The 72,089-nt window shown below is 41.5% G+C and overlaps 1 protein-coding gene across 1 annotated transcript; it reads right to left on the bottom strand.

Annotated features, from left to right (window-relative positions):
- Positions 1–28,519: 28,519 nt before the first annotated feature.
- On the bottom strand, positions 28,520–69,992 carry htr1d (5-hydroxytryptamine (serotonin) receptor 1D, G protein-coupled). Its single transcript, XM_071366589.1, has 2 exons — positions 69,367–69,992; positions 28,520–31,247 (listed from the first exon to the last, which is right to left on the bottom strand). The coding sequence occupies exon 2, from the start codon at positions 30,269–30,271 to the stop codon at positions 29,111–29,113; it is 1,161 nt and encodes a 386-aa protein (XP_071222690.1). The 5' UTR covers positions 30,272–31,247; positions 69,367–69,992; the 3' UTR covers positions 28,520–29,110.
- Between the last annotated feature and the right edge of the window lie 2,097 nt (positions 69,993–72,089).

The following is a 72,089-nucleotide window of genomic DNA, read 5'->3' as shown; positions in this document are numbered from 1 at the left end:
AATTTTCTGTTTTTATTTTTTTTATAAATTTGCAAAAATTTATAAAAACCTGTTTTTGCTTTGTCATTATGGGCTTTGTGTGTAGAACGATTTGACTTAATCCATTTTAGAATAAGGCTGTAACATAACAAAACGTAGAAAAATTCAAGGGGTCTGAAAACTTTCCGAATGCACTGTAATTGTGATAAATCATAATACATACACTGAGTATACCAAACTTTACGAACACCTTTGCCCTCAGAACAGCCTCAATGTGGACTCTACAACGTGTCGAAAGATGTTCCACAGGGATGTTGACTCTAATGTTGACTCTAATGCTTTCTACAGTTGTGTCAAGTTGGCTGGATGTCCTTTGGGTGGTGGACCATTCTTGATACACACTGGAAACTGTTTAGTGTGCAGTTCTTCACACAAACCGATGCGCCTGGCACCTACTACCATACCCCGTTCAAAGGCACTTAAATCTTGCCCATTCACCTTCAGCCTATGTCATGGAAAGAGCATATTTGTATATTTCAGTGCAAAACTTTTGAAAAGGTCGAATTAGCTCTGTGTTTTTATTCTGTGTTTAAGTTGGAGCTGGCCGGAGGGTTTTCATGTACTCTCAAAAGATCCTAAAATATATATTTGAAAAAGATGAATGTGCTTTAGCTCAGTTCATTTCAATGTCAGAGGTCGCTGAAGGTTTATGACGACTGACTAGACGGGGGCACAGTCTAGTAAAGGGATTACATGGTCAATCTTTCTAGCCTGCTATGCTATTTAAAACCCACTCCATACCAATTAGGGAAACTATTCAGTTCTGAAATGGAGACTAATGACCCCACTGATGTACAGCACCTATATGTTTAATAGATGTACAGCACCTATATGTTTAATAGTTGTACAGCACCTATATGTTTAACAGTTGTACAGCACCTATATGTTTAATAAACTCCGTCCCCACCTTTTACTCTTGCCCTGTCCATTTTATTCAATGTAATATTCTCTCAGGGACCATTCAACCCAATCATTATGTCTTTTTCTTATAAAGGGGAATTAATCAAAAATCTTTGGAGAGAATCTCAATAATTAGGCATCTTTATTCTCTGATGAAGTTGGTAATGAACTATGGCTGAAAGAAACAAACGTCATGATTTCGTTCAATAAGACAAAAAAGAAAGTGGAAAACAATTGACCAAGGCTTTATTATTAGTTAATCTCAACCAGAAGAGGTATCTTCTCTTAAGCTTTGGACCCACTGTGATGACGAACAGCTAAGCGGGTGACCGTCCTATCGTTTGCTGTTGCTGCAGTGTGTTATGGCAACCACTTGCTGGGTGTCAGCGGGCAGTGGCTATTGTCACGTACTCAACCTGTAGAATCATCTAAAAATGAACAGAAAATAACAGACGATGTTCTGTTCATAGACACTCTTTTGCACTTGGCCGTCCATCATTCTGGTGTGTTTCCTCTGTAAGACATTTAATCTTTAAGAAATTGCTTTTGTGTCTCTCTTTCATAGTCTTCACAATAACAGTGCTTCAGTGCAATTGTTTGAGATGCAGATTGTGACTACTGACTCTAAGCATGAGATGATTTAGGATTTATATTCGGATCCCCATTAGCTGTTGAAGAAGCAGCAGCTATTCTTCCCGTTGTCCACACAAAACATACAGAACTCTAAGAGACAAGAACAGCAACACAAATTAAATGTTTGCCTTTGATATTCGTATGTACCGCTGCCTTACTGAATCCTCCGGTGTTGTGCCTCTCAATGCTCTCTCAACCAGATGTTCTGCCATTGAGAGTTCCAGTCAGACCCTATGTGGTGAAAAGCCTGTCCCAGTTCCACTCTCCACTAGCATCTTCCCATTGTGCTGATAACAGTATGTTCATCTCGCTTTTGTGACAACTCAATATTCACCACACAGCTGCCACTGCCTCACAAGCCTCTCCCGTTTTTATTAAAAACTCTCCCTGACGTTCAATGATCTCTGTCTGAGGTTGATCAGGGACCAGAATAGATACTGGAAATAAAGGGAGGAGAGAAGAGGTCTTTAAAAAAAGGCTTTTCCTTTCGGTCAACTTTATACACCACATGACTTTTATTGTTCTGTTATTGATGACATGTCTTCTTGTTGGAGCTAGCTGGATCAACCCGGTTTTCATTGTTGAGCCAGACTCTCCATAATCTCATTGTTTGCTATGTATACATATTTCCCAGGGTTACATTGTAATGTTGTCAGAGAGGTTTCATGCAGGCATTCTGCTCCAACGTGCCTCTTACGTCAAGGTTTAGGTTACTGGAATGCAACGCCTATGGACTTGAGAAGCTGCACTGATTATTGTACTTCTCAGTTTGAATTGAAAACATGGCTAAAATCTATCCAAACCTGTACACACGAGGTATCTGTGGTTCCTCATATGTAAGACGACAGTTGATGATAGTGTTGTTGTTGTTAGAATGATATATTATTGGATGTAATGTATTGGTATGTTGTATTGTTTTAGTGAGTATGTATATTGTTGCTGTTTAATTGTCCTTACCTGTCCTGGGACTACAGGTACAGATGATCTTCTGGCTAACCCCGCCACATTTACATGGATGTTGCATTATTGTAATATTAATGTTGATTAATGTGCATTGTCCCCTATAAATAAATAAATCAAATAAATGTTTGGCTATGTGGATATCCTTGGTGTTTATCAGTTCCATTATTACCCAACACTGCCAGCCTAAAGCTGTTTCAACATCTGGTTTGATTGACAGAGCGATATGTTTTGTAGACAAGGTGCTGGGACTGACACCTCACATATTAGTGCTGGCCACGGCAATTTCTCTGCTGCAGTGATGCCAGCTGTGCAGTGGAGGGTCAAAACACACGTAAAGACTGTTTACGCACCTTTTGCGGGGAAAGAAAAAATGCTTTGAAAGCGTATGGAACCTCAGAATTTACCCACCATTTTTTTTTACCACTACATCACTGAATGATGCATATCTTACATCGTATTACAAAGCACCCTGTTATGTCATCCAACAAGGTTATGGATTAAAGCTACTGTTTCGCTTACCCAATATATCTTGCGAGCCTTACATTCCTTTTTTGTGTTGGCTACTGCAGCATTAGAACATTTTCCATAATAGATTTGACCAGCCACTATTTTCAGTCTTCAGCTAAGGAAATTCTGCTTATTTGGCACTGCTGATAATACAGCTTTTCCCTGAGGGTTATTGTAAGGATCTGTGTGTGTAGACCTGTCACAAACATATACAGAGGAGCTGACCTCACCACACACAATGAAACTACCACTAGTCAGTCAGACAGCCCAGCTAGCCTTGGAATATTTTGGGTTTCATATTGGTTGTAAGAACAAAGCCATACGCTTCATGACTGTTTTTTTTTAAACGTGAACATATAGCCTTTTCTGGGAACGTTTATTTTTTAGGTTGCAGTGAGGTTCTGAGAACGTTTTATTCTGGTTCATTAAATGTTTTCCTGGAAGGTTTTATTAACGCTCTGAGAACGGAAATTATGTTATCCTGAAGTTTTGAATAACTTCCTTTCACTGAATGTTTCAATAAGATGTTTAATAACACTGCTAGCTTATTTTGGGTTACTTTTTTGAACTCCAAGCACAGATAGGACACATATAAATTAATTTCCCTAGGCCTTAATCATGCAAACACATTTACTTTTTATTGTACTACTACATCTCTTTCCATGGAATTAGTCCACTGTGCCACCAGGATGGAGCTAGCATGCCATGTTTTTTTACGCATACAAAACTTTCCAGAGGAGGAAAGAGAGAAGAGAGGGATTAAAAAAGCCTGTTTTGAGAGGGATGAGAGGGAGTCCATCGACTGGAGGAGGTATGACTGACACCTCCAAAGACTACCACTCCACTTGAAGATCTCAAAGACTACCACTCCGCTTGAAGATATCAAAGACTACCACTCCACTTGAAGATCTCAAAGACTACCACTCCGCTTGAAGATCTCAAAGACTACCACTCCACTTGAAGATCTCAAAGACTACCACTCCGCTTGAAGATATCAAAGACTACCACTCCACTTGAAGATCTCAAAGACTACCACTCCACTTGAAGATATCAGACTACCACTCCACTTGAAGATATCAAAGACTACCACTCCACTTGAAGATCTCAAAGACTACCACTCCGCTTGAAGATCTCAAAGACTACCACTCCGCTTGAAGATATCAAAGACTACCACTCCACTTGAAGATATCAGACTACCACTCCACTTGAAGATATCAAAGACTACCACTCCACTTGGCACACAATGGTTGAATCAACGTTGTTTTCATGCCATTTCAATGAAATGACGTGGAACCAACGTGGAATAGACATTAAATTGACGTCTGTGCCTAGTGGGATTTCCATGCCACTCTTTCCTATCTGTGGAGTTCTGACTGTGTTTCATGTCAATGTCTGCCTGCATGAGAGAGAGAGTTTGCTTGTTTGAGGATTCCCCTCTGTTCATTATCATGTTCTTTTTTTGAAAAATGAGAAAAGCAGATTATGCTGGTGGCCTTTAGAGGAAAACCTCAATCTTCCCTTGGAGTGTTCACCGAGGCTTTGATACGCCACATATCATTTGTGATAAAGTCCTGTGAGAGAAGGGCCAATGGATGCCTTTTGAATTCAAGGCTCCTATAGTCCTCTGATCCCTCTAATACACTTCCTCTTCTCTTCCCCTCCTGTCTCGGTTTTCCTGACATACTCATTCAGCCTCTTTTCTTTCCCCTTTCTCTCTCTCTCTCTATTTCTCTCTTTATCTCTGTCTCTCTCTCTTTCTCTTTCTCTCTCTCTCTTTCTCTCTTTCTCTCTTTCGCTCTTAGTTATTCCCCACTCTCATCCCACGTTCCTCTTTACCCGATTGGACCTTTCAGACTTAAACATTAACCTGCGGCTTTGCCTAATCTGGGAAGTACAGCTGGCTGGAGAGAGAAGTTGAAGCAAAGGCCAGATAAATAAAAACTCTGAATGTGTGTTGAACCAGAGATAGTCCAACTTCACCTATAAGCATACCTTGGTTGTCGCTATGTCTGGAGAATGTTCATCCACAGACAGTATGTTCAAAGTGTTTCGATCAATAGAGCCTTTAAAATTTGATAGGTTAGTCTTCAGTGGCTCCGAAAGGATTGCCCAAGTCAGAACGTGGGATTGTCTTGGCCAGGTTGCAGTTGTAAATGAGAACTTGTTCTCAACTAGCTTACCTGATTAAATAAAGGTGAAATTTAAAAAAAAACTAAACTTGAAGACACTGGGAAGAAGTGTCAGGAAATAACATGCTACAATTTGTTAATGGAATATCATAATTTGACTATCATATAACCACATGCTGCTGCAGGGGCATCATGCACCCCAGAATTCTGAGGGGGTGCAAAGTACATTAGGATGGCTGGGGGGGTGTTAGTGTAGGTGCCAGCTAAGATTGTCATACTTGAGTAAAACTAAAGATACCTTAATGGAAAATGACTTATGTAAAAGTGAAAGTCACCCAGTAAAATACTACTTGAGTAAAAGTCTTAAAGTATTTAGTATTAAATATACAGTGGTGGAAAAAGTACTAAATTGTCATACTTGAGTAAAAGTAAAAAGTATAAGTAAATGCTATACATCAAATTAAATATATTAATTAAAACAGACATAATTTACAAACACTTTATTTGTGTTTAGTAGTAATAATAATACTACATTTTATTTTAAGTGCTATTCACAACACCCAAAGTCACTTTACATACACAATAAAATCAGCAGGATAAAAAGTTATACAATCTCATATTAAATAAGTATATAAAAGAACACTAAACATGATGACAAACTGACCATAGAGAACACTAAATATGATGACATACTAACCATGGAGAACACTAAACATGATGACAGACTAACCATGGAGAACACTAAACATGATGACAAACTGACCATAGAGAACACTAAACATGATGACAGACTGACCATGGAGAACACTAAACATGATGACAGACTGACCATGGAGAACACTAAACATGATGACAGACTGACCATGGAGAACACTAAACATGATGACAGACTGACCATGGAGAACACTAAACATGATGACAGACTGACCATGGAGAACACTAAACATGATGACAGACTGACCATGGAGAACACTAAACATGATGACAGACTAACCATAGAGAACACTAAACATGAGGACAGACTAACCATGGAGAACACAAAACATGATGACAGACTAACCATAGAGAACACTAAACATGAGGACAGACTGACCATGGAGAACACTAAACATGATGACAGACTAACCATAGAGAACACTAAACATGAGGACAGACTAACCATGGAGAACACAAAACATGATGACAGACTAACCATAGAGAACACTAAACATGAGGACAGACTAACCATGGAGAACACAAAACATGATGACAGACTGACCATGGAGAACACTAAACATGATGACAGACTGACCATGGAGAACACTAAACATGATGACAGACTAACCATGGAGAACACTAAACATGATGACAGACTAACCATGGAGAACACTAAACATGATGACAGACTAACCACGGAGAACACTAAACATGATGACAGACTAACCATGGAGAACACTAAACATGATGACAGACTAACCATGGAGAACACTAAACATGATGACAGACTAACCATGGAGAACACTAAACATGATGACAGACTAACCACGGAGAAAACTAAACATGATGACAGACTGACCATGGAGAACACTAAACATGATGACAGACTAACCATGGAGAACACTAAACATGATGACAGACTGACCATGGAGAACACTAAACATGATGACAGACTAACCACGGAGAAAACTAAACATGATGACAGACTGACCATGGAGAACACTAAACATGATGACAGACTAACCATGGAGAACACTAAACATGATGACAGACTGACCATGGAGAACACTAAACATGATGACAGACTAACCATGGAGAACACTAAACATGATGACAGACTGACCATGGAGAACACTAAACATGAGGACAGACTGACCATGGAGAACACTAAACATGATGACAGACTGACCATGGAGAACACTAAACATGATGACAGACTGACCATGGAGAACACTAAACATGATGACAGACTGACCATGGAGAACACTAAACATGATGACAAACTGACCATGGAGAACACTAAACATGATGACAGACTGACCATGGAGAACACTAAACATGATGACAGACTGACCATGGAGAACACTAAACATGAGGACAGACTAACCATGGAGAACACTAAACATGATGACAGACTGACCACGGAGAACACTAAACATGATGACAGACTGACCACGGAGAAAACTAAACATGATGACAGACTGACCACGGAGAAAACTAAACATGATGACAGACTGACCATGGAGAACACTAAACATGATGACAGACTGACCACGGAGAAAACTAAACATGATGACAGACTGACCATGGAGAACACTAAACATGATGACAGACTGACCATGGAGAACACTAAACATGATGACAAACTGACCATAGAGAACACTAAACATGATGACAGACTGATCAGGGAAGTGAATTAGACAGAAGATAAAAGCTAAGACAACAGAGAATCTGGGTAAGCCTGTGTCCTATGATTGAATGTAGTCTGGTCCAGGAGTGTGAAGGTGAACTGAAAGGCACTGGAGCAACGAACCGCCCTTGCTGTCTCTGCCTGGCCGGTTCCCCTCTCTCCACTGGGATTCTCTGCCTCTAACCCTATTACAGGGGCTGAGTCACTGGCTGCTCTTCCATGCCGTCTCTAGGAGGGGTGCGTCACTTGAGTGGGTTGAACCACTGACGTGGTCTTCCTGTCTGGGTTGGCGCCCCCCCTTGTGTTGTGCCGTGGCGGAGATCTTCGTGGGCTATACTCGGCCTTGTCTCAGGATGGTAAGTTGGTGGTTGAAGATATCCCTATAGTGGTGTGGGGGCTGTGCTTTGGCAAAGTGGGTGGCCCTGTCCGGGGGTATCATCGGATGGGGCCACAGTGTCTCCTGACCCCTCCTTTCTCAGCCTCCAGTATTTATGCTGCAGTAGTTTATGTGTCGGGGTGCTAGGGTCAGTCTGTTATATCTGGAGTATTTCTCCTGTCTTATCCGGTGTCCTGTGTGAATTTAAGTATGCTCTCTCTAATTCTCTTTCTTTCTTTCTTTCTTTCTTTCTTTCTTTCTTTCTTTCTTTCTTTCTTTCTTTCTTTCTTTCTTTTCTCTCTCTCGGAGGACCTGAGCCCTAGGACCATGCCTCAGGACTACCTGGCATGATGACTCCTTGTTGTCCCCAGTCCACCTGGTCGTGCTCCAGTTTCAACTGTTCTGCCTGCGGCTATGGAACCCTGACCTGTTCACAGTCATTATTATTATTTGACCAAGCTGGTCATTTATGAACATTTGAACATCTTGGCCATGGTCTGTTATAATCTCCACCTGGCACAGCCAGAAGAGGACTGGCCACCCCTCATAGCCTGATTCCTCTCTAGGTTTCTTCCTAGGTTTTGGCCTTTCTAGGGAGTTTTTCCTAGCCACCGTGCTTCTACACCTGCATTGCTTGCTGTTTGGGGTTTTAGGCTGGGTTTCTGTACAGCACTTTGATATATCAGCTGATGTAAGAAGGGCTATATAAATACATTTGATTTGACTTGATTTGATTTGTGAAGCGGTGTGTCTTTAGTGTGGACTAGATTATCTGTATGGATTGTGAGGTTCTGACATGGAGAGGGAGGGAGTTCCAGAGTTGGGGAGCTGCACTGCTAAAAGCCCCGTCTCCCATGGAGTGTAGCCTGGTGAGAGGGAGGGTGAGGAGGCCAGTGTCAGAGGAGCGCAGTGAACAGGTGGGAGTGTAGGAGGTCAGTAAGGTATGTGGGCGCCAGTCCATTGAGTGCTTTGTAGGTGAGCATGACCTATTTACAAGCATTTTCACTACACCCACAATAACATCTGCTAAACACTTGTATGTGACCAATAACATTTGATTTAAAGATGCTCCTGTATTGAAGTGGGAGCCAGTGGAGTTTGATAAGGGTGGGGGTGATGTGGTCCTAAGGTCTGGTGTGTGTGAGGACTTTTGCAGCTGAATTTTTAATATGTTGAAGTCTGTCCAGTGTTTTGGCAGGGAGTCAATAGAGAATAACGTTGAAGTAGTCCAGGCGTGATACAAATTGAGGCGTGAATTAAGCTTTTAGCAGTGGGGTCAGTGAGAGGGGGTGTGAGTCGTTAGATGTTTTTGAGGTGGAAGAAGGCTGTCTTGGTGATGTTCAGGATGTAGGGTTCAAATGACCGAGTGGGGTCAAATGTAACACCAAGCTTCCTGACTGTTGACTTGGAGTGGGATGGTGCAGCTGTCAATTGTCATGTTTAGTTGACCCAGTCACACTAAGTCCACCAGATCAGAGGTAGTAGGGATGACAGTGCGTTATATTGATAGGTGTGTGAATTGGACTGCTGTCCTGTCTGAGCATTTAAAGTACTTTTGGGTGTCAGTGAAAACGTATGCAGTAGTGTTGCGTGGGGAAACTCACTGGGGAATCCAAGCGAGTAAAAAAGCCATATTCCAACCTATGTTGTGATAATTGTGTTGTTTGCTCTATAACCCATTCGTTCATACGCCACCATGACATACAATAAGGCCCGTGACAACAAAAATACCACTATCACACAGTGGCAGAATAAATTAAACTAACATACATTTGTTTCATCACAAAACCAGACAGCAACATCTGTCCTGTGAAGTCCACAAAGCAAATATTGCATGTAACAAACAGTTATATGACCTGCAGCATGGTTAAGCAAGTTAATGTTTTCGACAGTTTACTAAACAACTACTGATATAGAACCACAGAGTTACCTCAAGTCAGCACAAAAACAACAGGAGCACTGCCTCCGCTATTCCAGCACCATTTCCACTTAAACATTTAAACATCATCATATCAACAAGGCTATATATGCTTAGTTTAATACACTGAAAACAAAATTAAAGATACCAAAAGCAATTTAGTCCAATCAATGTTGCTAAATATCATGTGGATGTCCATGGTACTGATTTCTGCGTGTGTTTTGTGTGTGTGTGAGTGTGTGTGTGTGTGTGTGTGTGTGTGAGTGTGAGTGTGAGTGTGAGTGTGAGTGTGAGTGTGAGTGTGAGTGTGAGTGTGAGTGTGAGTGTGAGTGTGAGTGTGAGTGTGTGTGTGTAAGTAAGGGAGAAAAAAATGTTGACTCACCCTTTTATTTATTTATTTTATTTCACCTTTATTTAACCAGGTAGGCTAGTTGGGAACAAGTTCTCATTTACAACTGCGACCTGGCCAAGATAAAGCAAAGCAGTGTGACACAAACAACAACACAGAGTTACACATGGAATAAACAAGCGTACAGTCAATAACACAATAGAAAAAAAGAAAGTCTATATACAGTGTGTGCAAATGGCGTGAGGAGGTAAGGCAATAAATAGGTCATAGTAGCGAAGTAATTACAATTAAAAAATGAACACAGGAGTGATAGATGAGCAGATGATGATGTGCAAGTAGAAATACTGGTGTGCAAAAGAGCAGAAAAGTAAATAAAAACAATATGGGGATGAGGTAGGTAGATTGGGTGGGATATTTACAGATGGACTATGTACAGCTGCAGCGATCGATTAGCTGCTAAGATAGCTGATGTTTTAAGTTAGTGAGGGAAATATAAGTCTCCAGCTTCAGCGATTTTTGCAATTCGTTCCAGTCATTTGCAGCAGAGAACTGGAAGGAAAGGCGGCCAAAGGAGGTGTTGGCTTTGGGGATGACCAGTGAGATATACCTGCTGGAACGCGTGCTACGGGTGGGCGTTGTTATCGTGACCAGTGAGCTGAGATTAAGCGGAGCTTTACCTAACATCGACTTACAGATGACCTGGAGCCAGTGGGTCTGGCGACTAATATGTAGCGAGGGCCAGCCGACTAGAGTATACAGATCGCAGTGGTGGGTGGTATAAGGGGCTTTGGTAACAAAACGGATGGCACTGTGATAGACTGCATTCAGTTTGCTGAGTAGAGTATTGGAAGCTATTTTGTAAATGACATCACCGAAGTCGAGGATCGGTAGCATAGTCAGTTTTACGAGGGTATGTTTGGCGGCGTGAGTGAAGGAGGCTTTGTTGCGAAATAGGAAGCCAATTCTAGATTTAATTTTGGATTGGAGATGTTTAATATGAGTGGAAGGAGAGTTTACAGTCTAGCTAGACACCTATGTATTTGTAGTTATCCACATATTCTAAGTTAGAACCGTCCAGAGTAGTGATGCTAGTCGGGCGGGCGGGTGCGGGCAAGAATCATTTGAAGAGATTGCATTTAATTTTACTAGCATTTAAAAGCAGTTGGAGGCCACTGAAGGAGTGTTGTATGGCATTGAAGCTCGTTTGGAGGTTAGTTAACACAGTGTCCAACGAAGGGCCAGATGTATACAGAATGGTGTTGTCTACGTAGAGGTGGATCAGGGAATCACACACAGCAAGAGCGACATCGTTGATATATACAGAGAAAAGAGTCGGCCTGAGAATTGAACCCTGTGGTACCCTCATAGAGACTGCCAGAGGTCCGGACAACAGGCCCTCCGATTTGACACACTGAACTCTGTCTGAGAAGTAGTTGGTGAACCAGGCGAGGCAGTCATTTGTGAAACCAAGGCGGTTGAGTCTGCCGATAAGAATATGGTGATTGACAGAGTCGAAAGCCTTGGCCAGGTTGATGAAGACGGCTGCACAGTATTGTCTTTTATCGATGACGGTTATGATATCGTTTAGTACCTTGAGCGTGGCTGAGGTGCACGCATGACCAGCTCGGAAACCGGATTGCACAGCGGAGAAGGTACGGTGGGATTCGAAATGGTCAGTGATCTGTTTATTAACTTGGCTTTTGAAGACTTTAGAAAGGCAGGGCAGGATGGATATAGGTCTATAACAGTTTGGGTCTAGAGGGTCACCCCCATTGCAGAAGGGGATGACCGCGGCAGCTTTCCAATCTTTAGGGATCTCGGACGATAAGAAAGAGAGGTTGAACAGACTGGTAATAGGGGCTGCAACAATGGCGGCGGATAATTTTAGAAGAGAGGGTCCAGATTGTTCAGCCCAGCTGATTTGTACGAGTCCAGGTTTTGCAGCTCTTTCAGAACATCTGCTATCTGGATTTGGGTGAAGGAGAACTTGATGACTAGTTGAATGCCAATGCCATCCTCCTCTCTTCATGTTGGCGAAATGGTCTTTGGCTCTGTCATACAGTACACTTTTAGTTTTTGTTGTCATAGGCCACCTAGCTAAAATGGGCAACAATGAATCAGGTAAGTTAGCTAGCTAGTTAACGTGAGCCTACTAGGCTACATCTAGCCTACATATTGAACTTAAATCATCTCAGGCCAGTGGCACAACATATGAATTTATGGTTAGATCAGAATCACTGGCATAATCATTGGCCTGTACAGAGAATTAAGTTAAAACCACAAGTCCAAATCCCCATCTCCCTCCATGCTAGCTACTGCAGGACATCAACACAAGCAGAGCAGAAACAGACACGTTTTTCTGACAATGACGTTTTGCTTAGGATATGATTTAATTGGTGTGAAGCCAAATCCAAACTGTGGGGGGGGGGGGGGGGGGCGTTTTGCTGCACCAGGTCAACCCATAGTTGAGATCAGCTCAATGCTGATATGATAATAATATAATTTTTTAGCAATGAGTCCGAATGTTTGCTGGCATCTTTCAATCAAATGCTACGGCGGAAACATATCCTACTCTTTTGGTCCAGACAGCATCAGATACATGGACTACACATACAGAGACAGAGGGGTTGGTTTCTATGGTGAGATTCAGCCACTTGCGAATTGTTGGAAAATTATGAAAGCACAGAGACGGATGAAACTGTTTTTTATTGGTCAAATATTTGGGGAAGCCACTGAACGTATGGGAGTAAAGATTATTTTTTTTCTTTAGGAATGTCGTGGAGCAAAAGTAAAGTTGTCATACAAATATACTGTATATAAATAGTAAAGTACAGCTAATCCAAAAAAAGGACTTAAGTACTACTTCAAAGTACTTTTACTTAGTTACTTTACGCAACTGGTTACATCGTATTGAAGTCAGGGAATGGAAGGTGGAATGATGGATCAAGGACTTACGTCGATGGCATTGATAGAGGAGGAACTTCAGGCATGGATGGTCACGCAGAATGGAACTGGTCAGAGTCAGTGAGCAGTCAGGGTCAGCAGATGCTCTGCAGCGCACTCTGCTGACCCCAACGTCAGTGCTCCGGTCATTTTAGCCTAATGGTTAGCTAACTAGCTATCAAGCTACTCCTCACCACTAAGTCATTGGGGATGCTACTGCTGTCACAGATGCTGAAAGCTCCCCACAGATAATTAACAGTCAAGACTATCTTCACTAGAACAAGCCAACTCTGTATGCAGTCCTCTACTTCAGGCTTCTCATGAAGCCGCCCACTGGGCACACACTGGTTGAATCAATGTTGTTTCCACATCATTTCAATTAAATTAAGTTGAACCAATGTCAAATAGACGTTGAATTGACGTCTGTCCCCAGTGGGCAGTGCTGTGGCGTTCAAATCCAAACAGTCCAAACAGTCCATAGCTGCTAGTTAGCTAAGCCAAACAAGACAACATCAGTCTTGAATCTCTGTCGAGATGACCCATTACAACAAATTCAAAAGAGCAATCAAAAAACTAAAAGCTGATGGAAAAATGTTAATACACAAAAACACTTAAAAACAACAAAATCGTAATAAATATGCAAAACAATATTGGAGCGATCTGTCATTATCCTCCATGTTATAGTACGGCGCCATTACTTTCTTTGTGTGTTGTTTTTTGGAGGTTGATTTTTACAGATTTGTTAGACTCGCCATACACACGTAATTTGTCCTTATTATATTGACTCACATAATGACATATAGCCATCCGAGTTAAAAACACCCAGTTAATGGGCATTTTCAGGCGTGCTGTAAATCAAAACCTTTATTGCATTTTCTATGTTAATTAGTCCCACAGTTAGTTTAAAGCATCACAGCAATTATGGAAATGACCACTAAGCACTTAATGCCTGCCCATGGCTTTATAACCACGATTAGAAATACTTCTGATTTCAGCATCAACAGCGGGGATTATAGATTATAGAATTGTGGTTAAACATGGGGGATGTTTAGACCCAGGGATATGGATAATTTTAGGTTCTCTTAGGTTTAGTTTTGTTGAGAAAGAGTTCCAATATCCCATTGATCGCTTTGATATTTTCATAAAAAAATCAGCATCTCAGCAAAAGCCATGCACATGGTTTAAACCTTAAAGCCATCTGTGAAAAAAGATCCATAGAGACATCCTAACTAATAGAGAAGAGGGGGCACCTGGAGTTATAAAGCATTCAGTAGCTCTGTTGGCACTGGTCAGGGGTCATGGGTTCAGGCAGGTGGGAATCTATCTACCCAGCAGGCTTAGAGTCACTGGCCATCTCGTCCCTGCTCCCCAACCTACTTCTACTATTCATCATCTTCCTCCTCTGTCATGGTGTAGCCCCAACTCCCTTCTCCACAGACATTGCATAATGCCTTCACGACGTGAGCTGGAATTGGAAGTGAGTTTGGATTCTATCCATTTTCTTCCTGTTCCGGCTTTAACATTCCATGTTTAATGAATGGAATTATGAGACAGTCACAAAGTATAACTCAATAGCTCCAGCAGTGCTGATGCGGAGATGTACAACATAACAAATGCAGATAACTTCTAAGGAGTCCAAAGAGAAGGGCACCGTATTCAATATAAGATCAACTGTGCAAAGTCAGATTAGGCTTTGCAGACACTGTGAATATATACAGTACCAGTCAAACGTTTGGACACACCTACTCATTCAAGGGTTTTTCTTTATTTTTAATACTTTTTTGTTTGTTGATTACTACATGATTCCATATGTGTTATTTCATAGTTTTGATGTCTTCACTATTATTCTACAATGTAGAAAATAGTACAAATAAAGAAAAATCCTTGAATGAGTAGGTGTGTCCAAACTTTTGACTGGTACTGTTTAAATACTGAACAAAAATATCAACGCAAAATGCAACAATTTCAATGATTTTACTGAGTTACAGTTCATAGATGGAAATTAGTCAATTGAAAGAAATGAATTAGGCCCTAATCTATGGATTTCACATGACTGGGCAAGGGCGCACACATGTTTAGGCCTGGGAGGGCACCCACTGGTGAGCCAGGCCCAGCCAATCAGAATTTGTTTTTCCCCGCAAAAGGGCTTTATTACAGACAGAAATACTCGTCAGTTTCATCAGCTGTCCGGGTGGCTGGTCTCAGAAGATCCTGCAGGTGAAGAAGCCGGATATGGAGATCCTGGGATGGTATGGTTACACATGGTCTGCGGTTGTTAACCTCTACGGGACCGGTGTATGTCGTCCCCCCCCTTGGGACGGTTGAGCTAAAATAGGCTAATGTGATTAGCATGAGGTTGTAAGTAACAAAAACATTTCCTTAAATTCTAGTTAATCTAACTGCACTGTCCAATTATTATTATTATTATGTTTTACCTTTATTTAACTAGGCAAGTCAGTTAAGAACAAATTCTTATTTTCAATGATGGCCTTGGAACAGTGGGTTAACTGCCTTGCTCAGGGGCATAATGACAGATTTTTACCTTGTCAGCTCGGGGATTTGATCCTGCAACCTTTCGGTTACTAGTCCAACGCTCTAACCAGTAGGCTACCTGCCGCCCAATTTACAGTAGCTAGTACAGTGAAAGAATACCATGCTATTGTTTGAGGAGAGTGCACAATGATGATCTTGAAAATGTATTAATAAACCAATTCTTGATACAACATTTTGAACAGATATGCAATGGTTCATTGGATCAGTCAAAAAAATTGCACATACACTGCTGCCATCTAGTGGCTAAATTGCGCCTGTGCTGGAATAATACATTATGGCCTTTCTCTTGGATTTCAAAGATGATGGTACAAACAAAAAAAAGAACGTATGTTTTTTTCTTTGTATTATGTTTTACCAGATCTAATGTGTTATATTCTCCTACATTTCCACAAACTTCAAAGGGTTTCCTTTCAAATGGTATCACGAAAATGCATATCCTAGCTTAAAGTCCTGAGTTACAGGCAGTTAGATTTGGGTATGTCATTTGAAGCGAGAAAAAATAAAATAAAAAAAAGGGTCAGATCCTTAAGAGGTTTTAAGGCCGGTTGGACGTACTGCCAAATTCTCTAAAATTATATTGTAGAACTTATATAGAGAAATGAACATTCAATTCTCTGGCAACAGCTCTGGTGGACAATCCTGCTTTCAGCATGCCAAATGCAGACTCCCTCAAAACTTGAGACATCTGTGGCATTGTCTTGTGTGACAAAACTGCATATTTTAGAGTGGCCTTTGATTGTCCCCAGCACAAGGTGCACCTGTGTAATGATCATGCTGTATTACTCAGATCGAGGTAGAATATTTTCCAAGAGAATGACACATTTTCAGTAGAAAGTTGTACATGGCTTAGAATTATTATCTGATTTTCTATTTTCATTTAATTTAAATCAGCTTTTATTAGAGGATAAGAGTGCATATTTCTTTGAAGAATGGTGCTGGAATGTATTGCGGACGTTGCACGGGCTCCTGAACAATTCTGCTATTTTGTGTGTTTTTTTGCGTGGATCTTTACTTTTTTGTACATAATGTTTCCATCATCGTTTCCTATGAGCAAAAAAAGCTTCTGGACATCAGAACCGCGACTACTAACCTCAATTTGGATTAGGATTTCTACTTCAATGAGTCAGCGGCACAGCACATGCTGCTCACCCCAGACCAGGCCCTAATCCCCGACACTGGGATGAGAAAGACAACACCGATATAGAGGCCGACGTGCGGGTACCCTGATGAAACTACGGCAGTGAGTAAATCCTTTGCCTCTACTCTCTGTTCTATTGGCGAATGTACAATCACTGGAGAACAAACTGGATGAGCTCTGTTCGAGACTATCCCACCAACGGGACCTGAAGAACTGTAATAACCTATATTTCTCTGAAACTTTACTGTTTTTTTTTTTATCCATCGGCAGGACAAAACGGCAGAGTAAGTAAGCTATAGCCATGAAATGTTTTGAAAGGCTGGTCATGGCTCACATCAACATCATCATCCCAGACACCCTGGAGCCACTCCAATTCACATACCACCCCAACAGATCCACAGATGACGCAATCTCTATTGCACTCCACACTGCCTTTTTCCACTTGGACAAAAGGAACACCTACGTACGAATGCTGTTCATTGACTACAGCTCAGCGTTCAACACCATAGTGCCCGCACACGACTCCAACACAATCATTAAGTCTGCCGACGACACAACGGTGGTAAACCTGATCCCCGACCACGATGAGACAGTCTATAGGCAGCAGTTCAGAGACCTGGCCAGAACAACAACCTTTCCCTCAACATCAGCAAAACAAAGGAGCTGATTGTAGACTACAGGAAACGGAGGGCCGAGCACACACCCATCGACGGGGCTGTAGTGGAGTGGGTCGGGAGCATCCAGTTCCTCGGTGTCCACATCACTAAGGATCTATCGTTGTCATAACACACCAACACATTCGTGAAGGGGGCGCAACAACACATCTTCCCCCTCAGAGAACTGAAAAGATTTTGCAGAAAGTTCTACAGCTGCACCATTGAGAGCATCTTGACTGACCTCTTGGTATGGCAACTGCTTGGTATCTGACCGCTACAGAGGGTAGTGCTGACGGCCCAGTACAACACTGGGGCCAACCTCAGAGATCGGCCCCAGTAATGTACTAGGCTGTCCGCACCTCCCTTTGTAACGCCAATACGATCGAAGCCGGTGCTATTGCCATACAAAGCAGTGATGCAGCCAGTCAAGATGCTCTCAATAGTCATAGTGAATGCACATGAACAGTGTGGGAGTAGGCTACTTAACTAGCCAGCATCATTCATCTACCAAACTGTTTTTTATGCTAGATCGCTGTGATGCGTTAATGCTTCACCCACCCACTCCTGACAGCCTCACAGCATGGTTTCTACTGGGAATGTCCTATGTCCTTGACTCTAAGGTCGATTTGCAATACAGTGATCAGTATTCTTTGTCACTGTCGAATTGTTATGATAGCGTTCATCGTTGCTTAGCATTAATCCCTTCCCTCTACTCCCTTGCCGTTGGCTCTGGTCTTTGTGTAAGCAGCTAGATAGTTATGAAGGTTAGCGGCTAAGAGTCTCTGCTATGGGGACAGCAGTTGTGCGGCTGCAAAGGAATAAACCAGCTGCTTTTTTAATTGAACTGTAAAGTCCACAATGCTACATCCACCTAAAACATACCATTGTGAGGCTGTGTCCCGGAAGATTTAATGGTTCTGGTCTTCACCTGAATGAGGGCAGAACACCCTGCTATGCTGACAACTCTGCCAAAGCTCACACAGACCGTTGAGACTTTGGGATTTGGGGATTTTATTTTTTATATCTTTATCTCTCCACCTCCACCTCAATATCCCCCTCTCTCTTTCTCCCGTGCTCCCTTTCTCTCTCTCTCTCTCTCTCTCTCTCTCTCTCTCTCTCTCTCTCTCTCTCTCTCTCTCTCTCTCTCTCTCTCTCTCTCTCTCTCTCTCTCTCTCTCTTTTCATAAAATTATACATAATTCATATCTCCTTCATTATAAGGCCCTTCCTTGGCTGTGGTAAGTGTCAGTTGTATCATAGTGATGACAAAGTAAAAGAAAGAGAGATGGAAAACTTTCTCTAAACTTTCTCCGTAACGTCTGATGAATAAAGATGTGCTTTTAGGGAATGATTTTGAAAGAATAATGGCTTGGCTGTGAGCATGGAAAATGGGTGCAAATCAACCAAAAATGTTGAACAAATGGGCAACCAGTTAAAGTCTACCTTGGTTCTTTAGTCTTACCATGTCAAAACAATGCTATTGCTGGGATGAAGCTCTCTCTAAGAAATGTTGCTAGTGCTCGTTCCAAGCAAGAGACAACACTACTGTGTGTTTTTATTTAGATTCAAAGTGCATGTCTCATCAATGAAAATATGACTTTCAGGCGATGTCCCTTTGGGAAATTAATGGTAGACGTAATGTGACGAGGTTATCAGATCCCACTGTCTATTTCAAAATGCTAAATAGAAAGTATATTGCGTACATACATCTATTGCCTTAGAAGAGCAGGTGCTGGATATAAAACATGTCAATAAAAATGGAAAAGGGACTTTTCAAACTGCATTCAATGCTCCCGTGTGAATTTTGAAATGCTTGAAACGTTTTCTAATAAATTCACATGGGAGCATAGAAATCAATGTGTCCCTTTTTCATCTCGTTCAAATTGCTCGCATAACAAACCAATAATTGTTGTCATGGACGCACAAAAGGCATTTGACAGAATCGAATGGCGCTTTCTGTTCCGAAATATTTAAGAGAAACCAATTCAAAAGTCGGTGGACACCCCTTCAAATTAGTGGATTCGGCTATTTCAGCCACATCCGTTGCTGACAGGTGAATAATAATCAAGCACACAGCCATACGATCTCCATAGACAAACATTGGCAGTAGAATGGCTTTACTGAAGAGCTCAGTGTCTTTCACTTTCTGCCCTGCTATTGCTGCCCCGGTCAACTGTAAGTGCAACTATTGTGAAGTGTAAATGTCTAGGAGCAACAATGGCTCAGCTGCGAAGTGGTAGGCCACACAAGCTCACAGAACTGGACCGCCGAGTGCTGAAGCGCGTAGTGCGTAAAAATTGTCTCTCTGTCCTCAGTTGCAACCCTCACCAGCGAGTTTCAAACTGCCTCTGTTTGTTGGGAGCTTCATGAAATGGGTTTCCATGGCTGAGTAGCGGCACACAAGCCTAAGATCACCATGCACAATGCCAAGCGTCGGCTGGAGTGGTGTAAAGCTCGCCGCCATCTGACTCTGGAGCAGTGGAAACGTGTTATCTGGAATGATGAATTACAGAGTGGGGAGACCCTCAGCAGATACAGTACATCTATAATTATAGGGATTGTCTACTGACTGAATGGGAGCAGGATAGGACATTTTCAGCACATGTTTTGTGACTTTTTATAAGAATTTATTTGAGCAGGGACCATTGACCACTTTTGGATGTGTTTTATTCATTTCTGTGTTTACTGCTTTCATTTAAATTATTCTGTTGAACTTCTCCCATGGCCATCGGTGTCTTGGTGGCCATCTCCCATGGCCATCGGTGTCTTGGTGGCCATCTCCCATGGCCATCGGTGTCTTGGTGGCCATCTCCCATGACCATCGGTGTCACATATTCAACAGTGAGGTTATGGGACATTTCTGTTCACAACCGGTGGCTTTTATTTCAGGGATTGTGTACAGATGGGCAGATCTGGATTATAGATGTGGATTATACAGTAGGTCAGATCATTTATAAATAAACAGAGCACAGGTCTGTATGTCTGTCTGCCTTCCTGTGCCTACCTGCCTGTCTGTCTGCCAGTATGCTCTTCCCATTGCCGTAGAAACCCTATCCGAAGTAAGTATGTCCCTTTGTTACAATTCCGTATTATGTTTTTGGGTACTTTTGCTTAGACTAGGTGGTGAATCTGAGCTAAAAATACCCACTCTATGACTTTCGACTTGTCCGTTCAAATCATAGATACTGAAATATAAACTGACACTTTAAAAGAAAATATGCAAACCAACAGTGACAAGTACTGTGTCTTAGGCTCATACATGTTTTAAACAAATGTCTTTATGGAATCTTCTTCCCACGGCTCCAAACACAATATATGATGGTTTGGCCAAGATGAGAAAACCTTTTGGCTATGTATACACACTGATGTGGCACAGAAGAAAAAGGAACAAGGCAATCTAAAGAACAAAAAAAACTGAACGTTACTTATTCATTGACGTTTGGGTCTTACACAATACACCTGAATTTTGGGTATCTCGATCTAATTTGACTGTTGACTGCTAATAGGGGCGGCAGGTAGCCTAGTGGTTAGAGCACTGGGCCAATAATTGAAAGGTTGCTAGATTGAATCCCCGAGCTAACAAGGTAAAAATCTGTCGTTCTGCCCCTGAACAAGGCAGTTAACCCATTGTTCCTAGGCCGTCATTGTAAATAAGAATTTGTTCTTAACTGACTTGCCTAGTTAAGTAAAGGTAATAAAATAATCTCAGGTAAGACCAAGTTACTCTCCAACAAAGAACAAACTGTGTATTTGTATGTGACAGTAATATGCACTCTGCTTTGAGTGATTTGCATAATTCTTATTTCCTCTTACACTTGCAACCTCCTTTTGGACACCAAGGAGCATTAGACAGTCTTATCTCCACAAGTGTGTTCGCCTGAGGAATTTGATAACGGAGCCCCCCATAAGCACTGTTGCTAATTGGGATTTTAGACAGGTTTAACAGCCATTGTGATAAACCATGAGCTCTTCATACCAAACTCATTTCTGAGCACAAGAACCGGGCCAGTTTTGATAATGAGCTTTCTGCCCTCCTACTCTAAGGCAGTTATAGGCTAGTACATGGACTTGAAAAGCAAAGCCGCCATCTTGACTTCCATGAACACTGACAAACCATGACAGGGGATGCACACCATGTTCGAGAACGGCATTGCACTCATAGGCAGCATGGACGCCAGGTAGATTAGCTTTAATGGGATCTCTCTGTTCATATTAAGTTTACAGTGAGGAATTTCATCCTAACGTCATCAGGAAATGTGTGTAGGCAGATGGCAAGGCCACACTTAAGATCACCCAGAAATAAACGTTGATTCATTGAAGACAATTGTAATTTCTCAAATCAAATCAAATTGTATTTGTCACATGCTCTGAATACAACAGGTGTAGACCTTACAGTGAAATGCTTACTACCAAGCCCTTAAATACCTAAAAACATATCTAAAAATAACAATAGCGAGGCTATATACAGGGGGTACCGGTACAGAGTCAATGTGCGGAGGCACGGGTTAGTCGAGGTAATTGAGGTAATATATACAAGTAGGTAGAGTTATTAAAGTGACTTATGCATAGATAATAACAGAGAGTAGAAGGGGGGGGGGGGGGGGGGGGGTGCAAATAGTCTGGGTAGCCATTTGATTAGATGTTCAGTAGTCTTATGGCTTGGTGGTAGAAGCTGTTTAGAAGCCTCTTGAGCCTAGACTTGGCGCTCTGGTACAGCTTGCCGTAGTTTGTTGGTGATGTGGACACCAAGGAACTTGAAGCTCTCAACCTGCTCCACTACAGCCCTGTTGATGAGAATGGGGGCGTGCTCGGCCCTCCTTTTCCTGTAGTCCACAATCATCTCCTTTGTCTTGATCACGTTGAGGGAGAAGTTGTTGTCCTGGCACTACACGGCCAGGTCTCTGACCTCCTCCCTTTATGCTGTCTTGTCGTTGTCATTGGTAAACTTAATGATGGTGTTGGAGTCGTGCCTGGCCGTGCAGTCATGAGTGACCACGGAGTACAGGAGGGGACTGAGCACGCACCCCTATGGGGCCCCCGTGTTGAGGATCAGCGTGGTGGATGTGTTGTTACCTACCCTTACCACCTGGGGGCGGCACGTCAGGAAGTCCAGGATCCAGTTGCAGAGGAAGGTGTTTAGTCCCACGGTCCTTAGCTTAGTGATGAGCTTTGAGGGCACTATGGTGTTGAACACTGATCTGTAGTCAATGAATAGCATTCTCACATAGGTGTTGCTTTTGTCCGGGTGTGAAAGGGCAGTGTGGAGTGCAATAGAGATTGCATCATCTGTGGATCTGTTGGGGCGGTATGCAAATTGGAGTGGGTCTAGGGTTTCTGGGATAATGGTGTTGATGTGAGCCATGACCAGCCTTTCAAAGCATTTCATGGCTACAGATGTGAGTGCTACGGGTCGGTAGTCATTTAGGCAGGTTACCTTAGTGTTCTTGGGCACAGGGACTATGGTGGTCTGCTTGAAAAATGTTGGTATTACAGACTCAGACAGGGAGAGTTTGAAAATGTCAGTGAAGACACTTGCCAGTGTCACGCCCTGACCTTAGAGAGCCTTTTTATGTCTCTATTTGGTTTGGTCAGGGTGTGATTTGGGGTGGGTATTCTATGTTCTTTAGTTCTATTATTTGTATTTCTATGTTTTGCCCGGGTAGGGTTCTCTATCAGGGACAGCTGTCTATCGTTGTCTCTGATTGAGAACCATACTTTGGTAGCCCCTTTTCCCACCTGTCTTTGTGGGAGGTTAACTTTGTTTGTGGCACTTAGCCCTTTAGCTTCACGGTTGTTTTGGATTGTTTATTGTTTTTGTCGGCGTCAGATAAATAAAGGAATATGTACGCTCACCACGCTGCGCTTTTGTCTACTTCTGTTGACGGCCGTGACAGCCAGTTGGTCAGCGCATGCTAGGAGTCCACGTCCTGGTAATCCATCTGGCCCTGCGGCCTTGTGAATGTTGAGAACTTGTTCTCAACAAATGAGAACTTATTTTCAACTGGCCTACCTGGTTAAATAAAGGTGAAATAATAAAAAAATAAAAAATAAATTGACCTGTTTAAAGGTCTTACTCACATCGGCTGGAGCCTGTGTAGTACGATTCTATCTTAGTCCTATATTGACGCTTTGCCTGTTTGATGGTTCGTCGGCGGGTATAGCGGGATTTCTTATAAGCTTCCGGGTTAGAGTCCCGCTCCTTGAAAGCAGCAGCTCTACCCTTTAGCTCAGTGCGGATGTTGCCTGAAATCCATGGCTTCTGGTTGGGGTCTGTACGTACAGTCACTGTGGAGACGACATCATCGATGCACTTATTGATGAAGCCAGTGACTGATGTGGTGTACTCCTCAATGCCATCGGAAGAATCTCAGAACATATTCCAGTCTGTTGTAGCAAAACAGTCCTGTAGCTTAGCATCTGCTACATCTGACCAATTTTCTATTAACCGAGTCACTGGTGCTTCCTGGTTTAGTTTTTGCTTGTAAGAAGGAATCAGGAGGGTAGAATTATGGCCAGCTTTGCCAAATGGAGTGCGAGGGAGAGCTTTGTACGCGTCTTTGTGTGTGGAGTAAAGGTGGTCTAGAGTTTTTTTCTTCTGGTTACACATTAAACGTGCTGGTAGAAATGAGGTAAAATGGATTTAAGTTTCCCTGCATTAAAGTCCTCGGCCACTAGGAGCGCCGCCTCTGGATGTGCGCTTTCCTGTTTGCTTATGGCGGTATACAGCTCATTGAGTGCGTTCTTATGTAGATGGTGGTATGTAGACAGCTATGATCCTCACAAGGCATATCGATCTCCTTCTGCAATATCTTTTCCATCTCTGTCTCCTGTGAATGACTGGGATGAGGGCCTGTTTGGGTGTCTAGAGTAAATCCCTAATGTCCGACTCATTAAAGAGAAATACTTTGTCCAGTTCAAGGTGAGTAATCACTGTTCTGATTTCCAGAAGCTCTTTTCGGTCATAAGAGACGGTAGCAGCAACATTATGTACAAAATAAGCTACAAACAATGCAAAAAACAAACAAAATATCACGGTTGGTTAAGAGCCCATAAAACGGCAGCCATCTTCTCCGGGACCATCTTCTTCTTGAGAAACTATTGATAAACATTCGGTACAATGCCACCCTAGCTGCGTGAAGTACGGGTGCTGAGGGTGCTGCAGAATCCCCCGAAAAATCATAAGAAAAAAATGAAATATGAATTTAAAAAAATATATTGTTTTTAAGAAGAAAAAAAATGTGTGAACTGGGCCTTTATTATTTTTTTCACAAAAAAATGGTGAACTGGGCCTTTATTAGTCTTGTATTAGCTGACCGATATAGCCATCTGTAGCTTGGGGAAAACATTCTCAGCCCCCCACCCACCCGTCAGAGAAAAAAATCAAAGCACCTCTACCCCCAAACATGTTCCCACGGCTATCAATGCCACTGAAACATTTAATGAACATTGTTCACACAGGCAGTTATTGTAGCACAACTATTACAGGTCTCTTCTAGTAGTTCCACTGTGTCTTTGAGCTCTCCTAACCTTTTCTTCACTCTTGTTTTTGATTTTCTTTGACATATCATCCACATTAGTGATAAACTAATGTGGCCACCTCTGGCCTGCTCGCCTCCCTACCTCTGAGGAAGTACAGTTCCCGCTCAGCCCAGTCAAAACTGTTCGCTGCTCTGGCACCCCAATGGTGGAACAAACTCCCTCACGACGCCAGGTCAGCGGAGTCAATCACCACCTTCCGGAGACACCTGAAACCCCACCTCTTTAAGGAATACCTAGGATAGGATAAAGTAATCCTTCTAACCCCCCCCCCCCCTTAAAAGAGTTAGATGCACTATTGTAAAGTGGTTGTTCCACTGGATATCATAAGGTGAATGCACCAATTTGTAAGTCGCTCTGGATAAGAGCCTCTGCTAAATGACTTAAATGTAAATGTAAATAAACCCATGGAAAGGCATTGGGAATGTGACGTATGTAACATATCACCTAGCATAAGTCTCTCTCCAGTTTCCTTAAAGATGGATATGATATGAACTATGATGTTGATATGATGTTTCCCATGAAGAGTGAATTATGTATGTCATTTAAACTATTCTGACAGTTATAGATTCAAATGAATCTATAACATTAAGAATGGCATATCCAGTAATTCACGTAAAGAAGACAAGAAACAGATTTTCTCATTTTCTCTCTCTTTCATGGCATTTGTGAATTGCATGTTTGAGAAATCTTCTTTATAGGATATTTAAGTTGCTTTAAGACAACGCTATTCATATGAGCTGAGATAGTCCAGACCAAACTTTCTCTTGAGGCTAATTTTGCTTGTTTGTGGGGCTGTCAGGGTTGTTCCGTCTCCCACCTCGCAGTCTGTTAACACGAGCCATGAAGTGACATCCTCCATCCTCCACCCAGGGAGCTTTTGGTTTTATGTCAGAGAAGCACCAATGCTATTCGAAACCATCACCCTCGTCTCAGAATAGAAGGTGGCAACTTATTTGGCCTTCTTTAGTTATCTTTCCATTTCCCCTTTAATTAACTGGGACAGGTTTGGAACCCCTTGTGATTGCCGGAGGGGGAAATCAATTGCTGGACAGCTAATCAGGGCATGTTTAATGCTGTGGGTTTTGTGATTGAGTTTCATTCATTTGTCTTCACTCTGAGACACGTGAACCACCTTGACATCCTGCAGCAACCTTCATTTAGCTCTGGGCTGCAAGGAGGTAATCAAGCGGCTGTTCTAACTGGACTCGAACAACACAATTAGTGTGACCCTCTCAAGGTCAGATAATTACCATGGTAATTCATTATTTTATGCTAATCGATATACAATTGGTTTATTGGCTTTGTAGTTTTGCCGTTGGCAGGTTTAATTCCATAAATTGACAGATTTTGTTTAATAGCAGGTCAACATAAAAAGCCAGACATGTAGCAGTTGGGTCATTCGCCAACATAAACAAAAATAAATTGACCGTAAATAATAAATTGTCAGTAAGTGGTTACCCACATCTGCCCCAGTCTTCCTCATGGTTGGGTCTTGGTCAATCATGATGGTCTGAGTATCCCATTTTGACACTTGTGACACTCGTGGTCAAACCATATAAGAAGCACATTGGTATCATGAAGCAAGGTACATTTATTTGGAAAGAAACTTGGCGGGAAAGCATGAAGAATTGATGGCAGGCACAGATGGAGGTTCATTAGGTCTGACTACAGTAGGCTCTGCTCTGATGCGTGTGCAGGGCTGTAGCAGCTAAAGTGCTTTATCTAAAGGTGCTTCCAAACAACATATCTGCACACCATGTACTTTCCCGGAATGAGCACACAGAGATTCTGACAGCAAAGTTAGAAACACATAATATTGTGTAACCATACCATTTGCAGCACAGTCTTACATTTACATAATTTAGCAGATGCTCTTATCCAGAGCAACTTACAGTAGTGAGTGCATACATTTTTGTACCGGTCCACCATGGGAATTGAACCCACAACCCTGGTGTTGCAAGCGCCATTCTCTAGCAACTGAGCTTCTAGGGTTTTCTTTCTCGCTCACAATCTAAACGCACATTTTTCCACCTGACAAATAAGAGTGAATTCCACTCTCTGTGACACCTCTCAGTATGATTCTAACTTTCTGACACGGTCCGCTTTATCACCTCGTTTCTGACCTTTTCCACCCCACTTTAGCATGTCATGACTCTGACAGTGTTATTTACGGGCATGGCAAGTTTCAGTCATAATAAACACAAACCAGGGTGTCAGGAATAGATGTGAAAGATTTGGCAAGGCTGACAAAGGTCACTTTACCGCAGCTGTCATCAGTTACCCCATGTACTGTACTAGTAGTACCATTTTCTCTTATGGTGAAGGACAGTTAAATATTTGAAGAGCTTAGGCCTATTTTTTTGTAGGAGACAAATTGGAGGAATGGATGATAAACTCTTCCCCTCACTGATGTTTTTAACATCACAGAAACAGTAGTGGTACACATGTCCAAGCCTCAATGGAAACAATCCTATGTCATATTTGTAATCCTCTTCAGTAAGGCATTTGACAAATGTGTTCTAGACAGCCTGCATGTTGAATCAATGATTCATTATGACAACTTCACAGTAGCTCATGCAGATTAATATGTTGACAGGGAAGAGGCCATAATTCATTTTTAGGTTCAATCCGAAGGTAAATGCTGTGTCCTACACAGAGAAGTCAGCCTCTTAGAGCATTAAAAAAATAAAAAATAAAAATCTTGCCCAGGGACTCCCCCATCATATCTTAGCAAAAAATAAATAGTCACGTCTTATCATCAGGTCAGTTGATAATGGCAAGTAGAAGTAATCAACATTTTAAAATTAATAGATTTTGTAGACCGTTTCATAATTTTGACCTTCCCACAGTTGGAGAGAGACAATTTTGCAGTTGTAAAGCAGTTTTTGGCTATTTTTCCATTGAGCTGAGAGAAAATATTGCAGTTTTGAAGATATTTTCCAGGAGTTCTACACAGTTTGGCATGGAGCTGAGAGACCATCTTGGAGTTTAAAGCGAATTTCCTGCAATTCTATGCATTTTGTCATAGGTAATGCTGTGTTCCTCTGCTCAAACATAATAACTACATCAATGGGCATGTGTACTGAATGACTGCTTTTGGGAATGTTTGATTCTCTGTGACTGTCTCGCTTTTGTTAGTTAGATTGTTAGTTCTCAAAGATAGTATTATTAAAAAATGTATACACTGCGTGTACAAAACATTAGGAACACCTTCCTAATATTGAATTGCACCCCCTATTGCCTTCAGAACAGCCTCAATTCGTTGGGGCATGGAATCTACAAGGCATTCCACAGGGATGCTGGCACATGTTGACTCCAATGTTTCCCACAGCTGTGTCAAGTTGGCTGGATGTCCTTTGGGTGGTGGACTATTCTTGTTACACACAGGAAACTGTTGAGCGTGAAAAACCCAGCAGCATTACAGTTCTTGACACACTCAATACGGACCCCCCCCCACCCCCCACACGCACACACCCTCACACCCAGAGCAAGGTGACAACTCCTCCACACAGAAACAAACGCATACACATAAAGTGCGTAAGACTTCATCTTTATATATTTCTCTATTGTACTGTACCACAGACGTGTTATGGACGATGAGCCTCTGTAATGTGACATTTCTGTGACAACATGCTATGGCTTTTCCAGTACGATGGGAGTTTATAATCCGCTTCTCAGTTATAATCCATGGATCAATCCCCTCATGTCTACCATCCAAAGGAGATCCCAGTCTCATACTGCGTAGTCTCATTAATTTGTCTCAATGTATGAAAAGTCTGTTCTTTTGGGGTCTGTAATATCCAAACCCAAACCCTCATTCATAAGGAGTTTTGTAGTCTGAATATGTTTTACTCTCTCTTCTTTTAGAAATGCATGCATACATCTGTATTAAGGAAATATCTGAATGAGCTGTGGCACCTCATAAGCTGGTCAATGAAGTTACAATGTACAGAAAAATGTACAGAGACCAAACACAATGAGCATGTGTGTTTACAACATGAACTAATGCAACAGTGTTTCTATGAATAGGCGAGAGACTAGGTTATGGATTTAAATTTTGAATGTTCAATCCTCGCATTCCCTCAGTAGCATCTCTTGAACTTGATGAGTTTGTGGAAGGCCAGTTTGAACTCGTCATTGAAGGCGGTGTAGATGACGGGATTGATGAGCGAGTTCAGATAGCCAAGCCAGGTGAACACGTCGAAGAGCACTGGGTGGAACCAGCATTCTTTGCAAATGGCCAGTACCAGGGTACCCACAAAGAAAGGCAGCCAGCACACGATGAAGGCTCCCAGGATGATGCCCAGCGTCTTGGTGGCCTTCTTCTCTCGAGCGGCGCACAGACGCTTCCTCTCCAGCACGCTGTCTGCCAGCTTCACCTTCACGCTATTGAAGAGAGGCGACCCACCTCTGCCTCCTCCTCCACCTCCGCTGGTTCCCCCTCCGGGTTGCAGGTGGCTCTCCTGGTTGGAGGCGGAAGAGTTGATGGAGCAGAGGGAGGAGCCGGCTGAAGTCTGGATGAGATGGGCTGTGGTGAAACGCTTGCCGGACGACACCGGAGTCTTGAAGATGCGCGAGCGGGCGGCCACGTAGATCCGGCCATAGAGGATGATCAGCAGCACGGTGGGCACGTAGAAGGCCCCAAAGGTGGAGTAGAGCGTGTAGGAGATCTGGTCCGTGTTTACCAGGCACTCCATCACTTCCTCGTTGGCCTTGGCCTGCCTCCAGAAGAGCGGCGGTATGGAGATAGAGATGGAGATCACCCACACCACCGCTATCATCAGGCCCGCTCGACGCATCGTCCGGCGCTTGGAGTACTCCAGGGCATCAGTGATGGCCCAGTAGCGGTCCAGCGCGATGACACACAGGTGCAGGATGGAGGCGGTGCAAAAGGTGATGTCTGATGACAGCCAGATGTCGCAGACGATCTGCCCCAGGGACCAAGTCTTACTCACTGTGTACACGATGCTGATAGGCATGACCAGGATGGACACCAGCAGGTCTGTCACGGCCAGCGAGCCGATCAGAAAATTGGCTGGCGTATGTAGCTTCCGGGTCAGGAAGATGGAGGCTATAACAAAGGCGTTGGACAGTACGGTGGCCAGGGTGATGATGGCCAGGATGGCCGACAGGAAGATCTGCAGACCTAGGAGAATGGCCTCGTCCCAGGGTGCCTCTGAAGGTTTGGGGCTCTCTGTGGCATTGGTGAAGATTGAATCAACGGAGCTATTATCCTGATCCATCTCGCCGTTCCCCTGTAACCCTTTGTTCCAGGTCTAGATGAGCCACATCACCTCAATCGATCAGAGCCAACGATTCACTTTGTCTTCTCCGCATGGTAAAGAGGGCTGCATCGATGGATGTCACTGTTGGTTGTCACACGTATCCATGGGACGTGATGGATCCTTTATTCCTTATTTCAGTCTTGAAGACACACTGGGTTATTTGTTTATCTCCGTTTTGATCGTCTCAAAAGTGATGACTGCTATTTAGTTTCATATTAGAGATTTTGGTTATACTCGTACCTTTCAATGCACAACTGTTGGCGTTATTATTTCAGTAGACACACTAATATTGGTTTGACGCTGAAGTCCAGCGGAGGGACGGCAGACGCTGCTTTGTATTCTGCTCTGGTCTCATCAAACCTCTGCTTTCTCGCTCGCCCAAGCTCTTATCTCCACTCCAGCCAGGCCGAGCACAACACCCCAGACCACAACTCCCTATCAACTGCTGCTTTCATGGTCTCATTCTCTTCAATAACCCTCAGTGAGTCCACACTCAGAGATGATAGTAATACACAGGGTTGGCTCGCTCTGTCCTAGTTTAAAGCTGAACCAGGGGTTATTTAATTTGGTTTCAGAGTCAAAGCCTGGGCGGTCCAGCCGTGTTGATGTTGAGAGTGAGCTAGAATGTTAACATGATCCACATCAAGTGGGGAGTCCTTTTCAACCGGTCCAGTCATGGACAACAAGTCAATATCACTTCTTCATGCCATATGTTTTTGTCTCCGCCATAGAAATTCTCAACTCAATGCGATAAAGGCCAAGGCATTTGCAGACTCCCAGTGAGACGAAGCACAGCATGTGCTGTATTGATTTCCGGTGTGTGTTAACTTTTTTCCTGTCAAATCTTTGTTGGTCAGTTAAGCATTGAGGTTTGAGGTCCAGAGGGGAATAGTACTGCACAGCTTATTCCAGGCTTCTATTACAGCATGACAACCTAAGAAGAGGAAAGAGAGAGACAGAAATTGTATGCATTAGAAATACATACGAGTCACCATTTCAAACCGCCAACAATCCCACCTACGTAAAGTATCCTACATGCAGTGATACACATAAGAATTAACAATACGTGACCTCGACATCTCTGCAATCTCATGCTATGAGACATATTTCTACCAACTACATCCCTATACCCTCATTTCAGCCATTGCATCCATGCAAGATTGATATTACAATCTTAGGAGCAGGGCTGTAATGTGAAGGGCATCTCGTATATGCCTATATCATAATGAAATGCAAATTGATGGACCTTGTATCACCTTTCTGATTATCGTTTCAAAAGAACCACTGATTGCTCTTACAGGCACAGGATGTGGACAGGTTATGGTATACATGATATGATACGTGGAACGCCTACGGCACAACGATGACCACTCTGCTCAATACTGGGGCATCACAGGCATCGTACCTAATGTAATGGTAATGTGCCGGCCAAGTCCACAACTGCCAGTTGAAAGAAATGTGTTATTGAGGGGGAGGAGCAGCAAATATCATACTACTCTCAGTACACCTGCCCGCAGTACCTTACATTGCAAAACGTAATTATTGGCACACATAAAGTCACAAGGTTAATCCATTATTCTCTGTAATGAAGATCTATATGGCAAGACATTGGCTGAGGAAACCGCAAATGACAGAAAAAAGCTATTAAGACTCCTCACTCCCTCAACAATCTTTGCTTTGAATGAGGGAACCCCAGAAGGAGAAAGCACTCAGCAGGACACAAAACCCCCCTGCTGTGGTAATCCCTGGGGGAAAAATATAGCATTTGTTTACATCTGGATATAATTTTGACATTTAACATCAGATATGCCAAGTCCTTAGATTGTTTTGCATATTCAAGAGGATTTTAATACATGGATTATTTGATTCAAATTATTACATTTAATAGCCACTGCCACTGACACAGGGCGACATGCCACTAAGTGCCTGTCTCATAAAGGCTCCAATAGAGGGAACCACTAGGATGCATGAGGGACTAGAACTGACAGGTTGATGACATGACACCATTTAATCCGGGTCTCTCAGGTGAACACAACCCGTCAGACCCTATGCATGCTGATCATTGAAAATATGGTGAGGTCATACAATAAGTTTTGTAGTGATTACTATGTTGTTGATGTAAACAATATTTGTTGGTCTGTGGTGGGTAATGAGGAGCAACCAGACACTGTACTTGGCACATTTTTTAAATTGCTTATTCCAGTTACTAATAAGCATGCACCCATTAAGAAAATGACTGTAAAAACTGTTAAATCCCCGTGGATTGATGAGGAATTGAAAAATTGTTTAGTTTAGAGGGATGAGGCAAAAGGAACGTCAAATAAGTCTGGCTGCACAACCGATTGGCAAATGTACTGCATATTGAGAAATCATGTGACTAAACTGAATAAAAAGAATAAGAAACTACGCTATGAAACAAAGATAAATGAGATAAAGAATGATAGTAAAAAGCTTTGGAGCTCCTTAAATTCAATTTTGTGCAAAAAGGCAAACTCAGCTCCATCATTCATTGAATCAGATGGCTCATTCATCACAAAACCCACTGATATTGCCAATTACTTTAATGATTTTTTTAATGGCAAGATTAGCAAATTTAGGCATGACATGCCAGCAACAAACGCTGACTCTACACATCCAAGTAAAACTGGTCAAATTAATTCCGTGAAGTGAGTGTGGAAGAAGTGGGGAAATTATTGTTGTCTATCAACAATGACAAGCCCCCGGGATTTGACAACTTGGATGGAAAACTACTGAGGATAATAGCGGACGATATTGTCACTCCTATTTGCCATATCTTCAAACTAAGCCCACTAGAAAGTGTGTGCCCTCAGGCCTGGAGGGAAGCAAAAGTAATTCCGCTACCCAAGAATAGTAAAGCCCCCTTTACTGGCCCAAATCACCGACCAATCAGCCTGTTACCAACCCTTAGTAAACCTTTGGGAAAAAAAATTGTTTTAACAGATACAATGCTATTTTACTGTAAACAAATTAACAACAGACTTTCGGCATGCTTATAGGGGAGGACATTCAACAAGCACAGCACTTACACAAATGACTGATGATTGGCTGAGAGAAATGTATGATTTAAAGACTTCAATGCGGCTTTTGACATTAATGATCATATTCTGCTGTTGGAAAAACATATGTATTATGGCTTTACACCCACTGCTATATTGTGGATTATGTTGGAGAGGCTTCCATTAAAGAACACCCTCCTGTGTTCTGTCTAACAGACCACTACCTCCAGGTAGAATCCGGAATTCCCCAGGGCAGCTGTCTAGGCCCCTTACTTTTATCAATCTTTACTAATGGCATGCCACACAAGCCACACTGGCCTTGAGTAAAGCCAGTGTGGCTATGTATGCGGATGACTCAACACTATACACGTCAGCTACTACCGCAAATTAAATCACTGTAACACTTAACAAAGAGCTGCAGTTAGTTTCAGAATGGCTGGCAAAGAATAACTTAGTCCTAAATATTTCAAAAACTAAAAGCATTGTATTTGGGACAAATCATTCACTAAACCATAAACCTCTACTAAATCTGGTAATTAATAATGTGGAAATTGAGCAAGTTGAGGTGACTAAAATGCTTGGAGTAACATTGTAAACTGTCATGGTCAAAACATTTTTAATACAGCAGTAGCTGTATGGACAGAAGTCTGTCCATAATAAAGCGCTGCTCTGCCTTTTTACAACACTATCAACAAGGCAGGTCCTACAGGCTCTAGTTTTGTCGCACCTGGACTACTGTGGTCAAGTGCCACAAAGAGGAACCTCGGAAAATTACAATTGGCTCAGAACAGGGCAGCATGGCTGGCCCTTAAATGTACACGGAGAGCTAACATTAATAATATGCATGTACATCTCTCATGGCTCAAAGTTGAGGAGAGATAAACTTCATCATTACTTGTTTTTGTAAAACGTGTTGACATGCTTAATGCACCGAGGTGTCTGTTTTACTACTAGCACTAAGTTCAGACACCCATGCATACCCCACAAGACATGCCACCAAAGGTCTCCTCTCAATCCTCAAGTCAAGAAAAGACTATTGGAGGCGCACAGTACTACATAGAGCCATGACTACATCAAACTCTTTTCCACATCAGGTAACTGATGCAAGCAGTAGAATCGCCTTTTAAAAAAGATAAAAAAACACCTTATGGAACAGCAGGGACTGTAAAGAGGCACACATGATAAGACACACACTCTACACACGTAGACATGGAAGTTGTATTGTAAATATGTGATAGTGGAGTAGTGGCCTGAGGGAACACACTAAATGTACTGGGTAAAGTGTTATGAAATTTAATGTCATGTAATATTTTAAACTGTATATATCTGTCTTAATGTTGCTGGACCCCAGGAAGAGTAGCTGCTGCCAATGGGGATCCTTAATAAATACAAAAACAAATATGCCTGAAATAACCCAGCTGCAAAATGGATACCTCTAATTTGGTGGGTTTTGAAAGAAAACAATATGGCTACAAAACAAAAGTCATTCATCACAAGAACGAGAGGGATTTGAAATATCAAATTAATGTAACGGGCTAGGATTAACAAGTCCCGTGTGATAACTCAAAGCTTATAGTTTTTCATGTTGTTTATTTCCAGAAAGAATTTCATGTTTTTGTGACCCCACCAGTTTTGAAACGTGGCTGAAAATAAGGAATGGAACTTCACTGACGAGGTGGTTGAGATTTGGCACCGACAGTTTGTTTAATTAGAGCGCTGAATGAGTGTTAAGGTATGTCTACTCCTGTCGTTTCACAGTTGCACATCCCTGCACAGTCCCAAATGACAGCCCAGGGAGATTGAACTGTGTATGTTTCATCCTGATATGACACAGTAAATCACCTCCATTTGCAGAATAGTGGTGATTGACAAGTAGCCACTAGAGGAGATTACGGTTTTATAATAGTGTGACAAAATAACAAGCATTTTGGATTAATTTGCAGAGATCTTTTGCCTCTTGCTGTTTGCAAGAAGTGTAGGTGTGTGGGAATAAATAGTCTAAGCATACATCTCTAGCAAGTCAGAGAATTATTAATAATGTATGCCTAATTTCTATAGCTAATCTCCATGGAGATGCCAATGAGTCTGAGGAGGAAGCTGGCTCCCGTACTTCAGAGAGGACGTGTAGATGGAGATGCCAATGTGTCTGAGGAGGAAGTTGGCTGCTGTACTTCAGAGAGGACGTGTAGATGGAGATGCCAATGAGTCTGAGGAGGAAGCTGGCTGCTGTACTTCAGAGAGGACGTGTAGATGGAGATGCCAATGTGTCTGAGGAGGAAGTTGGCTGCTGTACTTCAGAGAGGACGTGTAGATGGAGATGCCAATGAGTCTGAGGAGGAAGTTGGCTGCCGTACTTCAGAGAGGACGTGTAGATGGAGATGCCAATGAGTCTGAGGAGGAAACTGGCTCCCGTACTTCAGAGAGGACGTGTAGATGGAGATGCCAATGAGTCTGAGGTGGAAGTTGGCTGCCGTACTTCAGAGAGGACGTGTAGATGGAGATGCCAATGAGTCTGAGGTGGAAGTTGGCTGCCGTACTTCAGAGAGGACGTGTAGATGGAGATGCCAATGAGTCTGAGGAGGAAGTTGGCTGCCGTACTTCAGAGAGGACGTGTAGATGGAGATGCCAATGAGTCTGAGGTGGAAGTTGGCTGCCGTACTCCAGAGAGGACGTGTAGATGGAGATCTGATTCAAATCAATGCACGCTAAAAAAAAACGCTATGTTACACTTTGAACTATGGGAGTCTTTCCCCATATGCAAAGTGATGTGACATTTCACAGACAAAATAGACACTCAAGAGTTTTAAGTAATTACAACGATGCATATCATATGTTTTGCTTTGGAGGGTATTTGCTTTATACTTTTATATATTGTAAATATTGATATATTGTAAATATATATATATATATATTGTTTGATTCTGTACAGAGGGTGAAAAAACAACAACAAAATGTCTTGTATCAAGATACAATCAATTCTCAAGGTGTCTAAACCCAATTTACTACTAATTGAGCTGGACATACTGTATAAGTTCTCAGCGCAGTCACCCCGAGACAAGGCAGAGGAAAAATGGAGACTCCGGCGCTGCTAAAGAGTCCATTGTGCCAGAGTCAGATAGAGACAGTTTTGGTGGTGAAGTGCCTTATGATACATCTAGGAGGGACGTTGCTTTCTGCTCTTTTCAATTACTTCGGCAAACTGAATAAAGCCCCGTCTAACAGAAGCAAAGGCAGGGCACAGTTTATCTGGAGAGATGAGATTCCACTGTAATTCATTTAGCGGAGAGCTTTAGGGGCCAGACAGACCACAAAAACCAATATTAACGGTGACTGAGAGGGATTTAAAGGATTTAGAGGGCAGAGAATTTCCATGTGGAGAATAGGGCTCAGGTCTAAAGGTACAAGGTTTTAATTTGGTTCAGTTGTGTGGGTGAGGCTTAAACCTAGCACTCACAATGCTATCATCCCACTGTTGCCATGATGTACAATGAGTTAGGTAACCTACATTTTGCCTTGATTGTGAGGAATTTAAATAATGGAATAAAGTTATTAGCATGATTCACAGGAGCTTTGCAGAGAAGAAAATTAAGATATTATTAAGCGCCATGATAAGTCACAAAAGCCTTAAATCCCTATCTGGGATTTAAACCTGTCACCTATAAAAACACTGACTTCTGAGCTGGTTACAACTAAAGATGGTAGCTCTGTCCTTTAGTCTTGTCAGGTCTACAGTATTGTCTACAGCAGCATAGTCCACTATAGTCTAGCCTACTACAGTATAGTCTACTACAGTATATTCTACTGCAGTGTAGTCTACTACAGTATAGTCTACTACAGTATAGTCTACTACAGTATAGTCTAAAACAGTATAGTTTACTACAGTATATTCCACTGCAGTATAGTCGAGTACAGTATAGTCTACTACGGTATAGCCTACTACAGTATAATATACTACAGTATAGTCTACTACAGTATAGTCTACTACAGTATAGCCCACTAGAGTATATTCTACTGCAGTATAGTCTACTACAGTATAATCTACTACAGTATAGTCTACCTTAAAATAGCCTACTACAGTATAGTCCACCATAAAACAGCTTGCTACAGTATAGTTTACTACAGTATATTCTACTACAGCATAGCCTACTACAGTATAGCATACTACAGTATAATCTACTACAGCATAGCCAACAATATTCTAGTCTACTACAGTATAGTTTAATACAGAATATTATACTATAGTATAGTACAATCTACTACAGTATAGTCTACTGCAGTATATCATACTACAGTATTGTCTACTATAGTATAGCCTACTACAGTATGGCCCACTACAGATACTCTACTATAGTATAGTAAAATCTAATACAGTATAGTCTACTGGAGTATAGCATACTACAGTATAGTCTACTACAGTATGGTCTACTACTGTACAGTCAACAACAGTATAGTAAAGTCTACTACAGTGTAATATAGTCTACTACAGTACAGCCTACCACAGTATAATTTACAACAGTATGGTATAGTATACCACAGTATATTCTACTACAGTATAGTCTACTGAATTATAGTATAGTCTACTACTATATAGTCTACTACAGTATAGTCTACTACAGTAAAGAATACTACAGCATATTCAACTACAGTATAGTCTACAACAGTAAAGTCTACTACATTATAATGTAATACACTATAGTATACTACAGTATAGTCTACTACAGTATAATCTACTATAATATGGTATAGTCTATTACACTATAGTGCAATAAATTATAGTCTATGATAGTCTACTATCTATCACATTTTGGTACATTCTACTACATTATATACTACTGCAGTATAGTCTACTGTAGTATAGTATAGTGTACTACAGTATAGTCTACTACAGTATAGCCTACTCAAGTATAATTTACTACAGTATGGTATAGTCTACTACAGTATATTCTACATCATTGTAGTGTACTGAATTATAGTATATTCTACTACTGTATAGCCTACTACAGTATCTTCAAATTAGGTATAGGTTACTACAGTAGTCTACTACAGTATAATCAAATACACTATAGTATACTACAGTATAGTCTACAACAGCATAATCTATGCTGTAATAGGCTATACTGTAGTAGACTATACTGTAGTAGACCATACTGTAGTAGACCATACTGTAGTAGACCATACTGTAGTAGACTATACTGGAGGGGACTGAGCACGCACCCCTGGGGGGCTCCAGTATAGTCTAATACACTATAGTATACTACAGTATAGTCTACTACAGTATTATATACTATAGTATAGTCTACTATAGTCTATTATAGCCTACTACAGTATAATCTACTACAATATAGTATAACCTACTACAATATAGTATACTACAGTATGGTCTACTACAGTATAGTTTACTACAGTATAGTATACTACAGTACAGCCTACAACATTCACGTCCACTACAGTATAGCATACTACAGGATAGCATATTACAGTATAATATACTACAGTATAGTATAGTCTACCATGGTATAGCCTACTACAGTTTAGCCTACTACAGATAATCTACTACAGTATAGTATAGTCTACTACCGTAAAGTCTACTACATTATAATATAACACACTCTATTCTACTACACTGTAGCCAACTACCGTATAATATACTACAGAATAGTATAGGCTATGATAGTATAGCCTACGACAGTATAGCCTACTACAGTATACACTACTACAGCGTAGTACAGTCTACAACAGTATAGTCGCCTAAAGTATATTCTACTACAATATAGCCTACTACAGTTTAGTATACCACATGGTTGCATAGTACAGTATAGCCTAAAACAGAATAACATACTACAGTATAGCACACTACAGTATAGCCTAATACAGTATAATATACTACAGTATAGTACAGCCTACTAGAGTATAGTCTACTACAGTACACACTACTACATTATAGTCTACTACAGTATAATCTACTACAGTATAGTATAGTCTACTACAGTATTGTCTACGATAGTATAATCTACTACAGTATGGTATAGTCAAACTACAGTTTAGCCTACTGAATAATATGATATTCCACTACTATATGTAGTCTACAACAGTATAGCGTACTACAGTATATTCAAATACAGTATAGTGTACTAAAGTATAATCTACTACAGTATAATTTTATACAATATAGTCTACTATGGTATAGTCTAGTACAATATAATCTACAATAGTATGGAACAGTCTACTACATTATAGTCTATTACACTATAGTCTACTATAGTATAATCCACCACAGTATGGTATAGTCTACTACAATATAGACTGCTACAGTATAGGCTACTAAAGCATAGTCTAAAACAGTATAATCTACCACAGTATATTATAGTACATTATAGCCTACTACAGTACAGTCTACTACATTATAGCCTACAATAGTATACTATACTATGGTATAGCCTACTACAGTATAGTCCACTACAGTATAGTCTAAGATAGTATATTCATTACAATATAGCTTACCGCAGTTTAGTATACCCCAGTGTAGCCTACTGCAGTATTATTACAGTATAATATACTGCAGTATTGTATAGTCTACTATAGTACAGCATACTACAGTATAGACTGCTACAGTAAAAACCTACCAAATTGTAGTACGTCTACTATAGTATAGCCTACTAGAGTATAGCCTACTACAGTATAGTCTACTACAGTATAGTCTACGAAATTATATTCCACAACAGTATAGGCTACTACAGTTTAGTCTGCTACAGTATAGCATACTACATTACAGCCTAATACAGTATAATTTACTACAGTATAGTATATTTTACTATAGTATAGCCTACTACAGATAATCTACTACAGTACAGTATAGTCTACTACAGTATAGTCTTCTGCAGCATAGTCTACAACAGCATAGTCTACTGCAGGGGAGCCTAATACAGTATAATCTACTACAGAATAGTATAGTCTACTACAGTATTGTCTACTATAGTAAAACATGCAATATTACATACTACTACAGTATAGTAAACTACAGTGCAGTCTACTACATTATAGTTTACCACAGCATAGCCTACTATTGTACATTTTACTACAGTATGGTATCTTCTACCACAGTATATTCTACTACATTATAGTCTACTGAATTATAGTATAGTCTACTACTTTATAGTCTACTACAGCAAAGTCTACTGCAGTATAGAATAAGATAGTATATTTAACTACAGTATAGTCTACACCAGTATAGTCTACTACATTGTAATTGAATACACTGCAGTCTACTGCAGTATAGTCTACAACAGTATAATCTACCATAGTACAGTATAGCCTGCTATAGTACAATATACTACAGTATTGTACTACTAATATACTACAGTATGGTATCTTCTACCACAGTATACTCTACTACAGTATAGTCTACTGAGTTATAGTATAGTCTACTACTGTATACTATACTACAGTAAAGTCTACTGAAGTATAGAATACGATAGTATATTTAACTACAGTACAGTCTGCAACAGTATAGGCTATTGCAATATAGCCTACTACAGTATAGCCTGCTACAGAATACTATACTACAGTATAGTAATGTCTACTATAGCCTACTATAGAATAAACTGCCACAGTATAGTTTAGCCAACTACAGTATATTCTACTACAGTATGGTCTACTACAGTATAGTCTACGACAGTTTAGTCTACTACCGTATAGCCTACTACAGTATATTCTACTATATCATAATCTACTACAGTAAGGTATAGTCTAATACAGTACAGCCTACTACTGTATGACCTTCTACAGTATAGTCTACTACAGTATAATATAACACACTATAGTCTACTACGGTATAGTCGACTACAGTATAGTCTACTATAGTTTGGAATACTCTACAACACTATAGTCTAATACACTATAATCTACTATAGCATAATACACCACAGGATGGTATAGTCTACTACAATATAGACTACTACAGGATAGTCTAGTGAAGTATATTCTACTACAGTATAACCTACTACAGTATATCATAGTAGAGCATAGCCTACTATAGTACAGTCTACTACGGTATAGCCTACTATAGTATGATATACTATAGTGAAGCCTATTACAGTATAGTCTACTACAGTATAGTCTAAGAGAGTACATTCATTTCAATATAGGCTACTACAGTTTAGTACACTACGGTATAGCCTACTACATTATAGCCAACTACAGTAAAATACACTACAGTATAGCCTATTAAGGTAAACTATACTACCCTATAGTATAGTCTAGTATAGTATAGCCTACTACAGTATAGCCTACTACAGTATAATCTACTAAAGTGTAGTACGTCTACTATAGTATAGCCTACTACAGTAAAGTCTACTTCAGTATAGTCTTTTACAGTATAGTCTACTACAGTATAATCTACTACAGTACAGTGTAATCTACTACAGTATGGTAAAGTCTACTATAGTATAGCCTACTACAGTATAGTCTACTGAAGTGTAGTAGTCAACTACAGTATAATCTACTACAGTAAAGTCTACTACAGTATAGCCTACGGCAGTATAGTCTACTATAGTACAATCTACTACACTATAGTCCACTACACTATAGTCTAACACAGTATAGGAAAGTCTACTACAGCATAGCCTACTTCAGTAAAGCCTACTACAGTATATCATACACAGTGGTCTACTACTGTATATACTATACTGTATAGTCTACACCAGTATAGTCTACTACAGTATAGTACAGTCTAGTACAGTATTGTATAGTCTACTACAGTATAGATTACCACAGCATATTCTACGATTGTATAATTTACTACAGTATGGTATAGTCCACCACAATATATTCTACTACAGTATAGTCTACTGAAATATAGTATAGTCTACTACTGTATAGTCTACTACAGCATAGTCTACTGCAGTATAGAGTACGACAGTATATTCAACTACATTATAGTCTACAACAGTATAATCTACTACATTGTAATTTAATACATCATAGTCTACTACAGTATATTCTACTAACGTATAATCATCTATAGTATGTTATAGTCTACTACACTATAGTACTACAGAATAATATACTACAGTATAGTATAGTTTCCTATAGCCTACGACAGTATAATCTACTACAGTATAGTTTAGCCTACTACAGTATAGTATAGTCTTATACAATATAGTCTACTACATATAGTATAGTCTTATACAATATAGTCTACTGAAGTATAGTATAGTCGAATAAAGTTTTTTATTTATTTTTTTACCATTAATTAACTAGGCACGTCAGTTAAGAATAAATTCTTATTTACAATGATGGCCTACACAAAAGGCAAAAGGCCTCCTGCGGGACGGGGGCCTGGGATTTAAAAAATAAATACAATTTAAATATAGGACAAAACACACATAACAGCAACAGAGACACAACACTACATAAAGTGAGACCGAAGACAACAACATAACAAGGCAGCAACACATGACAACACAGCATGACAACAACATGGTAGGACCACAACATGGTAGCAGCACAAAAACATGGTACAAACATTATTGGGCAAAGTCAACAGCACAAAGGTCAAGAAGGTAGAGACAACAATACATCACACAAAGCAGCCACAACTGTCTGTTAGAGTGTCCATGATAGAGTCAATGAATTAAGAGATTGAGATAGAACTGTCCAGTTAGTCTACATTATAGTCCACTAAAGTATAGCCTACCACAGTATAGTCTACATAAGTATATTATAGTCTAATACAGTATAGTCTACTACAGTATATTCTACTACAGTATAGCCTACTACATTTTAGTCTACTACATAATAGCCTACTACAGTATAGTCTACTACAGTACATTCTACTACAGTATAGCCTACTACATTTTAGTCTACTACATAATAGCCTACTACAGTATAGTCTACTACAGTATAGTCTCCTACAGTATAGCCTACTGCAGTTTAATCTACTACAGCATTGCCTATTATAGTAGAGTATACTATAGTATAGCCTATAACACTATAGTCTACTACAGTATAGTCTACAACAGCATACTCTACTACAGTATAGTCCACTACAGTATAGCCCACTACAGTATAGCCTACTATAGTATAACATACTACATTGCAGTCTACTGCAGTATAATCTACTACAGAATAGAATACGACAGTATATTCAACTACATTATAGTCTACAACAGTATGGACTACTACATTATATTTGAATACACTACAGTGTACTACAGTATATTCTACTACAGTATAATATACTACAGTATGGTATAGTCTACTATAGCCTACTGCAGTATAATCTACCACAGTATAGTTTTAGCCTACTACAGTATAGTCTACCACAGTATGGTCTACTACAGTATAGTCTACTACAGTATAGTCTACTACAGCATAGTCAACTATAGTATAGACTACTATAGTATAGCCTGCAACAGTATAATATACTAAAGTATAGTCTACTACAGTATAGTCTATAATAATATATTCTACTACAGTATAGTCTACCACAGTATGGTCACTACAGTATGGTCTACTACAGCACATTCAACAAAAGTATAGTCCAATATAGTATAGCCTACGCCAGTATAGCCTACCACAGTATACTATACTACATGGCAGTATAGTATACTACAGTATAGTCAAATATAGTATAGTATACTACATTATGGTATAGTCTACTACATAATAGACTGCTGCAGTAGTGTTTACTACAGTATAGCCACCTAGACTATAACGGTGTACACTATACTATATCACAATATAGCCTACTACAGTATAGCCTACTACAAAATTATATACTACAGTATAGTAGTCTACTATAGCCTACTATAGTATAATCTGCTATAGTATTGTATAATCTACTACAGTGTAGTCTACTACAGTATAGTCTACTACAGTATATTCTACGATAGTGTAATCTACTACAGTATGGTATAGTCTACAAATGTTTTGCCTACTTCAGTATAGTCTACTGAAGTATAGTGCAGTCCACCACAGTATAGTCTAGTACAGTATAGTCTACTACAGTGTAGCCTGCCACAGTATAGCTTACTACAGTAGTGTCTACTACAGTATATCCTACTACAGTATAGTCTACTACAGTATAGTCTACTACAGTATAGTCGATAATAATATAGCATACTACAGTATAGCCTACTTCAGAATAATATACTACAGTATGGTATAGTCTACTATAGCCCACTACAGTATAATCTACCACATTATAGTTTTAGCCAACTACAGTATAGTCTACTACAGTATGGTCTACTACAGTATAGTCTACTACAGTATAGTCTACTACAGTATAATCTACTACAGTATAGGCTACTATATCATAATCTACTACAGTATGGTATAGTGTACTACAGTATAGCCTATTATAGTATAGTCTACTGAAGTATAGTAGTGTCCAACACAGTATAGTCTAATACAGTATATCCGACTATAGTATATGCTACTAAGGTATAGTATAGTCTAATACAGAATTGTCTACTACAGTATAGCCTACTGAAGTATAGCCTACTACAGTATAGCCTACTACAGTATAGTCTACTACAGTATAACCTACTGAAGTGTAGCCTACTACAGTATAGCCTACTATAGTATAATATGTTACAGTATAGTCTACTACAGTATAGTCTACAACAGTATAGTCTATTACAATGTAGCCTACTAGAGAATAATACACTACAGTATAGTATAGCCTACTACAGTACAGTCTACTACAGTATGGTCTACTACAGTATAGTCTACTACAGTATATTCGACAACAGTACAGTCTACTACAGTATAGTCTACAATAGTATAGTGTACAACATTATAGTATATTACAATATCGCCCACTACAGTATAGCCCACTACATATGTATATACTACAGTATAGTCTACTATAGCCTACTACAGTATACTCTACTATAGTATGGTATAATCTACTACAGTATAGTCTACTACAGTTTAGTATACTACAGTATAGCCTGCTACAGTATAATGTACACTACTATAGTATAGCCTACTATAGTATACCTACTACAGTTTCATATAGACTACTACAGTATAGTCTACTATAGTATAATCTACTACAGTATGGTATAGTCTACTACAGTATATCCTACTACAGTATAGGCTACTATAGCATAATCTACTGCGGTATGGTATAGTCTACTACAGTATAGTCTTCTGAAGGATAGTATAGTCTAATACAGTATAGTCTACTACAGTATATGCCACTGAAGTATAGTATAGTCTAGTCTAATACAGTATAGTCTACGAAAGTATAGCATTCTACAGTACAGTCTACTGAAGTATAGAATAGTCTAATACAGTATAGTCTACTGCAGTACAGTATAGTCTAATACAGTATAGTCTACTACAGTATAGTCTACTACAGTATAGCCTACTACACTATAGCCTATTCCAGTATAGTATACTACAGTATATTCCCCTACATTATTTTCTACTACAGTATAGCCTGCTACAGTATAGCCTACTACAGTTTAGTCTACTACATTATAGTATAGTCTGCCACAGTATAGTCTACTACAGTATAGTATGTTATAGTATAGCATTCTACAGTAGCATCTACTACAGCATAGTATAGTATACTAGAGTTTAGTCTACTACAGTTTAGTCAACTACAGTATACCCTACTATAGTATAATATACTATAGTATAAACTACTGCAGTATAGTCTACTATGCTATAGTCTGCTACAGTATAGCCTAAAACAGTTTTGTATACTACAGTATAGCATTCTACAGTATACTATACTACAGTCATTGCCAAAGGTTTTGAGAATGACACAAATATAAATTTTCACAAAGTTTGCTGCTTCAGTGTCTTTAGATATTTTTGTCAGATGTTACTATGGAGTACTGAAGAATAATTACAATCATTTCATAAGTGTCAAAGGCTTTTATTGACAATACATGAAGTTGATGAAAATAGTCAATATTTGCAGTGTTGACCCTTCTTTTCAAGACCTCTGCAATCCGCCCTGGCATGCTGTCAATTAACTTCTGGGCCACATCCTGACTGATGGCAGTTTATTCTTGCATAATCAATGCTTGGAGTTTGTCAGAATTTGTGGGTTTTTGTTTGTCCACCCGCCTCTTGAGGATTGACCACAAGTTCTCAATGGGATTAAGGTCTGGGGGGTTTCCTGGCCATGGACCCAAAATATCGATGTTTTGTTCCCCGAGCCACTTAGTTATCACTTTTGCCTCATGGCAAGGTGCTCCATCATGCTGGAAAAGGCATTGTTCGTCACCAAACTGTTCCTGGATGGTTGGGAGAAGTTGCTCTCGGAGGATGTGTTAGTACCATTCTTTATTCATGGCTGTGTTCTTAGGCAAAATTGTGAGTGAGCCCACTCCCTTGGCTGAGAAGCAATCCCATACATGAATGGTCTCAGGATGCTTTACTGTTGGCATGACACAGGACTGATGGTAGCGCTCACCTTGTCTTCTCCGGACAAGCTTTTTTCCGGATGCACCAAACAATCGGAAAGGGGATTCATCAGAGAAAATGACTTTACCCCAGTCCTCAGCAGTCCAATCCCTGTTCCTTTAGCAGAACATCAGTCTGTCCCTGATGTTTTTCCTGGAGAGAAGTGGCTTCTTTGCTGCCCTTCTTGACACCAGGCCATCCTCCAAAAGTCTTCACCTCCCTGTGCGTGCAGATGCACTCACACCTGTCTGCTGCCATTCCTGAGCAAGCTCTGTAATGGCTTGCTGGACTTTCTTAGGCGCCCTGAAGCCTTCTTCACAACAATTGAACCGCTCTCCTTGAAGTTCTTGATGATCCGATAAATGGTTCATTTAGGTGCAATCTTACTGGCAGCAATATCCTTGCCTGTGAAGCCATTTTTGTGCAAATCAATGATGACGGCACGTGTTTCCTTGCAGGTAACCGTGCTTGACAGAGGAAGAACAATGATTCCAAGCACCACCCTCCTTTTGAAGCTTCCAGTCTGTTATTCAAACTCAAATCAGCATGACAGAGTGATCTCCAGCCTTGTCCTCGTCAACACTCACACCTGGGTTAACGAAGGAATCACTAACATGATGTCAGCTGGTCCTTTTGTGGCAGGGCTGAAGTGCAGTGGAAATGTTGTTTTGGGATTCAGTTAATTTGCATGGCAACGAGGGACTTTGCAATTAAATGCAATTCATCTGATCACTCTTCATAACATTCTGGAGTATATGCAAATTGCCATCATACAAACTGAGGCAGCAGACTTTGTGAAAATCAATTATTTGTGTCATTCTCAAAACTTGTGGCCACGACTGTACAGTAAAGTACAGTGTGCTACAGTATAGTCTACTACAGTATTGTCTACTGAAGTATAGTATAGACTACTGCAATATGGTCTACTACAGTATAGTCTAGTACAGTTTAGTCTACTACAGTATAGCCTAATACAGTATAGGCTACTATATCATCATCTACTACAGTATGGTATAGTCTACTACAGCATAGCCTACTGCAGTATAGTCTACCGATGTACAGTATAGCCTTATACAATATAGTCTACTACACTATAGCCTACAACAGTATAGCCTACTGAAGTATAGTATAGTCTAATACAGTATAGTCTAAAACAGTATAGTCTACTACAGTATGTGCCAGTGAAGTATAGTATAGTCTAATACAGTATAGTCTACTAAAGTATAGCATTCTACAATATAGATGACTGAAGTATAATATAGTCTAATACAGTATAGTCTACTACAGTACAGCATAGTCTAATACAGTATAGTCTGCTACAGTATAGCCTACTATAGTATATGCTACTATATCATAATCTACTACGGTATTGTATAGTCTACTACAGTATAGCCTGCTACAGTATAGTCTACCAAAGTATAGCATAGTCTTATACAATATAGTCTACTACACTATAGCCTACAACAGTATAGCCTACTGAAGTATAGTATGGTCTAACACGGTATAGTGTACTACAGTATGTGCCACATAAGTATAGTATAGTCTAATACAGTATAGTCTACTACGGTGCAGTATAGTCTAATACAGTATAGTCTACAACGGTATAGCCTATTCCAGTATAGTATACTACAGTATATTCCACCACAGTATTTTCTACTACAGTATAGCGTACCACAGTTTGGTCTACTACATATTAGTATAGTCTGCTACAGTATAGTATACTACAGTATATCATACGATAGTATAATATACTATAGTGTAATACACTGTAGTATAATATACTATAGTATAAACTACTACAGTATAGTCTAATACAGTACAGTATACTACAGTATAGCCTAGAAAAGTTTAGCCTCCTGCAGTATAGCCTTCTACAGTATAATATATCACAGTATAGTATAGTGTGCTACAGTAGTGTCTGCTACAGTATAGTCTACTGAAGTATAGTATAGTCTACTGCAATATGGTCTACTATAGTGTAGTCTTCTACAGTATAGTCTACTACAGTATAGTCTACTACATTATAGTATAGTCTACGATAGTATAGCCTACTAGAGTTTAGCCTGCTACAGTAAAATATACTAGAGTATAGTATAGTCTACTACAGTTTAGTCTACTACAGTATAGCCTACTACGTTATTAGCCTACTACAGTATAGTCTCCTACAGTGTAGTCTACGGCAGTAAGGCTTTTATTGCATAGAAAACCAGGTATTCCCACATAAAAGAGAAAGATGTGTGCTGTGAGAGACACACAGAGAGAGAGACCCAACCAAATCATGAGAAAACAAAAAGATAATTACTTGACACATTGGAAAGAATTAACAAAAAAACAGAGCAAACTAGAATGCTATTTGGCCCTAAACAGAGAGTACACAGTGGCAGAATACCTGACCACTGTGACTGACCCAAACTTAAGGAAAGCTTTGACTATGTACAGACTCGGTGAGCATAGCCTTGCTATTGAGAAAGGCCGCCGTAGGCAGACATGGCTCTCAAGAGAAGACAGGCTATGTGCTCACTGCCCACAAAATGAGGTGGAAACTGAGCTGCACTTCCTAACCTCCTGCCCAATGTATGACCATATTAGAGAGACATATTTCCCTCAGATTACACAGATCCACAAAGAATTTGAAAACAAATCCAATTTTGATAAACTCCCATATCTACTGGGTGAAATTCCACAGTGTGCCATCACAGCAGCAAGATTTGTGACCTGTTGCCACAAGAAAAGGGCAACCAGTGAAGAACAAACACCATTGTAAATACAACCCATATTTATGCTTATTTATTTTAACTTGTGTGCTTTAACCATTTGTACATTGTTACAACACTGTATATATATAATATGACATTTGTAATGTCTTTCTTGTTTTGAAACTTCTGTATGTGTAATGTTTACTGTTAATTTGTATTGTTTATTTCACTTTTGTGTATTATCTACCTCACTTGCTTTGGCAATGTTAACACATGTTTCCCATGCCAATAAAGCCCCTTGAATTGAATTGAATTGAATTGAGAGAGAGAGTGAGAGAGAGAGAGAGAGAGAGAGAGAGAGAGAGAGAGAGAGAGAGAGAGAGAGAGAGAGAGAGAGAGAGAGAGAGAGAGAGAGAGAGAGAGAGAGAGAGAGAGAGAGAGAGAGAGAGAGAGAGAGAGAGAGAGAGAGAGAGAACATACAAGAGAGTGAGAGAGACATAGAAAGAGAGAGAGAAAAAAAATTCAATTGGCAATATTAAAACTGTTTAATTTGATCCTGAGTGTAGGTTATTTCCCTGACATCTGGAATCAAGGACTCATAACCCCAATCTTTAAAAACGGAGACAAATTTGACCCTAACAATTACAGAGGCATTTGTGTGAACAGTAACCTGGGGAAGGTTTTCTGTAGTATTATAAATGTAAGAGTTCTAAACTTCCTTAATAAGCACAATGTCTTGAGTAAAAGCCAAATTGGATTTATACCAAAACATCGCACGACCGATCATATTTACACCCTACACACCCTGATAGGTAAACATGTCCACCAAAAAAATACCAAAAAATATACACTTGCTTTATCGACTTCCAAAAAGCATTTGATTCTATTTGGCATACAGGACTGTTCTACAAAGTTATTGAAAGTGGTGTAGGGGGTAAAACATATGACATAATTAAATCAATGTATACTGGCAATACGTGCAGCATTAAAATTGGCAAGAAAATAACAGAATTCTTTAACCAGGGGCGGGGCCTTCGTCAGGGTTGTAATCTGAGCCCTGCACTGTTCAATATTTACATCAACGAATTGGCCACTATTCTAGAAAAATCCTCAGCCCCTGGTGTTAGTCTCCATAATTCAGAGGTTAAATGCCTACTCTTCGCAGATGACCTATGCCTGCTGTCACCCACAGCACATGGCCTACAGCAGAGCCTGGATCTGCTAGAGCAGTACTGCCAGACCTGGGCCCTGGCAGTAAACCCCAAAAATACTAAAATAATGATTTTCCAGAGAAGATCCAGATCTCAGGGAATTAGACCAAAGTTCTCAATTGGTACAAAATATATAGAGTACTGCACACACTACAATTACTTAGGTTTAAAAATAAGCTCAACTGGACACCTTAATGAGGCAGTGAATGAACTGAGAGAGAAAGCACGCAGGGCATTCTACGCAATTAAAAAGCTAATTCAAATTGAAATACCTATTAAAATTTGGCTAAAACTAATTGAATATGTCATTGAACCAATTGCACTTTATGGCAGCGAGGTGTGGGGTCCACTTGCAAAACAAGATTTCATCAAATGGGACAAACATCCCATTGAAACCCTGCATGCAGAGTTCTGTAAGATTCTCCAACATGTCCAGAGGAAAACTACAAACAATGCATGCAGGGCAGAATTAGGCAAATATCCACTAATAATAAAAACTCAAAAAAGAGCAATTCAGTTTTGGAAACATCTAAAATACAGTGACCCCCTCTCATATCACTACCAAGCCCTGCAATACCAAGAGCTGAGCAAAGAAAAGAGTCCCCTCATCCAGCTGGTCCTGGGGCTGAGTTCACAAACCTGTTCTACTAACACACTGAAGCCTCAGGACCAGAACATCCAATCAATCAGGATAAACCAAATTACAACACAGTCAAACCAAAACTATATTGCTTATTGGGAAACACAAGCACAAGCACAGAGCAAAATGCAGTGCTATCTGGCCCTAAATCGACAGTACACCGTGGCTAAATATTTGACCATGGTTACTGATCAAAACCTTAGAAAAACCTTGACAAAGTACAGGCTCAGTGAGCACAGCCTTGCCATTGAGAAGGGAAGACACAGGAAAACCTGGCTCCCTGTAGAGGAAAGGCTGTGCAACCACTGCACAATAGCAGAACCTGAGACGGAGCTGCATTTCCTGACAAAATGTCAAAAATATAAAACAATTATAAAACAATTAGAGAGTGTCATTTCCCCAAATTTGAAACTCTTATTCAAGGTTTCAAAGACCTCTCTGATGAGGATAGGCTACCAGTCCTGTTGGGGGAGGAAACAGAGAGCTGTGGGTTGGCAGCGCACTACATTGCTGCCTGCCATAAGTTGAGGGACAGTGTCTGACAGACCAATCAACCTGCACATGTACTCTACTGCGTATTGTTATTGTTGAATGTATGGTTATTTTGACCCTTGGTTATTGTTGTTACTGTTGTCCCGTTGACAATTTTGATTCTCATTTTTATATTGTAAATAAGCTTTGGCAATATGTACATTGTTACGTCATGCCAATAAAGCAAATTGAATTGAAAAAAAGAAATTTGAGAGAGAGAGAGAGAGAGAGAGAGAGAGAGAGAGAGAGATAAAAGAGGAGTAATTGTGCGTAACTTATCCTCTGAAGGGAACCCTTAACAAATCTAATTCAACAACACCATATAAATGTCTAAAATGTCTGAGACTAAATAAGAGCTTATCACCAAAACAGAATAACTCACACAGTAGCAATGCAGTCTTCATCTTTCAACTTGACGGCAGCAAACTATCTGCAGTAACATTCCAGCCTGTTTTTTGGGGGGTGGGGGGGGGGTTCTCCCTTGGAGCATAATTAAGAAGTTCCAACACCATTTTGCTTCTCTACCTGTCACTTCCGATATATGTAACGTAGCCTATTCTGGGGAGAAACAGCTTACGGTATGCTGCTTGTTAACTGTGCTGAGGGGGTCTGCCGTGTCTCTTTGATGTCATTTGAGTCGCCTGCCCCACTGACAATGTCTGGACTCTGCAGATGTTTGTTCGATTGCACAGCATTCGTGAGATGAACTCCGACAGCCAGGCGTGTACGCTGAGTCAACTCCACAGTGTGACATGCTAATTAGGGGATGGAGGAAAAACGGCATGGTTCTTACTCTGGATTCAATCCATTGTCTCAATTGTCTGAAGGCTTAAAAATCCTTCTTTAACCTGTCTCTTGGATTTAACAAGTGACATCAATAAGGGATGATAGCTTTCACCTGGATTCACCTGGTTTGTCTGTGGCTGCAGTCCAAATGCAAAGTAGACAGCCCTCAGCCCTTGAATTGTGTTTTCCATTGTCACATCCGGGTGTACCTTAAATGTCCCTTGCCCAAGTGAGGGAGAGTGGTGACCTGAGAGGCAACATCCTTGGTGGAAATCTTGAAGTTGAGCTTAAAAACAACCAACCTAAAAACTATTAATGTACCTAGCAAGCTAATGTAGCTTGCTAGCACTCATGTCAGGTATCTAGCTACAGTTAACCATAACTGTCTTGCTAGTTTATAGTTTGGTAATTTATTCCAATACATTTCAGAATTCCCCAAAAGTATGTTTATGAAGCTAGCTACATTTTATAGGCTCCTCACTATGAGACTAAGCCACTTTGAACGTCATTCCCATTTGCCAACGCTACAGTACCAGTTAAAAGTTTGGACACACCTACTCATTCAAGGGTTTGTCTTTATTTTTTACTATTTTCTGCATTGTAGAACAATAGTAAAGACATCAAAACTATTAAATAACACATATGAAATCATGCAGTATCCAAAAAAGTGTTGAACACATCAAAATATATTTTATATTTGAGATTCTTCAAAGTAGCCACCCTTTGCCTTGATGACAGCTTTGCACACTTTTGGCATTCTCTCAACCAGCTTCATGAGGTAGTCACCTGGAATGCATTTCAATTAACAGGTGTGCCTTGTTAAAAGTTAATTTGTGGAATTTCTTTCCTTCTTAATGCGTTTGAGCCAATCAGTTGTGTTGTGACAAGGTAGGGGTGGTATACAGAAGATAGCCCTTTGATAAAAGACCAAGTCCATATTATGACAAGAACAGCTCAAATAAGCAAAGACAAACGACAGTTCATCATTACTTTAAGACATGAAGGTCAGTCAATCTGGAAAATGTCTTAAAGTGCACTCGCAAAAACCATCAAGCGCTATGATGAAACTGGCTCTCATGAGGACCGCCACAGGAAAGGAAGACCCAGAGTTACCTTTGTTCATTAGAGTTACCAGCCTCAGAAATTGCAACCCAAATAAATGCTTCACAGAGTTCAAGTAACAGACACATCTCAACATCAACTGTTCAGAGGAGACTACGTGAATCAGGCTTTCATGGTTGCATTGCTGCAAAGAAACCACTTCTAAAGTGCTATTTAAATAAGAAGGAGAGTGATGGAGTGCTGCATGACCTGGCCTCCACAATCACCCGACCTCAACCCAATTGAGATGGTTTGGGATGAGTTGGACCGCAGAGTGAAGGTAAAGCAGTCAACAAGTGTCGATGAGGATTCCCTCATCGAAAGGGAAAAGGGAAAGTGGCTAGCGTGAGTGCTGAGGTGGTCAAATTGATGTGTTTGGACTGCAGCCTATGCCATGGAAAGAGCAGATTTCCTTAATGTTTTGTACACTCAGTGTAGATTTCAAGAAAACTGTAGGCTATTACATTATTTATCATTACCGCATGTCAGTCGCATGAACAATGAATGATTAGACTGAACAATTGTGGAATATGCTCCAAAATCCGGTGTGGTTCGATGAGAACGTTACAGAAATGTTGCCACGGCAGAGATGAGTGGCTGAAAACGAGACGCGCACGGACAGCAGTGTACACATCAATTCAGGTTACAAGACTTGTGAAGGCCTAATAAATGACAATCACTGAATATAATTCATAACACTTTCTGGTGTTTTGTATGTGATGTCTCTTTGAACTTATGAAATGGTACCATATGGATGCTGGAATTGTAGGCCTCACATGTAACCTGTTATAATAGTAGCCCTATCCTGCAGTCAAATGACTAGTGGACTCATGGGTGGAATGTTATTAACATTTTTCATAATTAATAAACATTATTAAAAATAAAACTGTTGGAAATCTGGTGTTTTTATGTCAAACAGTTTTGTTATATTTCAGTCTTCTGTGATGTATATAAAGTGTTGCACACTCAAAATTGAATACATTTCAACTCTTTATCTGACATTGGTACAGGTATCTTCTTTTTTTAAGCCCATAACCATGTATGTGAAGTGTATACTTTGGTTTGAAAGTAGATGTGTTTAAGAGTACCAAGAAACACTCTGTGTGACACTGATTTAGCCCACTGCAGTAAAAGGTTAACTCTTGCAGAATTAAGTGTTCCTCTCATTAAAATGAGAGCACACATGTTAATTTTTATTTCTTTCAGCATCTTGAGAGAATGCAAATGTGCACTTAAGGACCTGTTGTTTATCCTAAATGCGCCATTTCTTTCAGTGACATAAAAGCTGACAGCATTTCATCTTCAACCAAATAAAATATGCATTCAAGACTAAATGAAATACTGTCAGAAACTTGTTGGATCGTTTTCAGTTTTTCGTCTCCTTAAAACCGATCAAACGGATGTCATTTGGAAATCTCTCTGCTCCCTAAACTTCCTCGCTCCGTGAGAGAAGTAGAAATGAAAGTGAAAACTTCATCGATGTCAACTAGATTGTTGATGATGCATTGATCATTTCATCGGTTTATGACATCATTCTGGTGTGCATGTCACAGATCCCTCTTGAACTTTCATTACGCACACCTGGCCCCTAATCCCACTGATTGTATTTGTATATATGTGCCCTTTGTTCACCATGGTGCTGTCCATTATTGTTCCCATGTCCGTTGGTGGTGTGAGTACCTTTGCGTTGGTGCAGCTGTTATGCTGCGTGCTATATATATTGTGTATTACGGGTATTGTCCCGTGTCAGTCAACGAGGTATACCCTGGCACTTTTGTTTGGATACAGCCCAGTGTTTTTTTGTATACGTGTTTGTTTTGGGTGTATTATAAAACCCTACTGTGTATTCCTGCGCCCGTCTCCAAAATCCTTTATACCAGCATGACAGAGCAAGGCTTTATTTAGTATTCTGGACAAGCGTCACACCCTGATCTGTTTCACCTGTCTTGTGATTGTCTCCACCCCCTCCAGGTGTCGCTTATTTCCCTGGTGTATACTGTATATCCCTGTGTTTCCTGTCTCTCTGTGCCAGTTCGTCTTGTCTGTTTCAAGTCAACCAGCGTGTTTTTCCCGGTCTCCTGCTTTTGCTATTCTCTCTTTTGCTAGTCCTCCCGGTTTTGACCCTTGCCTGTTTTCTGAACTCTGTACCCGCCTGCCTGACCAGTCTGCCTGCCCTGACCTCGAGCCTGCCTGCCACACTGTACCTCCTGGACTCTGAACTGGTTTTGACCTTTTGCCTGTCCACGACCATTCTCTTGCCATCCCTTTTGGATTGTTTAATAAATATCAAGACTCAAACCATCTGCCTCCCCTGTCTGCATCTGGGTCTCGCCTTTTGCCCTCATAACTAGTTGACTAACACATCTGAAATTATAAGCAGAAAAATATCTAAATGAGGCTTACATTTTTTTTCCCCCACACCCCGTGTCGTTCCGCCGTCCCTGAGTAATGTGCGCAGGTAGCCTACTGTATATGCAGCCAGGTTATCCGTTATACAAGTCAATAGTTGATGTCCATCCATGTCTGAGGATGTTGGGAATTGACACTGAAATCGTCCACTAGGGGCAACAGTGAGCACTGTTACCCTCAAGTAGGTTTCGGTTTCAAGATCGAATCCAGCAATAGAAAGTTGTTTTTGAGATTTTTGTTTCAAGCCTATCCCAGATCTTAACCCTTAACTATTCGGTATTAATGCCTAACCTTACATTAAGAGTTAATGCCTAAACTTAACCATTAAGCACTTCAAAATGTGATGTTTGGAAATTTGACATTTGATGAACATGGACGTCTAATTCTGACGTGAGACTGTGAGAGCTAGTTGAAGTAATTGTTTGACAGTCAGACGAAAACATGACTGGTTGTGTTCATGCCACATTAAGCAAGTCAGTTAACCTCCAACAACAACTGCTTCCCGGGCGCTGATGACGTGGATGTCGATTAAGGCAGCCCCCCACAGCTCTCTGATTCAGAGGGGTTGGGTTATGCAGAAGACACATTTCTGTTCAATGCATTCAGTTGTGCAACTTACTAGGTAACTCCCTTTCCCCTTTTATAAGTTACATGACAAACCTTTACTATTATGCCCATAGTGATCCTATTAAAGTCATAGGGATTCTATATGTAATTATAAAAATGACAATAAAAAAGCCTGTGCATATAATAGGAGGTACCAGGAAGAAATTAAATCCCCCCCCCCCCCCTTGTCAGAGGTCAGGTGCATGTGCAACAAAATGCACTAGTAATTCTGGATTTTACCCAGAAAAAGGGGGGAAAGGAGGTCTGGAATACCACAATTCAACTGTGTTACACTGATGCATTCCTCCATGGAAACAGGAGGATTATTTGACCTTTATGTTAACAGGGAGTCCCATTGAGGCCAATGTCTCTTTCGCAAGGGAGCCCTGCATGCACACAATTTACTAAATACAATAGAATACAAATATACAAAATGACAAACACACTGAACTATCGTAAGGCTGCTTACATCATAGACCCTTCACTCACTTTGGACATATTGTGGGTTGTCCTGTTCTGAAAATACAGCTACTGTATTTTTATGTGTTGGTTTCCAGGGAATTCTTCTGTGCACAAAGAAGAATGTTTAACCCGTACACTCCAACATTATTAAATAAAGACCTGTTATGCTGATGAATGAGGACCCAAAAGCGACGTAATAGTAACAGAGTCTTTATTCCAGTATTAAACAAATAATGATTCTCCTGGATATAATCAATGGTAATCCAAAACAGGAAACTGAAATCCTCTCGTCAATAGAGAGGAACGCCTGGAGACGCGACCACAGACTGCAGGTCGCTTCGGGAAGGCACTGGCCGTAGCTGACATTGACACCTGCTCACACGCAGCATCTGAAGAAGGCAAAGAACACGACAGGGCGAAACAAGGACACAGGAACAGCAAACATCAAACAAGAATCCGACAAGGACAGGAGCGGAAAACAGAGGGAGAAATAGGGACTCTAATCAGAGGGCAAAATAGGGGACAGGTGTGAAAGAGTAAATGAGGTCGTAGGGAGAATGAGAAACAGCTGGGAGCATGAACGGAACGATAGAGAGAGAGAAAGAGAAAGAACCTAATAAGACCAGCAGAGGGAAGCACAGGGACAAGACATGATCAAAGACAAAACATGACAGTACCCCCCCACTCACCGAGCGCCTCCTGGCGCACTCGAGGAGGAACCCTGGCGGCAACGAAGGAAATCATCAATCAACGAACGGTCCAGCACGTCCCGAGATGGAACCCAACTCCTCTCCTCAGGACCGTAACCCTCCCAATCCACTAAGTACTGGTGACCACGTCCCCGAGAACGCATGTCCATGATCTTCCGTACCTTGTAAATAGGAGCGCCCTCGACAAGGACGGGGGGGGGGGAGGGAAGACGAACGGGGGCGCGAAGAAAAGGCTTGACACAGGAGACATGGAAGACAGGGTGGACGCGACGAAGATGTTGCGGAAGAAGCAGTCGCACAGCGACAGGATTGACGACCTGAGAGACACGGAACGGACCAATGAACCGCGGAGTCAACTTGCGAGAAGCTGTCGTAAGGGGAAGGTTACGAGTGGAAAGCCACACTCTCTGACCGCGACAATACCTAGGACTCTTAATCCTACGTTTATTGGCGGCTCTCACAGTCTGCGCCCTGTAACGGCAAAGTGCAGACCTGACCCTCCTCCAGGTGCGCTCACAACGTTGGACAAAAGCCTGAGCGGAGGGAACGCTGGACTCGGCGAGCTGGGACGAAAACAGAGGAGGCTGGTAGCCAAGACTACTCTGAAACGGGGACAGCCCGGTAGCAGACGAAGGAAGCGAGTTGTGAGCGTACTCAGCCCAGGGGAGCTGTTCTGCCCAAGACGCAGGGTTTCGAAACGAAAGGCTGCGTAAAATGCGACCAATCGACTGATTGGCCCTTTCTGCTTGACCGTTAGACTGGGGATGAAACCCGGAAGAGAGACTGACGGAAGCACCAATCAAACGACAGAACTCCCTCCAAAACTGTGACGTGAATTGCGGACCTCTGTCTGAAACGGCGTCTAACGGGAGGCCATGAATTCTGAACACATTCTCAATGATGATTTGTGCCGTCTCCTTAGCGGAAGGAAGCTTAGCGAGGGGAATGAAATGAGCCGCCTTAGAGAACCTATCGATAACCGTAAGAATCACAGTCTTCCCCGCAGACGAAGGCAGACCGGTAATAAAGTCTAAGGCGATGTGAGACCATGGTCGAGAAGGAATGGGAAGCGGTCTGAGACGACCGGCAGGAGGAGAGTTACCTGACTTAGTCTGCGCGCAGTCCGAACAAGCAGCCACGAAACGACGCGTGTCCCGCTCCTGAGTAGGCCACCAAAACCGCTGGCGAATAGAAGCAAGCGTACCCCGAACGCCGGGGTGGCCAGCTAACTTGGCAGAGTGAGCCCACTGAAGAACAGCCAGACGAGTAGAGACAGGAACGAACAGAAGGTTACTAGGACAAGCGCGCGGCGACGCAGTGTGAGTGAGTGCTTGCTTTACCTGTCTCTCAATTCCCCAGACAGTCAACCCGACAACACGCCCTTCAGGGAGAATCCCCTCGGGGTCGGTAGAAGCCACAGAAGAACTAAAGAGACGGGATAAGGCATCAGGCTTGGTGTTCTTATTTCCCGGACGATAGGAAATCACGAACTCGAAACGAGCGAAAAACAACGCCCAACGAGCTTGACGTGCATTAAGTCGTTTGGCCGAACGGATGTACTCAAGGTTCTTATGGTCAGTCCAAACGACAAAAGGGACGGTCGCCCCCTCCAACCACTGTCGCCATTCGCCTATGGCTAAGCGGATGGCGAGCAGTTCGCGGTTACCCACATCATAGTTGCGTTCCGATGGCGACAGGCGATGAGAAAAGTAAGCGCAAGGATGGACCTTATCGTCAGACTGGAAGCGCTGAGACAGAATGGCTCCCACGCCCACCTCTGAAGCGTCAACCTCGACAATGAATTGTTTAGTGACGTCAGGAGTAACAAGGATAGGGGCGGATGTAAAACGCTTCTTGAGGAGATCAAAAGCTCCCTGGGCGGAACCGGACCACTTAAAGCAAGTCTTGACAGAAGTCAGAGCTGTGAGAGGGGCAGCCACTTGACCGAAATTACGAATGAAACGCCGATAGAAATTAGCGAAACCGAGAAAACGCTGCAACTCGACACGTGACTTAGGGACGGGCCAATCGCTGACAGCCTGGACCTTAGCGGGATCCATCTGAATGCCTTCAGCGGAAATAACAGAACCGAGAAAAGTGACAGAGGAGACATGAAAGGCGCACTTCTCAGCCTTCACGTAGAGACAATTCTCTAAAAGGCGCTGGAGTACACGTCGAACGTGCTGAACATGAATCTCGAGTGACGGTGAAAAAATCAGGATATCGTCAAGGTAAACGAAAACAAAAATGTTCAGCATGTCTCTCAGTACATCATTAACTAATGCCTGAAAGACAGCTGGAGCATTAGCGAGACCGAACGGCAGAACCCGGTATTCAAAATGCCCTAACGGAGTGTTAAACGCCGTTTTCCACTCGTCCCCCTCTCTGATGCGTACGAGATGGTAAGCGTTACGAAGGTCCAACTTAGTAAAGCACCTGGCTCCCTGCAAAATCTCGAAGGCTGACGACATAAGGGGAAGCGGATAACGATTCTTAACCGTTATGTCATTCAGCCCTCGATAATCCACGCAGGGGCGCAGAGTACCGTCCTTCTTCTTAACAAAGAAAAATCCCGCTCCGGCGGGAGAGGAAGAAGGCACCACGGTACCGGCGTCGAGAGAAACAGACAGATAATCCTCGAGAGCCTTACGTTCGGGAGCCGACAGAGAGTATAGTCTACCCCGAGGGGGAGTGGTCCCCGGAAGGAGATCAATACAACAATCATACGACCGGTGAGGAGGAAGGGAGCTGGCTCTGGACCGACTGAAGACCGTGCGCAGATCATGATATTCCTCCGGCACTCCTGTCAAATCACCAGGTTCCTCCTGAGTAGAGGGGACAGAAGACACAGGAGGGATAGCAGACATTAAACACTTCACATGACAAGAAACGTTCCAAGATAGGATAGAATTACTTGACCAATTAATAGAAGGATTATGACATACTAGCCAGGGATGACCCAAAACAACAGGTGTAAAAGGTGAACGAAAAATCAAAAAGGAAATGGTCTCACTGTGGTTACCAGATACTGTGAGGGTTAAAGGTAGTGTCTCACATCTGATACTGGGGAGAAGACTACCATCTAAGGCGAACATGGGCGTGGGCTTCCCTAACTGTCTGAGAGGAATGTCATGTTTCCGAGCCCATGCTTCGTCCATAAAACAACCCTCAGCCCCTGAGTCTATCAAGGCACTGCAGGAAGCAGCCGAACCGGTCCAGCGTAGATGGACCGACAAGGTAGTACAGGATCTTGATGGAGAGACCTGAGTAGTAGCGCTCACCAGTAGCCCTCCGCTTACTGATGAGCTCTGGCTTTTACTGGACATGACATGACAAAATGTCCAGCAGAACCGCAATAGAGGCAAAGGCGGTTGGTGATTCTCCGTTCCCTCTCCTTAGTCGAGATGCGAATACCTCCCAGCTGCATGGGCTCAGTCTCTGAGCCGGTGGGAGGAGATGGTTGAGATGCGGAGAGGGGAAGCACCGTTAACGCGAGCTCTCTTCCACGAGCTCGATGACGAAGATCTATCCGTCGTTCTATGCGGATGGCGAGTGCAATCAAAGAGTCCACGCTGGAAGGAACCTCCCGGGAGAGAATCTCATCCTTAACCTCAGCGTGAAGTCCCTCCAGAAAACGAGCGAGCAACGCCGGCTCGTTCCAGTCACTGGAGGCAGCAAGAGTGCGAAACTCTATAGAGTAATCCGTTATGGATCGATCACCTTGACATAGGGAGGCCAGGGCCCTGGAAGCCTCCTTCCCAAAAACTGAACGATCAAAAACCCGTATCATCTCCTCTTTAAAGTTCTGATAATCGTTAGAACACTCAGCCCTTGCCTCCCAGATAGCTGTGCCCCACTCCCGAGCCCGACCAGTAAGGAGTGATATGACGTAAGCGATCCGAGCTCTCTCTCTTGAGTACGTGTTGGGCTGGAGAGAGAACACAATATCACACTGGGTGAGAAAGGAGCGACACTCAGTGGGCTGCCCAGAGTAACATGGTGGGTTATTAACCCTAGGTTCCGGAGACTCGGAAGACCAGGAAGTAGCTGGTGGCACGAGACGAAGACTCTGAAACTGTCCAGAGAGATCGGAGACCTGAGCGGCCAGGGTCTCAACGGCATGACGAGCAGCAAACAATTCCTGCTCGTGTCTGCCGAGCATTGCTCCCTGGAACTCGACGGCAGTGTTGAGAGAATCCATAGTCGCTGGGTCCATCTTGGTCGGATTCTTCTGTTATGCTGATGAATGAGGACCCAAAAGCGACGTAATAGTAACAGAGTCTTTATTCCAGTATTAAACAAATAATGATTCTCCTGGATATAATCAATGGTAATCCAAAACAGGAAACTGAAATCCTCTCGTCAATAGAGAGGAACGCCTGGAGACGCGACCACAGACTGCAGGTCGCTTCGGGAAGGCACTGGCCGTAGCTGACATTGACACCTGCTCACACGCAGCATCTGAAGAAGGCAAAGAACACGACAGGGCGAAACAAGGACACAGGAACAGCAAACATCAAACAAGAATCCGACAAGGACAGGAGCGGAAAACAGAGGGAGAAATAGGGACTCTAATCAGAGGGCAAAATAGGGGACAGGTGTGAAAGAGTAAATGAGGTCGTAGGGAGAATGAGAAACAGCTGGGAGCATGAACGGAACGATAGAGAGAGAGAAAGAGAAAGAACCTAATAAGACCAGCAGAGGGAAGCACAGGGACAAGACATGATCAAAGACAAAACATGACAAGACCAGTACATTATGTTTGACTTGGCAGAAGAGATATTGATTCAACACATGTTGGTGGGCAATAAATATCTCATACACTTGAGGCCTGTAGATATGAATTATTGATCCGGTAGCTGTGTGTGTGCGGTATAGGCTAATGAAACTGTGAATAATATATTAGATAAGAATATAGACAGCAAAGTTTAACCATGTATCTAAACAGTTTCAATCATGCAACTACATGAACATCCAGAGTTTAGGGTTGTGGATCAATGGTCTATAATTGGGAGGGCTGCAAGAAAATGCAGGAATACAGAGTTTGGGGATTAGATCAACTTTCCTAAGTCAATTAAAATTCTATTACATGACTTTGAAGGTAGAGAGTAAAGCCTGAAAATGGTCCATAGACCAAGTCTTGAAATGTTGAGAGAGCTAAGGGGGTGGAGAATAGAACTTTGGAGATTACAGGCTGTTGTTATACTCTGCGGGATAGGCCCTACATAGCATTCTAATCTCTTGACATTCCGTGGGGGAGCTACCTATTCAACAGCCGGGCTGCAGCTATTGAGCCACCACAGAACGTTTGTCCCATCAGTGCTGCTGGAAGACTTGGAGGACTGAGAAAGCTTCATGTGTTGATTGTGACTGCAGTAGTGGGAGGTGCAGATGGTGCAGTGACAATGCTGTAATCCCAACCTCTGGGCACAAACCGCCAGACAGATCGGAGGGTTTGGGGAAAATAATCTCTGCTTCTGTGTCCGTAAGCGGATATGGGGGAGACGGAACACAAGAGACGAGAGGACAATTTGTCTGTCTGTCTGGGACACTATCTGTCTAGTTTTTCACTTCGTCAATCTGTCTGTAGCTATCTATCTGTCTCTTTCTAGTATATGTCCACTATATTGCTATCGTCATCCCTCGGTAAATATTCCTCGGACCACTTTCCTCTGCTACACCTTCAGAACATTGTCCTTATCCAGAACTTGGCTGAAACATTCACATACAGTAGAACCAGTCTACTTAATCAAACCAGTCCACTCTATTGTTTGGAACTTGACACTTGACCATTCAAACACATTCTCTCCCTGCTATTGTACAATATGCTGCTCACTGCCTGGGGAAATTGGGATGAGTCCAGAGAAATCTAGGCCACCTGAGTTCCTTCCATAGAGAATGGAGACGGTATACTGTATGCTGATGTGGGCTGTATCTCAGTCACAACTGCCCCAGGTGGAAGAGGGGGCCATGAGGTGTTCCATCTTATGCCAGCTGGACCTACAAAAGAATGCCTCTCCAGCCCACCATGAGATGTGATTATTTATGTTATTTTTACATAAGAAATGATTCAGTGTAGTCATCTGTCTCAGTGTATCACGGAAGTTGGAATCGAATCAGTTATAACTCTGAAGTAGGTCTATTTTTACCATTGTGTAGACTAGAGGATGTGAGAGTAGGAGTGGGCTGCGATTGCCAGTGTGTTTAGATATTTTATCCTCTTCAGACTCCTCTAACAGTGGAAGCTCCAATAATTAATCTGACTACAGTAACAATTAGGATAATAGGGCAGCAGATAGCCTAGTGGTTTTAAGAGCGTTGGGACAGTAACCGAAAGGTTGCTGGTTTAGAATCCTCGAACCAACTAGGTGAAACATCTGTTCGACGTGCCCTTGAGCAAGGCACTTAACCCTAATTACTCCTGTATGTCACTCTGGATAAAAGCATCTGCTAAATGGCTAAAAGTAACACAGTAACACTCAGGATTAGATCTGACTACAGTAACACTTAGGATTAGATTTGACTACAGCAACACTCAGGATAATATCTGACTACAGTAACTAACACTCAGGATTAGATCTGACTTCAGTAACACTCAGGATAAGATCTGACTACAGTAATAATCAGGATAACTGAGAGTGTTTCTCCTGTGTTTAGCACCCCAGCTCTGGTTATCATGCACTGATTTAACTGTACATTTTATTAACACTGGGAGAGCAGGAGACAGACAGACTGAGACCCAGTCTTCCCTTGTCTGTCACCGCGAGACGGTCAGACAGCAGCAGAGGGAGCCTCACAGAATGTCTTTTGAAGTAGGTTTGTGTTTGTTCGATATATGGCTTTGAAACTATTGGAACTCACGTTGAGTGCCTTTACCTACCTATCCAATATTGCAAGACGCCTGATGCCTCCGCAGTGACAGGCACTGATTGTCAAATCACGAGTTGGAGGAGTTTTCATAAAAGTGACGGGATGTTCAACTGTGGAAAAGTAAAAGATTTCCTGCTGTTTTTCACAGTTGGCTATCCGTCAACATATTACGAACACTTATCTCCCAGGAAGTGACTTTAAGAAATGGATGAATCTATCAATGCACAGCAGGCATTCTAGAGTCACCATTAACCACTCTTGGTTTTATAGAATTGCTGCAACATGGCAACTATGGCTGCTTATGTTTTTCTTGTCATTTCCCCCCTATGATTGATAAATTGTCCTGATCCATAGATTACTGAGAGATATGGATACGGAGATAGGAAGAATTGGAAGGGATGGCAGGGGATTCAAAAGGATGAGGGGATTCGAAAAAGGAGAGATGGAAACAGAGAAAGCGAGACTAAAACCAGAAAAGAAATGAAGGGAGATGAACAGAGAGAAGGGGAGAAAGCGTTAAATCTGTGACTGACAAATTGTGTGATTGTCATGGCAATGAAATCCTGGATTAAGACCCAATGGGATTAGCAATTTTGTCTCCATTTTCGGAGGTTGTTTAATTCAGGTGTGTGTAAAGATTACAATTATTTTAGCCTGATGGTCATAAGAATTTTTATGGGAACCATTACTGTATTGAGACAGAGAGCTTGGCTAATTTATCCTGACGTCAGGTATATTAATCAAAAATTCTACATAGGCCCACTTCTGGGGTGATGAATGGCTTATTTATCTCCAAATCTGTTTCTCATTTCATCACTTTCAGCACGTTCCAATGCAATTACTTCCAGGTCTTGCATCTGACCAAGTCATATCGAAATTCTTCCATGCATCACAGACTCAAGTAAATATGAATTATATTCAACATACATTCACATGCAAAGTGTAGACCTATTATTCATATGTATGCCTGTACTGTGAATTAAAATGAAGATGACATTTGGTGAATTTGTTCTCCACAGCAGAGTGCTTGTATGAGACGGGTTATCTATTCTACAGCCAGTATAGGGAGGAGCCTCGGGTCAGGGTAACAGACCACGGTGAAAAGGTTTCTGCTGTTACTGAGCCGTAACATTTCACATCTCATGAGACAATGTGAAGACACCCATGGTGTGCAAGTGCATGTGCGTGCATGTGTGTCTGGGTGGAAGAGAGCAGGGGGTGATGATCTGCCTCTTCTCCCCTCATATTCACAATCCCCCTCATCTCATGCACTTGACAATATCTCTTTAATCTGACAATATCACTATACAACAATTTATGTCACTTTGCTACTGCCTGGTGGCGCAGCTGTCCTGTCCTACAAACAGGAAGGAAGCACATCTCAGCTGGACAGTGTCTTTCTGTCACACTGAAAAGAGCTCTCCAGCAGACCTTAACATGCCATGATAGTGCGGCAGGGTAGCCTAGTGGGTAGAGTGTTGGGCTTGTAACCGAAAGGTTGCAAGTTCAATTCCCGAGCTGACAAGGTACAAATCTGTCGTTCTGCCACTGAACAGGCAGTTAACCCACTGTTCCTAGGCCGTCATTGAAAATAAGAATTTGTTCTTAACTGACTTGCCTCAATAAATAAAAATAGCTCCAGAGAAATATGGAAGAAAGGTTTAGTCATTAAATTCATTCAAGTCTTCAAATGAGGGAGACTATCTTTATTTCTCTCCACATGTTCTGTTAGTACATTTACATTTACATTTAAGTCATTTAGCAGACGCTCTTATCCAGAGCGACTTACAAATTGGTGCATTCACCTTATGATATCCAGTGGAACAACCACTTTACAATAGTGCATCTAACTCTTTTAAGGGGGAGGGGGGGGGGTTAGGAGGATTACTTTATCCTATCCTAGGTATTCCTTAAAGAGGTGGGGTTTCAGGTGTCTCCGGAAGGTGGTGATTGACTCCGCTGACCTGGCGTCGTGAGGGAGTTTGTTCCACCATTGGGGTGCCAGAGCAGCGAACAGTTTTGACTGGGCTGAGCGGGAACTGTACTTCCTCAGAGGTAGGGAGGCGAGCAGGCCAGAGGTGGATGAACGCAGTGCCCTTGTTTGGGTGTAGGGCCTGATCAGAGCCTGAAGGTACGGAGGTGCCGTTCCCCTCACAGCTCCGTAGGCAAGCACCATGGTCTTGTAGCGGATGCGAGCTTCAACTGGAAGCCAGTGGAGAGAGCGGAGGAGCGGGGTGACGTGAGAGAACTTGGGAAGGTTGAACACCAGACGGGCTGCGGCGTTCTGGATGAGTTGTAGGGGTTTAATGGCACAGGCAGGGAGCCCAGCCAACAGCGAGTTGCAGTAATCCAGACGGGAGATGACAAGTGCCTGGATTAGGACCTGCGCCGCTTCCTGTGTGAGGCAGGGTCGTACTCTGCGAGTGTTGTAGAGCATGAACCTACAGGAACGGGTCACCGCCTTGATGTGAGTTGAGTAGGAAGAGGCAGGTGTCTTGGCCTGATATGTGCCAATCATTAACACTCTGTTCCCACACTAATAATCAAAGAAAGATTTGATACTTTTCCGAATGAGTTCTGAATGGGGCTCATCCTAAGAAGTTCTCTCATGCATTAGGAATATATCCAACGCTTTCAATATCGACGTCTCCTAATTTCACCACAATATAAAAAAACATGTTTTATTGTCACATACACCAGATAGGTGCAGTGAAATGTGCTGTTTTATAGGGTCAGCCATAGTAGCTGCACCCCTGGAGCAAATTAGGGTTAAGTGCCTTGCTCAAGTACACATCAACAGATTGTTTCACCTTGTCGGCTCAGGTATTCGAACCAGCAACCTTTTGGTTACTGGCCCAACACTATACTATCAAGGGGTAATTATACTGGTTATTTTATCACAATGGTCCAATGGTATGAACTCAAGATGGTAAATCGCTTTGGATAAAAGCATCTGCTAAAATGGAATATTGCTATTATTAGTTGTATTATAGTTATGAATGCACTGAGATGCCATTAATGCCTTCACACACTTCAGTCACCAAAGAACATGGAACGGAGGATGGTGTGGGAGAGATATATATATGAGATTAAAGAAGACCAGACAAGAAAGAGAGGTGGTGGGGGGGAGAACATGCCACGCTCTCTGGAAAATATTTAATGAGAGTAATTGGATGTCTGCTCTTCACTCTCGATGATTTGAGGGGGCAATTCCATATTAACAGAGTGATGCTGAGACTCAGATTTTTTACTTTAAAATGTATGTCAAACAAAAACCAATAATTGCAAAGTTAAACAAACAATACAACTATATGCTCAAAGAATACTTTTAGTAATTTCCAATGAAAATTTTACAAAAACACATTTACTTGAAGAACAAAGCAGATGCAAAGTTTGGTAAAATAATGATAGTAAGAACAGCACATAAGGTGTTACCAAACTTTGCATTTGCACTGATCTTCCAAGTAAATGTGTTTTTGTGAAATTTTCTTTGGAAATTGTTAAAAGTAGTCATTGTGCTGTAGATAAAGTTGTATGGTTTGTTTAACTTTGCAATCATTGGTTTTGTTTGACATACATTTGACCTGTTACCATGGAATTGCCCTTGACTAGCACTCTACATCAGTGATGTAACTCGGTTACAAAATGCTCCTCCACCACACTAAGACCTGGTATGAAACACTAATGAAGTCCTAACAAACCACCATTCACCATCAATCCCCTTATGACAAGAAGGCACTAAAGCAATCCCCTCCTTACAGACTGTGGTCATTGTCCCTGTCCTGGCCCCTGAAGGTCACAGTCAACATTGCTCATGGACCCAGCACATGGCAGCAGTTTGTGCACAAGACCTCTTAACCGCAGCCAGACCAACATTAGATCAGATCTGAAGTGGTGTAAATTATGACTGAAGAGAGCAACACTGGCTTGAATGAACGGGAAAGCGGGTAGAGAAATGGCTGTGAACCGTAATTGGTGTTGAACTGCCAACCCCTAACCCTATAAACCTAATTCTGCTGATATCTTGTCGGATTTGCTATTGTATATCCCCAAGACACATTTAACGAAACTGTCCAATTTAGACAATACTTCGTCCTTGGGCGAGCCGGGTAAATACAACAACCCTTGGGCAAGTTCCCCCACACGCGCAACCTGCGCAATCTAACACATACTCTCGCGCCAACGGCTACACATTGCCCACCGGACCTACACGACCAACATTTTGTTGAGAAATGTTTTTATGGTAAATTGACTGCACCTCCATATGACTGAATTGAACGCACATATTTAACTTAGTGTGTTTTGCGTTGTTTTCTCTTTGAGACAGAATTGGAACACATCTATATAGCCCTGACTACTAACTGATGTGGTTTTACAAAACTGTCACAACTTCATGCAAATTCATGTTTCCTATTTCATTTCATGAAAAGCTCTATCGTGTAAATTCAAGTAGCTGACCAGATCTTATTTTAGGCACTCGGAATCAGTGTTTATTGAATTACCAGCGCGTAATGGCAACGGAGACCGCACGGCTGCACAATATAGCCTAAAAGGGAAAATGCATTCACAACTGTATATAGTCTACTTACCATGGTTTTCAATTTTGCCACAAGGATAATTTCTTATTTTCGCCCTCATATGAGCAGTGAATGGTAATCTAACAAATGAGTCTCCAGATCCCTACAAAGTTATACGCAAAATGTCCATTACGCACGTCCAATTCGAAAATCGAAAGATTTTGTTGTGCTGAAAGATAACAGCAGGCATCTAAATGTTGCGGTGTTTCCAAAGGTGTCCATACTGCGTTTCACAAGACTTTAGAGTGGTCCCAATGTTTGTAGTTCATGTATAGCGAAGCATCCTCTTTTCCGAACTGAAACCCATTGACAGATATGTCGATATCTTTCCCCTTCAAACCTCAGAAAAAGTAGTATACGAATACTTTCCAATAAAAACCCTTCTCGGCTTGAATAAGTCCCCAAACAAACCGACTGAAGCTACACTTTCCAAATTGAGAAATATAGCACCAGTCTCTTTGTTCCGTACTGTTTATTTACCAATAAGAGCTACAGTACATGCCACAGAGTCTACAGCATGAGTTGTCGACGCTCCCATTCGGAAGGGGGATTACCAACCCCTGTGACTATGCGCTGTGGATTGACTCATTGCTCTCGGGTAAATTAGTAAAACCTCAACAAGTTTCATGATAAAGTGTATCCATGCAGCCTTGAAGAAAATGATGCATCAAAGTTTGAATGCGTCCATAACATACTCTGCATACTCTGTGTGTGTGCGTTCACTCACAGGTTTGTTCATACTTCTACGTTTGAGTGGCCGGACTCTACACAAACTCGTGACGCTGTCTTTTGCGCCACTGGTGATGATTATATTTTGTTGTATGTTGATGCTGATGTCGGTAGGTCTTTCGGTACTATACCATTACTGGAGGGTATGCTGATAGGGTTGTCAATAAACTGGATTACCATGGTTATAATACATTATTAACCTATGTTACCAATACATATTTTAAAACTTTCAATTTTATCACTTACTATTTGACATTGTAGGCTACTGCAGCCTAAACAGTAACTATGTGGGTGTCAAACCTGACAGGGATGATTGATGACCTGAAACAGCGAATATGGCATTTTTCACCTCTGGTTTGTGTTGACTTTCATCTTCAGAATATGAATTTGTTTTATTCCTTGTTGAGCTGCACTAAGCGTCTTCCATAGAATCCTATGTTCTCACTGGGTTAGGTCCCTAACTCAGTGCACAGTTCAGGTGTTAGTGATGTTGTCCTGTGATAGCACAGTTTCCATGCAGACTTCAGCACAACAAATATAAATATAGCTTTTTATGTCCCAAGTGGTTGAGCTTTAAAACAGCTTTTTCAAACTTTTCTAAATGATCTGTTCTAAGAAAGAAGAGGCGAGGTATTTCATTAAACACTTGGATCAAAATGGTGTTTTTCCCACCCGGCTTTAGTTTATCTCTAATTGAACCAGTATGAGGTCTGAATGAAAAGCTAATTAATCACCTCTTAATGTCATATAAATGTTAATAAGGGGATCAATTGCATCATTTTGCACCCCTCATCCACAAGCTGGGATTCTGTTTAAAGTGGAAATAAAAAATTGAGAGTCTTCGCTTTCAGTCAGTCCAGTTCCTTCGCTCTCGAGGGAGAAGGGGAACGTGAGGGAAATAATACTCGCTTTCAGTCAGTCCACTTCCTTCACTCCTGAGGGAGACAGGGAATGGGAGGGAACTAATACTCGCTTTCAGTCAGTCCACTTCCTTCACTCCTGAGGGAGACGGGGAATGGGAGTGAACTAATACTCGCTTTCAGTCAGTCCACTTACTTTGCTCCCAAGGGAGACGGGGGAACGTGATGGAACTAATACTCGCTTTCAGTCAGTCCACTTCCTTTGCTCCAGAGGGAGACAGGGAACATGAGGGAACTAACACCTCAGAACTTAGCAGACTGGCTTTAGGGAACAAACCAGTCTTTAGAAAGGAGGCAGGAGAAATCAGAGCGTGCTGTGTATTGTGTTGTGTTTATGGGCTATGCTGTGTATTGTGTTGTGTTTATGGGCCATGCTGTGTATTGTGTTGTGTTTATGGGCTATGCTGTGTATTGTGTTGTGTTTATGGGCTATGCTGTGTATTGTGTTGTGTTTATGGGCTATGCTGTGTATTGTGTTGTGTTTATGGGCCATGCTGTGTATTGTGTTGTGTTTATAGGCTATGCTGTGTATTGTGTTGTGTTTATGGGCTATGCTGTGTATTGTGTTGTGTTTATGGGCTATGCTGTGTATTGTGTTGTGTTTATGGGCTATGCTGTGTATTGTGTTGTGTTTATGGGCTATGCTGTGTATTGTGTTGTGTTTATGGGCTATGCTGTGTATTGTGTTGTGTTTATGGGCCATGCTGTGTATTGTGTTGTGTTTATGGGCTATGCTGTGTATTGTGTTGTGTTTATGGGCTATGCTGTGTATTGTGTTGTGTTTATGGGCTATGCTGTGTATTGTGTTGTGTTTATGGGCCATGCTGTGTATTGTGTTGTGTTTATGGGCTATGCTGTGTATTGTGTTGTGTTTATGGGCCATGCTGTGTATTGTGTTGTGTTTATGGGCTATGCTGTGTATTGTGTTGTGTTTATGGGCTATGCTGTGTATTGTGTTGTGTTTATGGACTATGCTGTGTATTGTGTTGTGTTTATGGGCTATGCTGTGTATTGTGTTGTGTTTATGGGCCATGCTGTGTATTGTGTTGTGTTTATGGGCCATGCTGTGTATTGTGTTGTGTTTAT

This window comes from Salvelinus alpinus, chromosome 25, assembly GCF_045679555.1.
Source record: "Salvelinus alpinus chromosome 25, SLU_Salpinus.1, whole genome shotgun sequence".
Lineage (NCBI taxonomy): Eukaryota > Metazoa > Chordata > Actinopteri > Salmoniformes > Salmonidae > Salvelinus > Salvelinus alpinus.
The sequence above is the reverse complement of the archived record's forward strand: the minus strand, read 5'-3'. Positions and strand labels throughout refer to the sequence as shown.

Bases quoted from the DNA above. Each gene is read 5' to 3' on its own strand.
- htr1d (XM_071366589.1), bottom strand. From the start codon at position 30,271: ATGGATCAGGATAATAGCTCCGTTGATTCAATCTTCACCAATGCCACA.